We start from the raw sequence: 72,089 nt of genomic DNA, 5'->3' as shown, positions 1-72,089 counted from the left end.
ACCATCATTATATCACTCCTACCATCACAGACTCATCTTTTTACCCATGACCTGACCATCATTATATCACTCCTACCATCACAGACTCATCTTTACCCTGACCATCATTATATCACTCCTACCATCACAGACTCATCTTTACCCTGACCTGACCATCATTATATCATCTTTCCTACCATCATTATATCACTCCTACCAGACTCATCTTTACCCTGACCATCATTATATCACTCCTACCATCACAGACTCATCTTTACCCTGACCATCATTATATCACTCCTACCATCACAGACTCATCTTTACCCTGACCATCATTATATATCACACAGACTCATCTTTACCCCATCATTATATCACTCCTACCATCACAGACTCATCTTTACCCTGACCATCATTATATCACTCCTACCATCACAGACTCATCTTTACCCTGACCATCATCATTATCACAGACTCATCTTTACCCTGACCATCACCATCACAGACTCATCTTTACTTTACCCTGACCATCATTATTATATCACTCCTACCATCACAGACTCATCTTTACCCTGACCATCATTATATCACTCCTACCATCACAGACTCATCTTTACCCTGACCATCATTATATCACTCCACCTCCTACCATCACAGACTCATCTTTACCCTGACCATCATTATATCACTCCTCCTACCATCACAGACTCATCTTTGACTCCTTTACCCTGACCATCATTATATCACTCCTACCATCACAGACTCATCTTTACCCTGACCATCATTATATCATTCCTACCATCATCAGACTCATCTTTACCCTGACCATCATTATATACCATCACAGACTCATCTTTACCCTGACCATCATTATATCACTCCTACCATCACAGACTCATCTTTACCCTGACCATCATTATATCACTCCTACCATCACAGACTCATCTTTACCCTGACCATCATTATATCACTCTCCTACCATCACAGACTCATCTTTACCCTGACCATCATTATATCACTCCTACCATCACAGACTCATCTTTACCCTGACCATCATTATATCACTCCTACCATCACAGACTCATCTTTACCCTGACCATCATTATATCACTCCTACCATCACAGACTCATCTTTACCCTGACCATCATTATATCACTCCTACCATCACAGACTCATCTTTACCCTGACCATCATTATATCACTCCTACCATCACAGACTCATCTTTACCCTGACCATCATTATATCACTCCTACCATCACAGACTCATCTTTACCCTGACCATCATCACAGACTACCATCACAGACTCATCTTTACCCTGACCCAGACTCATCTTTATATCATTATATCACTCCTACCATCAGACTCATCTTTACCCTGACCATCATTATTATATCACAGACTCATCTTTCCTGACCATCATCACAGACTCATCTTTACCCTGACCATCATTATATCACTCCTACCATCACAGACTCATCTTTACCCTGACCATCATTATATCACTCCTACCATCACAGACTCATCTTTACCCTGACCATCATTATATCACTCCTACCATCACAGACTCATCTTTACCCTGACCATCATTATATCACTCCTACCATCACAGACTCATCTTTACCCTGACCATCATTATATCACTCCTACCATCACAGACTCATCTTTACCCTGACCATCATTATATCAGACTCATCCTATCCATCACAGACTCATCTTTACCCTGACCATCATTATATCACTCCTACCATCACAGACTCATCTTTACCCTGACCATCATTATATCACTCCTACCATCAGACTCATCTTTACCCTGACCATCATTATTACTCCTACCATCACAGACTCATCTGACCATCATTATATCACTCCTACCATCACAGACTCATCTTTACCCTGACCATCATTATATCACTCCTACCATCACAGACTCATCTTTACCCTGACCATCATTATATCACTCCTCCTACCATCACCCAGACTCATCTTTATCCCTGACCATCATTATATCACTCCTACCCAGACTCATCTTTACCCTGACCATCATTATATCACTCCTACCATCACAGACTCATCTTTACCCTGACCATCATTATATCACTCCTACCATCACAGACTCATCTTTACCCTGACCATCATTATATCACTCCTACCATCACAGACTCATCTTTACCCTGACCATCATTATATCACTCCTACCATCACAGACTCATCTTTACCCTGACCATCATTATATCACTCCTACCATCAGACTCATCTTTACCCTGACCATCATTATATCACTCCTACCATCACAGACTCATCTTTACCCTGACCATCATTATATCACTCCTACCATCACAGACTCATCTTTACCCTGACCATCATTATATCACTCCTACCTCACAGACTCATCTTTACCCAGACTCATCTTTATCCCTGACCATCATTATATCACTCCTACCATCACAGACTCATCTTTACCCTGACCATCATTATATCACTCCTACCATCAGACTCATCTTTACCCTGACCATCATTATATCACTCCTACCATCACAGACTCATCTTTACCCTGACCATCATTATATCACTCCTATCACAGACTCATCTTTACCCTGACCATCATTATATCACTCCTACCATCACAGACTCATCTTTACCCTGACCATCATTATATCACTCCTACCATCAGACTCATCTTTACCCTGACCATCATTATATCACTCCTACCATCACAGACTCATCTTTACCCTGACCATCATTATATCACTCCTACCATCACAGACTCATCTTTACCCCTACCATCACAGACTCATCTTTAGCCTGACCATCATTATATCACTCCTACCATCACAGACTCATCTTTACCCTGACATCATCATTATCACAGACTCATCTTTCCTGACCCATCACATCACAGACTCATCTTTACCCTGACCATCATTATATCACTCCTACCATCAGACTCATCTTTACCCTGACCATCATTATATCACTCCTACCATCACAGACTCATCTTTACCCTGACCATCATTATATCACTCCTACCATCACATCACTCCTACCACTCATCTTTACCCTGACCATCATTATATCACTCCTACCATCACAGACTCATCTTTACCCTGACCATCATTATATCATCTTTACCCTGACCATCATTATATCAGACCATCAGACTCATCTTTACCCTGACCATCATCTACCATCACAGACTCATCCCTGACCATCATTATATCATCATTATATCACTCCTACCATCACAGACTCATCTTTACCCTGACCATCATTATATCACTCCTACCATCACAGACTCATCTTTACCCTGACCATCATTATATCACTCCTACCATCACAGACTCATCTTTACCCTGACCATCATTATATCACTCCTACCATCACAGACTCATCTTTACCCCTACCATCACAGACTCATCTTTAGCCTGACCATCATTATATCACTCCTACCATTCAGACTCATCTTTACCCTGACCATCATTATATCACTCCTACCATCAGACTCATCTTTACCCTGACCATCATTATATCACTCCTACCATCACAGACTCATCTTTACCCTGACCATCATTATATCACTCCTACCATCACAGACTCATCTTTACCCTGACCATCATTATATCACTCCTACCATCACAGACTCATCTTTACCCTGACCATCATTATATCACTCCTACCATCACAGACTCATCTTTACCCTGACTCATCATTTTACTCCTACCTGACCATCATTATATCACTCCTACCATCACAGACTCATCTTTACCCTGACCATCATTATATCACTCCTACCATCACAGACTCATCTTTACCCTGACCATCATTATATCACTCCTACCATCACAGACTCATCTTTACCCTGACCATCATTATATCACTCCTACCATCACAGACTCATCTTTACCCTGACCATCATTATATCACTCCTACCATCACAGACTCATCTTTACCCCTACCATCACAGACTCATCTTTAGCCTGACCATCATTATATCACTCCTACCATCACAGACTCATCTTTACCCTGACCATCATTATATCACTCCTACCATCACAGACTCATCTTTACCCTGACCATCATTATATCACTCCTACCATCACAGACTCATCTTTACCCTGACCATCCTGATCACTCCTACCATCACAGACTCATCTTTACCCTGACCATCATTATATCATCCTATCACAGACTCATCTTTACCCTGACCATCATTATATCACTCCTACCATCACAGACTCATCTTTACCCTGACCATCATTATATCACTCCTACCATCACAGACTCATCTTTACCCTGACCATCATTATATCACTCCTACCATCAGACTCATCTTTACCCTGACCATCATTATATCACTCCTACCATCACAGACTCATCTTTACCCTGACCATCATTATATCACTCCTACCATCACAGACTCATCAGACTCACTCCTCATCACAGACTCATCCCTGACCATCATTATATCACTCCTACCATCACAGACTCATCTTTACCCTGACCATCATTATATCACTCCTACCATCACAGACTCATCTTTACCCTGACTCATCTTTATCCCTGACCATCATTATATCACTCCTACCATCAGACTCATCTTTACCCTGACCATCATTATATCACTCCTACCATCACAGACTCATCTTTACCCTGACCAGACTCATCTTTATGACCATCATTATATCACTCCTACCATCACAGACTCATCTTTACCCTGACCATCATTATATCACTCCTACCATCAGACTCATCTTTACCCTGACATTATATCACTCTACCATCACAGACTCATCCCTGACCATCATTATATCACTCCTACCAGATCATCAGACTCATCTACCATCACAGACTCATCTTTACCCTGACCATCATTATATCACTCCTACCATCACAGACTCATCTTTACCCTGACCATCATTATATCACTCCTACCATCACAGACTCATCTTTACCCTGACCATCATTATATCACTCCTACCATCACAGACTCATCTTTACCCTGACCATCATTATATCACTCCTACCATCACAGACTCATCTTTACCCTGACCATCATTATATCACTCCTACCATCACAGACTCATCTTTACCCTGACCATCATTATATCACTCCTACCAGACTCATCTTTACCCTGACCATCATTATATCACTCCTACCATCACAGACTCATCTTTACCCTGACCATCATTATATCACTCCTACCATCACAGAGACTGACCATCATTTTCACTCCCATCACAGACATCATGACCATCATTATATCACTCCTACCATCACAGACTCATCTTTACCCTGACCATCATTATATCACTCCTACCATCACAGACTCATCTTTACCCTGACCATCATTATATCACTCCTACCATCAGACTCATCTTTACCCTGACCATCATTATATCACTCCTACCATCACAGACTCATCTTTACCCTGACCATCATTATATCACTCCTACCATCACAGACTCATCTTTACCCTGACCATCATTATATCACTCCTACCATCACAGACTCATCTTTACCCTGACCATCATTATATCACTCCTACCATCACAGACTCATCTTTACCCTGACCATCATTATATCACTCCTACCATCACAGACTCATCTTTACCCTGACCATCATTATATCACTCCTACCATCACAGACTCATCTTTACCCCTACCATCACAGACTCATCTTTAGCCTGACCATCATTATATCACTCCTACCATCACAGACTCATCTTTACCCTGACCATCATTATATCACTCCTACCATCACAGACTCATCTTTACCCTGACCATCATTATATCACTCCTACCATCACAGACTCATCTTTACCCTCATCTTTATCCTGACCACTCATCTTTTATATCATTATATCACTCCTACCATCAGACTCATCTTTACCCTGACCATCATTATATCACTCCTACCATCACAGACTCATATATCAGACTCATCTTTACCCTGACCATCATTATATCACTCCTACCATCACAGATCTTTACCCTGACCATCATTATATCACTCCTACCATCACAGACTCATCTTTACCCTGACCATCATTATATCACTCCTACCATCACAGACTCATCTTTACCCTGACCATCATTATATCACTCCTACCATCACAGACTCATCTTTACCCTGACCATCATTATATCACTCCTACCATCACAGACTCATCTTTACCCTGACCATCATTATATCACTCCTACCATCACAGACTCATCTTTACCCTGACCATCATTATATCACTCCTACCATCAGACTCATCTTTACCCCCTGACCATCATTATATCACTCCTACCATCACAGACTCATCTTTACCCTGACCATCATTATATCACTCCTACCATCACAGACTCATCTTTACCCTGACCATCATTATATCACTCCTACCATCACAGACTCATCTTTACCCTGACCATCATTATATCACTCCTACCATCACAGACATCATCTTTATCACTCCCCACAGACTCATCTTTACCCTGACCATCATTATATCACTCCTACCATCACAGACTCATCTTTACCCTGACCATCATTATATCACTCCTCCTACCATCACAGACTCATCTTTACCCTGAACACACACCCTGTAATAACGTGCTCCCACACTACACACACCTGTGGCAACGTGCTCCCCACTACACACCCTGTAATAACGTGCTCCCACACTACACACCCTGTAATAACGTGCTCCCACACTACACACCCTGTAATAACGTGCTCCCCACACTACACACCCCAATCGTGTAATAACGTGCTCCCACACTACACACCCTGTAATAACGTGCTCCCACACTACACACCCTGTACAATAACGTGCTCCCACACTACACACCCTGTAATAACATGCCCCACACTACACACCCTGTAATAACGTGCTCCCCACACTACACACCCTGTAATAACGTGCTCCCACACTACACACCCTGTAATAACATGCTCCCACACTACACACCCTGTAATAACATGCTCCCACACTACACACCCTGTAATAACATGCTCCCACACTACACACCCTGTAATAACATGCTCCCACACTACACACCCTGTGGCCAACATGCTCCCACACTACACACTCCTGTAATAACATGTAATAACTCCCACACTACACACCCTGTAATAACATGCTCCCACTACACACCCTGTAATAACATGCTCCCACTACACACCCTGTAATAACATGCTCCCACACTACACACCCTGTAATAACATGCTCCCACTACACACCCTGTAATAACATGCTCCCACTACACACCCTGTAATAACATGCTCCCACACTACACACCCTGTAATAACATGCTCCCACACTACACACCCTGTAATAACATGCTCCCACACCACACCCTGTAATAACATGCTCCCACACTACACACCCTGTAATAACATGCTCCCACTACACACCCTGGGCCAACATGCTCCCACACTACACACCCTGTAATAACATGCTCCCACACTAACACACACCCTGTAATAACATGCTCCCACACTACACACCCTGCAATAACATGCTCCCACACTACACACCCTGTAATAACATGCTCCCACACTACACACCCTGTAATAACATGCTCCCACACTACACACCCTGTAATAACATGCTCCCACACTACACACCCTGTAATAACATGCCCCCACACTACACACCCTGTAATAACATGCTCCCACACTACACACCCTGTAATAACATGCTCCCACACTACACACCCTGTAATAACATGCTCCCACACTACACACCCTGTAATAACATGCTCCCACTACACACCCTGTAATAACGTGCTCCCACACTACACACCCTGTAATAACATGCTCCCACACTACACACCCTGTAATAACGTGCTCCCACACTACACACCCTGTAATAACATGTAATAACATGCTGTCCCACACTACACACCCTGTAATAACATGCTCCCACACTACACACCCTGTAATAACATGCTCCCACACTACACACTCCTGCAATAACATGCTCCCACACTACACACCCTGTAATAACGTGCTCCCCACACTACACACCCTGTAATAACGTGCTCCCACACTACACACCCTGTAATAACGTGCTCCCACACTACACACCCCTGTAATAACGTGCCCCACACTACACACCCTGTAATAACGTGCTCCCACACTACACACCTAATAACTGCTCCCACACTACACACCCTGTGCTCCCACACTACACACCCTGTACAACGTGCTCCCACACTACACACCCTGTAATAACGTGTGCTCCCCTGTAATAACACTACACACCCTGTAATAACGTGCTCCCACACTACACACCCTGTAATAACGTGCTCCACACTACACACCCTGTAATAACGTGCTCCCACACTACACACCCTGTAATAACGTGCTCCCACACACACACACCCTGTAATAACGTGCTCCCACACTACACACCCTGTAATAACGTGCTCCCACACTACACACCCTGTAATAACGTGCTCCCACACTACACACCCTGTAATAACGTGCTCCCACACTACACACCCTGTAATAACGTGCTCCCACACTACACACTCCCTGTAATAACGTGCTCCCACACTACACACCCTGTAATAACGTGCTCCCACACTACACACCCTGTAATAACGTGCTCCCACACTACACACTCCTGTAATAACGTGCTCCCACACTACACACCCTGTAATAACGTGCCCCACACTACACACCCTGTAATAACGTGCTCCCACACTACACACTCCTGTAATAACGTGCTCCCACACATACACACCCTGTAATAACATGCTCCCACACTACACACCCTGTAATAACGTGCTCCCACACTACACACCCTGTAATAACATGCTCCCACACTACACACCCTGTAATAACGTGCTCCCACACTACACACCCTGTAATAACATGCTCCCACACCACACCCTGTAATAACATGCTCCCACACTACACACCCTGTAATAACATGCTCCCACACTACACACCCTGTAATAACATGCTCCCACACTACACACCCTGTAATAACATGCTCCCACACTACACACCCTGTAATAACGTGCTCCCACACTACACACCCTGTAATAACGTGCTCCCACACTACACACCCTGTAATAACGTGCTCCCACACTACACACCCTGTAATAACGTGCTCCCACACTACACACCCTGTAATAACATGCTCCCACACTACACACCCTGTAATAACATGCTCCCACACTACACACCCTGTAATAACATGCTCCCACACACACACCCTGTAATAACGTGCTCCCACACTACACACTCCTGTAATAACGTGCTCCCACACTACACACCCTGTAATAACATGCTCCCACACTACACACCCTGTAATAACATGCTCCCACACACACCCTGTCCCACAACAACTGTAATAACATGCTCCCACACTACACACCCTGTAATAACATGCTCCCACACTACACACCCTGTAATAACATGCTCCCACTACACACCCTGTAATAACATGCTCCCACACTACACACCCTGTAATAACAACGTAACATGCTCCCACTACACACTCCTGTAATAACGTGCTCCCACACTACACACCCTGTAATAACGTGCTCCCACACTACACACTCCTGTAATAACGTGCTCCCACACTACACACCCTGTAATAACGTGCTCCCACACTACACACTCCTGTAATAACGTGCTCCCACACACACACTGTAATCCTCTACAACAACATGCTCCCACACTACACATTCCTGTAAACGTGCTCCCACACTACACACCCTGCAATAACGTGCTCCCACACTACACACCCTGTAATAACGTACAATGTGCCCACACTACACACCCTGTAATAACTGTGCTCCCACACTACACACCCTGTAATAACATGCTCCCACACTACACACCCTGTAATAACATGCTCCCACACTACACACCCTGTAATAACATGCTCCCACACTACACACCCTGTAATAACATGCTCCCACACTACACACCCTGTAATAACATGCTCCCACACTACACACTCCTGTAATAACATGCTCCCACTACACACCCTGTAATAACATGCTCCCACACTACACACCCTGTAATAACATGCTCCCACACACACCCTGTAATAACGTGCTCCCACACTACACACCCTGTAATAACGTGCTCCCACACTACACACCCTGTAATAACGTGCTCCCACACTACACACCCTGTAATAACGTGCTCCCACACTACACACCCTGTAATAACATGCTCCCACACTACACACCCTGTAATAACGTGCTCCCACACTACACACCCTGTAATAACGTGCTCCCACACTACACACCCTGTAATAACGTGCTCCCACACTACACACCCTGTAATAACGTGCTCCCACACTACACACCCTGTAATAATGTGCTCCCACTACACACCCCTGTAATAACATGCTCCCACACTACACACCCTGTAATAACATGCTCCCACACTACACACCCTGTAATAACATGCTCCCACACTACACACCCTGTAATAACATGCTCCCACACTACACACCCTGTAATAACATGCTCCCACACCACACCCTGTAATAACACACTACACACCCTGTAATAACATGCTCCCACTACACACTCCTGTAATAACATGCTCCCACACTACACACCCTGTAATAACATGCTCCCACACTACACACCCTGTAATAACATGCTCCCACACTACACACCCTGTAATAACATGCTCCCACTACACACCCTGTAATAACATGCTCCCACACTACACACCCTGTAATAACATGCTCCCACACTACACACCCTGTAATAACACACACTACACACCCTGTAATAACATGCTCCCACACTACACACCCTGTAATAACATGCTCCCACACACACACCCTGTAATAACATGCTCCCACACTACACACCCTGTAATAACATGCTCCCACACTACACACCCTGTAATAACATGCTCCCACACTACACACCCTGTAATAACATGCTCCCACACTACACACCCTGTAATAACATGCTCCCACACTACACACCCTGTAATAACATGCTCCCACACTACACACCCTGTAATAACATGCTCCCACACTACACACCCTGTAATAACATGCTCCCACACTACACACCCTGTAATAACATGCTCCCACACTACACACCCTGTAATAACATGCTCCCACACTACACACCCTGTAATAACATGCTCCCACACTACACACCCTGTAATAACATGCTCCCACACTACACACCCTGTAATAACATGCTCCCACACACACACCCTGTAATAACATGCTCCCACTACACACCCTGTAATAACATGCTCCCACACTACACACCCTGTAATAACATGCTCCCACACTACACACTCCTGTAATAACGTGCTCCCACACTACACACCCTGTAATAACGTGCTCCCCACACTACACACCCTGTAATAACGTGCTCCCACACTACACACCCTGTAATAACGTGCTCCCACACTACACACTGTAATAACGTGCTCCCACACTACACACCCTGTAATAACACTCCCACACACACACCCTGTAATAACGTGCTCCCACACTACACACCTGTAATAACGTGCTCCCACACTACACACCCTGTAATAACGTGCTCCCACACTACACACCCTGTAATAACGTGCTCCCACACTACACACCCTGTAATAACGTGCTCCCACACTACACACCCTGTAATAACGTGCTCCCACACCCTGTAATAACGTGCTCCCACACACACCCTGTAATAACGTGCTCCCACACTACACACCCTGTAACATGCTCCCACACTACACACCCTGTAATAACGTGCTCCCACACTACACACCCTGTAATAACGTGCTCCCACACTACACACCCTGTAATAACGTGCTCCCACACTACACACCCTGTAATAACGTGCTCCCACACTACACACCCTGTAATAACATGCTCCCACACTACACACCCTGTAATAACATGCTCCCACACTACACACCCTGCAATAACATGCCCCCACACTACACACCCTGTAATAACGTGCTCCCACACTACACACCCTGTAACAACGTGCTCCCACACTACACACCCTGTAATAACGTGCTCCCACACTACACACTCCTGTAATAACGTGCTCCCACACTACACACCCTGTAATAACGTGCTCCCACACTACACACTCCTGTAATAACGTGCTCCCACACTACACACTCCTGTAATAACGTGCTCCCCACTACACACCCTGTAATAACGTGCTCCCACACTACACACCCTGTAATAACGTGCTCCCACACTACACACCCTGTAATAACGTGCTCCCACACTACACACCCTGTAATAACGTGCTCCCACACTACACACCCTGTAATAACGTGCTCCCACACTACACACCCTGTAATAACATGCCCCACACTACACACCCTGTAATAACATGCTCCCACACTACACACCCTGTAATAACATGCTCCACACTACACACGTAATAACATGCTCCCACACACACACCCTGTAATAACATGCTCCCACACTACACACCTACACACCTGTAATAACATGCTCCCACACTACACACCCTGTAATAACATGCTCCCACACTACACACCCTGTAATAACATGCTCCCACACTACACACCCTGTAATAACATGCTCCCACACTACACACCCTGTAATAACATGCTCCCACACTACACACTAATAACACACACACACCCTGTAATAACGTGCTCCCACACTACACACCCTGTAATAACATGCTCCCACACTACACACCCTGTAATAACGTGCCCCACACTACACACCCTGTAATAACGTGCTCCCACACCACACCCTGTAATAACGTGCTCCCACACTACACACCCTGTAATAACGTGCTCCCACACTACACACCCTGTAATAACGTGCTCCCACACTACACACCCTGTAATAACATGCTCCCACACTACACACCCTGTAATAACATGCTCCCACACTACACACCCTGTAATAACATGCTCCCACACTACACACCCTGTAATAACATGCTCCCACACTACACACCCTGCTTCCCACACTACACAACATGCTCCCACACACACACCCTGCAATAACATGCTCCACACTACACACCCTGTAATAACATGCTCCCACACTACACACCCTGTAATAACATGCTCCCCACACTACACCCTGTAATAACATGCTCCCCACACTACACACCCTGTAATAACATGCTCCCACACTACACACCCTGTAATAACATGCTCCCACACCACACACCCTGTAATAACATGCTCCCACTACACACCCTGTAATAACATGCTCCCACACTACACACCCTGTAATAACATGCTCCCACACTACACACCCTGTAATAACATGCTCCCACACTACACACCCTGTAATAACATGCTCCCACACTACACACCCTGTAATAACATGCTCCCACACTACACACCCTGTAATAACATGCTCCCACACTACACACCCTGTAATAACATGCTCCCACACTACACACCCTGTAATAACATGCTCCCACACTACACACCCTGTAATAACATGCTCCCACACTACACACCCTGTAATAACATGCTCCCACTACACACCCTGTAATAACATGCTCCCACACTACACACCCTGTAATAACATGCTCCCACACTACACACCCTGTAATAACATGCTCCCACACTACACACCCTGTAATAACATGCTCCCACACTACACACCCTGTAATAACATGCTCCCACACTACACACCCTGCAATAACATGCTCCCACACTACACACCCTGTAATAACATGCTCCCACACTACACACCCTGTAATAACATGCTCCCACACTACACACCCTGTAATAACGTGCTCCCACACTACACACCCTGTAATAACGTGCTCCCACACTACACACCCTGTAATAACGTGCTCCCACACTACACACCCTGTAATAACGTGCTCCCACACTACACACCCTGTAATAACGTGCTCCCACACTACACACCCTGTAATAACGTGCTCCCACACTACACACCCTGTAATAACATGCTCCCACACTACACACCCTGTAATAACGTGTCCCACACTAACCCTGTAATAACGTGCTCCCACACTACACACCCTGTAATAACGTGCTCCCACACTACACACACCCTGTAATAACATGCTCCCACACTACACACCCTGTAATAACATGCTCCCACACTACACACCCTGTAATAACATGCTCCCACACTACACACCCTGTAATAACATGCCACACTACACACCCTGTAATAACCCTGTAATAACATGCTCCCACACTACACACCCCTGTAATAACATGCTCCCACACTACACACCCTGTAATAACGTGCTCCCACACTACACACTGTAATAACTGCTTCCCAATACACACGTAACATGCTCCCACACTACACACCCTGTAATAACGTGCTCCCACACTACACACCCTGTAATAACGTGCTCCCACACTACACACTCCCCTACAATAACGTGCTCCCACACTACACACCCTGTAATAACGTGCTCCCACACTACACACCCTGTAATAACGTGCTCCCACACTACACACCCTGTAATAACGTGCTCCCACACTACACACCCTGTAATAACGTGCTCCCACACCACACACTGTAACCTCCCACACTCCCACACACATAACGTGCTCCCACACTACACACCCTGTAATAACGTGCTCCCACACTACACACCCTGTAATAACATGCTCCCACACTACACACCCTGTAATAACATGCTCCCACACTACACACCCTGTAATAACATGCTCCCACACTACACACCCTGTAATAACATGCTCCCACACTACACACCCTGTAATAACATGCTCCCACACTACACACCCTGTAATAACATGCTCCCACACTACACACCCTGTAATAACATGCTCCCACACACCCATAACATGCTCCCCTGTACACCCTGTAATAACATGCTCCCACACTACACACCCTGTAATAACATGCTCCCACACACACAATAACTGTAATAACTGTAATGCTCCCACACTACACACCCTGTAATAACGTGCTCCCACACTACACACCCTGTAATAACGTGCTCCCACACTACACACCCTGTAATAACGTGCTCCCACACTACACACCCTGTAATAACGTGCTCCCACACTACACACCCTGTAATAACGTGCTCCCACACTACACACCCTGTAATAACGTGCTCCCACACTACACACTCCTGTAATAACGTGCTCCCACACTACACACCCTGTAATAACGTGCTCCCACACTACACACCCTGTAATAACGTGCTCCCACACTACACACCCTGTAATAACGTGCTCCCACACTACACACCCTGTAATAACGTGCTCCCACACTACACACCCTGTAATAACGTGCTCCCCACACTACACACCCTAATAACATGCCCCACTACACACCCTGTAATAACATGCTCCCACACTACACACCCTGTAATAACATGCTCCCACACTACACACCCTGTAATAACATGCTCCCACACTACACACCCTGTAATAACATGCTCCCACACTACACACCCTGTAATAACGTGCTCCCACACTACACACCCTGTAATAACGTGCTCCCACACTACACACCCTGTAATAACGTGCTCCCACACTACACACCCTGTAATAACGTGCTCCCACACTACACACACCCTGTAATAACGTGCTCCCACACTACACACCCTGTAATAACATGCTCCCACACTACACACCCTGTAATAACATGCTCCCACACTACACATCCTGTAATAACATGCTCCCACACTACACACCCTGTAATAACATGCTCCCACACTACACACCCTGTAATAACATGCTCCCACACTACACACCCTGTAATAACATGCTCCCACACTACACACCTGTAATAACACTGTACACTACAACATGCCCCACACACACACCCACACTACACACCCTGTAATAACATGCTCCCACACTACACACCCTGTAATAACATGCTCCCCACACTACACACCCTGTAATAACGTGCTCCCACACTACACACCCTGTAATAACATGCTCCCACACTACACACCCTGTAATAACGTGCTCCCACACTACACACCCTGTAATAACGTGCTCCCACACTACACACCCTGTAATAACGTGCTCCCACACTACACACCCTGTAATAACGTGCTCCCCAACACACCCTGTCCCACTACACACCCTGTAATAACATGCTCCACACTACACACCCTGTAATAACATGCTCCCACACTACACACCCTGTAATAACATGCTCCCACACTACACACCCTGTAATAACATGCTCCCACACTACACACCCTGTAATAACATGCTCCCACACTACACACCCTGTAATAACATGCTCCCACACTACACACCCTGTAATAACATGCTCCCACACTACACACCCTGTAATAACATGCTCCCACACTACACACCCTGTAATAACATGCTCCCACACTACACACCCTGTAATAACATGCTCCCACACTACACACCCTGTAATAACATGCTCCCACACTACACACCCTGTAATAACATGCTCCCACACTACACACCCTGTAATAACGTGCTCCCACACTACACACCCTGTAATAACATGCTCCCACACTACACACCCTGTAATAACATGCTCCCACACTACACACCCTGTAATAACGTGCTCCCACACTACACACCCTGTAATAACGTGCTCCCACACTACACACCCTGTAATAACGTGCTCCCACACTACACACCCTGTAATAACGTGCTCCCACACTACACACCCTGTAATAACGTGCTCCCACACTACACACCCTGTAATAACATGCTCCCACACTACACACACCCTGTAATAACGTGCTCCCACACTACACACCCTGTAATAACATGCTCCCCACTACACACCCTGTAATAACATGCTCCACACTACACACCCTGTAATAACATGCTCCCACACTACACACCCTGTAATAACATGCTCCCACACTACACACCCTGTAATAACATGCTCCCACACTACACACCCTGTAATAACATGCTCCCACACTACACACCCTGTAATAACATGCTCCCACTACACACCCTGTAATAACATGCTCCCACTACACACCCTGTAATAACATGCTCCCACACTACACACCCTGTAATAACATGCTCCCACACTACACACCCTGTAATAACATGCTCCCACTACACACCCTGTAATAACATGCTCCCACACTACACACCCTGTAATAACATGCTCCCACTACACTACACACCCTGTAATAACATGCTCCCACTACACACCCTGTAATAACATGCTCCCACACTACACACCCTGTAATAACATGCTCCCACACTACACACCCTGTAATAACATGCTGTAATAACACCCCTGTAATAACATGCTCCCACACTACACACCCTGTAATAACATGCTCCCACACTACACTACACACCCTGTAACAACGTGCTCCCACACTACACACCCTGTAATAACGTGCTCCCACACTACACACCCTGTAATAACATGCTCCCACACTACACACCCTGTAATAACATGCTCCCACACTACACACCCTGTAATAACATGCTCCCACACTACACACCCTGTAATAACATGCTCCCCACTACACACCCTGTAATAACATGCTCCCACACTACACACCCTGTAATAACATGCTCCCACACCACACCCTGTAATAACATGCTCCCACACTACACACCCTGTAATAACATGCTCCCACACTACACACCCTGTAATAACATGCTCCCACACTACACACCCTGTAATAACATGCTCCCACACTACACACCCTGTAATAACATGTAATAACATGCTCCCACACTACACACCCTGTAATAACATGCTCCCACACTACACACCCTGTAATAACATGCTCCCACACTACACACCCTGTAATAACATGCTCCCACACTACACACCCTGTAATAACATGCTCCCACACTACACACTCCTGTAATAACGTGCTCCCACACTACACACCCTGGGCCAACATGCCCCACACTACACACTCCTGTAATAACGTGCTCCCACACTACACACCTGTAATAACGTGCTCCCACACTACACACCCTGTAATAACGTGCTCCCACACTACACACCCTGTAATAACGTGCTCCCACACTACACACCCTGTAATAACGTGCTCCCACACTACACACCCTGTAAAATAACGTGCTCCCACACTACACACTCCTGTAATAACGTGCTCCCACACTACACACCCTGTAATAACGTGCTCCCACACTACACACTCCTGTAATAACGTGCTCCCCACTACACACCCTGTAATAACGTGCTCCCACACTACACACTCCTGTAATAACGTGCTCCCACACTACACACCCTGTAATAACGTGCTCCCACACTACACACCCTGTAATAACGTGTCCCACACTACACACTCCTGGGCCAACGTGCTCCCACACTACACCCTGTAATAACGTGCTCCCACACTACACCCTGTAATAACGTGCTCCCACACTACACACCCTGTAATAACATGCTCCCACACTACACACCCCAATAACGTGCTCCCACACACACACCCTGTAATAACACACACTTCCTCCCATAACGTACCACACACACTCCTGTAATAACATGCTCCCACACTACACACCCTGTAATAACGTGCTCCCACACACTACACACCCTGCAATAACGTGCTCCCACACTACACACTCCTGTAACAACGTGCTCCCACACTACACACTCCTGTAATAACGTGCTCCCACACTACACACCCTGTAATAATGCTCCCACACTACACACCCTGTAATAACGTGCTCCCACACTACACACCCTGTAATAACGTGCTCCCCACACTACACACCCTGTAATAACATGCTCCCACACTACACACCCTGTAACAACGTGCTCCCACACTACACACCCTGTAATAACATGCCCACACTACACACCCTGTAATAACATGCTCCCACACTAACACCCTGTAATAACATGCTCCCACACTACACACCCTGTAATAACGTGCTCCCACACTACACACCCTGTAATAACGTGCTCCCACACTACACACTCCTGGGCCACGTGCTCCCACACTACACACTCCTGTAACGTGCCCCCACACTACACACGTAATAACGTGCTCCCACACTACACACTCCTGTAATAACGTGCTCCCACACTACACACCCTGTAATAACGTGCTCCCACACACACACTCCTGTAATAACGTGCTCCCCACACTACACACCCTGTAATAACGTGCTCCCACACTACACACCCTGTAATAACGTGCTCCCACACTACACACACCCTGTAATAACATGCTCCCACACTACACACCCTGTAATAACATGCTCCCACTACACACCCTGTAATAACATGCTCCCACACTACACACCCTGTAATAACATGCTCCCCACTACACACCCTGTAATAACATGCTCCCACACTACACACCCTGTAATAACATGCTCCCACACTACACACCCTGTAATAACATGCTCCCACACACACCCTGTAATAACATGCTCACTACACACCCTGTAATAACATGCTCCCACACTACACACCCTGTAATAACATGCTCCCACACTACACACCCTGTAATAACATGCTCCCACACTACACACCCTGTAATAACATGCTCCCACACTACACACCCTGTAATGTGCTCCCACAACATGCTCCCACACTACACACCCTGTAATAACATGCTCCCACACTACACACTCCTGTAATAACATGCTCCCACACTACACACTCCTGTAATAACGTGCTCCCACACTACACACCCTGTAATAACGTGCCCCCACTACACACCCTGTAATAACGTGCTCCCACACTACACACCCTGTAATAACATGCTCCACACTACACACACCCTGTAATAACGTGCTCCCACACTACACACTCCTGTAATAACGTGCTCCCACACTACACACCCTGTAACGTGCTCCCACACTACACACCCTGTAATAACGTGCTCCCACACTACACACCCTGTAATAACGTGCTCCCACACTACACACCCTGTAATAACGTGCCCCACACTACACACCCTGTAATAACGTGCACCCACCCACTACACACCCTGTAACATGCTCCCACACTACACACCCTGTAATAACATGTACACTACACACCGCAACATGCTCCCACTACACACCCTGTAATAACATGCTCCACACTACACACCCTGTAATAACATGCTCCCCACTACACACCCTGTAATAACATGCTCCCACACTACACACCCTGTAATAACATGCTCCCACACTACACACCCTGTAATAACATGCTCCACACTACACACACCCTGTAACATGCTCTAACATGCAACATGCCCACACTACACACCCTGTAATAACATGCTCCCACACTACACACCCTGTAATAACATGCTCCCACTACACACCCTGTAATAACATGCTCCCACACTACACACTCCTGTAATAACATGCTCCAACCACTACACACCCTGTAATAACATGCCACACTACACACCCTGTAATAACATGCTCCCACACTACACACCCTGTAATAACATGCTCCCACACTACACACCCTGCTAATAACATGCTCCCACACTACACACCCTGTAATAACATGCTCCCCACTACACACCCTGTAATAACATGCTCCCACACTACACACCCTGTAATAACATGCTCCCACACTACACACCCTGTAATAACATGCTTCCCACACTACACACCCTGTAATAACATGCTCCCACACTACACACTCCTGTAATAACATGCTCCCACACTACACACCCTGTAATAACATGCTCCCACACTACACACCCTGTAATAACATGCTCCCACACACACCCTGTAATAACATGCTCCCACACTACACACCCTGTAATAACATGCTCCCCACACTACACACCCTGTAATAACATGCTCCCACACTACACACCCTGTAATAACATGCTCCCACACTACACACCCTGTAATAACATGCTCCCACACTACACACCCTGTAATAACATGCTCCCACACTACACACCCTGTAATAACATGCTCCCACACTACACACCCTGTAATAACATGCTCCCACACTACACACCCTGTAATAACATGCTCCCACACTACACACCCTGTAATAACATGCTCCCACACTACACACCCTGTAATAACATGCTCCCACACTACACACCCTGTAATAACATGCTCCCCACACTACACACCCTGTGGGCCAACATGCTCCCACACTACACACCCTGTAATAACATGCTCCCACACTACACACCCTGTAATAACGTGCTTCCCACACTACACACTCCTGTAATAACGTGCTCCCACACTACACACCCTAACGTGCTCCCACACTACACACTCCTGTAATAACGTGCTCCCACACTACACACCCTGTAATAACGTGCTCCCACACTACACACCCTGTAATAACGTGCTCCCACACTACACACCCTGTAATAACGTGCTCCCACACTACACACCCTGTAATAACATGCTCCCACACTACACACCCTGTAATAACATGCTCCCACACTACACACCCTGTAATAACATGCTCCCACTACACACCCTGTAATAACATGCTCCCACACTACACACCCTGTAATAACATGCTCCCACACTACACACCCTGTAATAACGTGCTCCCACACTACACACCCTGTAATAACGTGCTCCCACACTACACACCTGTAATAACGTGCTCCCCACACTACACACCCTGTAATAACGTGCTCCCACACTACACACCCTGTAATAACTCCCACACTACACACCCTGTAATAACGTGTAATAACGTGCTCCCACACTACACACCCTGTAATAACGTGCTCCCACACTACACACCCTGTAATAACGTGCTCCCACACTACACACCCTGTAATAACGTGCTCCCACACTACACACCCTGTAATAACGTGCTCCCACACTACACACCCTGTAATAACGTGCTCCCACACTACACACCCTGTAATAACATGCTCCCACTACACACCCTGTAATAACATGCTCCCACACTACACACCCTGTAATAACATGCTCCCACACTACACACCCTGTAATAACATGCTCCCACACTACACACCCTGTAATAACATGCTCCCACACTACACACCCTGTAATAACATGCTCCCACACTACACACCCTGTAATAACGTGCTCCCACACTACACACCCTGTAATAACGTGCTCCCACACTACACACCCTGTAATAACGTGCTCCCACACTACACACCCTGTAATAACGTGCTCCCACACTACACACCCTGTAATAACGTGCTCCCACACTACACACCCTGTAATAACGTGCTCCCACACTACACACCCTGTAATAACGTGCTCCCACACTACACACCCTGTAATAACGTGCTCCCACACTACACACCCTGTAATAACGTGCTCCCACACTACACACCCTGTAATAACGTGCTCCCACACTACACACCCTGTAATAACGTGCTCCCCACACTACACACCCTGTAATAACGTGCTCCCACACTACACACCCTGTAATAACATGCTCCCACACTACACACCCTGTAATAACATGCTCCCACACTACACACCCTGTAATAACATGCTCCCACACTACACACCCTGTAATAACATGCTCCCACACTACACACCCTGTAATAACATGCCCCCACACTACACACCCTGTAATAACATGCTCCCACACTACACACCCTGTAATAACATGCTCCCACTACACACCCTGTAATAACATGCTCCCACACTACACACCCTGTAATAACATGCTCCCACACTACACACCCTGTAATAACATGCTCCCACACTACACACCCTGTAATAACGTGCTCCCACACTACACACCCTGTAATAACACCCTGTAATAACTCCCACACTACACACCCTGTAATAACGTGCTCCCACACTACACACCCTGTAATAACGTGCTCCCACACTACACACCCTGTAATAACGTGCTCCCACACTACACACCCTGTAATAACGTGCTCCCACACTACACACCCTGTAATAACGTGCTCCCACACTACACACCCTGTAATAACGTGCTCCCACACTACACACCTGTAATAACGTGCTCCCACACTACACACCCTGTAATAACGTGCTCCCACACTACACACCCTGTAATAACATGCTCCCACACTACACACCCTGTAATAACGTGCTCCCACACTACACACCCTGTAATAACGTGCTCCCACACTACAACATGCTCCCACACTACACACCCTGTGGCCAACATGCTCCCCACTACACACCCTGTAATAACATGCTCCCACACTACACACCCTGTAATAACATGCTCCCACACTACACACACCCTGTAATAACATGCTCCCACACTACACACCCTGTAATAACATGCTCCCCACACTACACACCCTGTAATAACATGCTCCCACACTACACACTGTAATAACATGCCACTACACCCTGTAATAACATGCTCCCACTACACACCCTGTAATAACATGCTCCCACACTACACACCCTGTAATAACATGCTCCCACACTACACACCCTGTAATAACGTGCTCCCACACTACACACCCTGTAATAACGTGCTCCCACACTACACACCCTGTAATAACGTGCTCCCACACTACACACCCTGTAATAACGTGCTCCCACACTACACACCCTGTAATAACGTGCACCCCACACTACACACCCTGTAATAACGTGCTCCCACACTACACACCCTGTAATAACGTGCTCCACACTACACACCCTGTAATAACGTGCTCCCACACTACACACCCTGTAATAACATGCTCCCACACTACACACCCTGTAATAACATGCTCCCACACTACACACCCTGTAATAACATGCTCCCACACTACACACCCTGTAATAACATGCTCCCACACTACACACCCTGTAATAACATGCTCCCACACTACACACCCTGTAATAACATGCTCCCACACTACACACCCTGTAATAACATGCTCCCACACTACACACCCTGTAATAACATGCTCCCACACTACACACCCTGTAATAACATGCTCCCACACTACACACCCTGTAATAACATGCGTCCCACACTACACACCCTGTAATAACGTGCTCCCACACTACACACCCTGTAATAACGTGCTCCCACACTACACACCCTGTAATAACGTGCTCCCACACTACACACCCTGTAATAACGTGCTCCCACACTACACACCTGTAATAACGTGCTCCCACACTACACACCCTGTAATAACATGCTCCCAATAACGTAATAACGTCCCACACTACACACCCTGTAATAACGTGCTCCCACACTACACACCCTGTTTCACTAACACGTGCTCCCACACTACACACCCTGTAATAACATGCTCCCACACTACACACCCTGTAATAACATGCTCCCACACTACACACCCTGTAATAACATGCTCCCACACTACACACCCTGTAATAACATGCTCCCACTACACACCCTGTAATAACGTGCTCCCACACTACACACCCTGTAATAACGTGCTCCCACACTACACACCCTGTAATAACATGCTCCCACACTACACACCCTGTAATAACATGCTCCCACACTACACACCCTGTAATAACATGCTCCACACTACACACCCTGTAATAACATGCTCCCACACTACACACCCTGTAATAACATGCTCCCACACTACACACCCTGTAATAACATGCTCCCCACACTACACACCCTGTAATAACATGCTCCCACACTACACACCCTGTAATAACATGCTCCCACACTACACACCCTGTAATAACATGCTCCACACTACACACCCTGTAATAACATGCTCCCACACTACACACCCTGTAATAACATGCTCCCCACTACACACCCTGTAATAACATGCTCCCACTACACACTACACACCCTGTAATAACATGCTCCCACCCTGTAATAACGTGCTCCCACACTACACACCCTGTAATAACGTGCTCCCACACTACACACCCTGTAATAACGTGCTCCCACACTACACACCCTGTAATAACATGCTCCCACACTACACACCCTGTAACGTGCTCCCACACTACACACCCTGTAATAACGTGCTCCCACACTACACACCCTGTAATAACGTGCCTCCCACACTACACACCCTGTAATAACGTGCTCCCACACTACACACCCTGTAATAACGTGCTCCCACACTACACACTCCTGTAATAACGTGCTCCCACACTACACACCCTGTAATAACGTGCTCCCACACTACACACCCTGTAATAACGTGCTCCCACACTACACACCCTGTAATAACGTGCTCCCACACTACACACCCTGTAATAACATGCTCCCACACTACACACCCTGTAATAACGTGCTCCCACACTACACACCCTGTAATAACGTGCTCCCACACTACACACCCTGTAATAACGTGCTCCCACACTACACACCCTGTAATAACGTGCTCCCACACTACACACCCTGTAATAACGTGCTCCCACACTACACACCCTGTAATGCTCCCACACTACACACCCTGTAATAACGTGCTCCCACACTACACACCCTGTAATAACGTGCTCCCACACTACACACCCTCCCACACACTACACACCCTGTAATAACATGCTCCCACACTACACACCCTGTAATAACATGCTCCCACACTACACACCCTGCTCCCACATAACATGCTCCCACTACACACCCTGTAATAACATGCTCCCCACTACACACCCTGTAATAACATGCTCCACACTACACACCCTGTAATAACATGCTCCCACTACACACCCTGTAATAACGTGCTCCCACACTACACACCCTGTAATAACATGCTCCCACTACACCGTGCTCCCACACTACACACCCTGTAATAACGTGCTCCCACACTACACACCCTGTAATAACGTGCTCCCACACTACACACCCTGTAATAACGTGCTCCCACACTACACACCCTGTAATAACGTGCTCCCACACTAACACCAACGTGCTCCCACACTAATACCTGTAATAACGTGCTCCCACACTACACACCCTGTAATAACGTGCTCCCACACTACACACCCTGTAATAACGTGCTCCCACACTACACACCCTGTAATAACGTGCTCCCACACTACACACCCTGTAATAACATGCTCCCACACTACACACCCTGTAATAACATGCTCCCACTACACACCCTGTAATAACATGCTCCCACACTACACACCCTGTAATAACATGCTCCCACACCACACCCTGTAATAACATGCTCCCACACTACACACCCTGTAATAACATGCTCCCACACTACACACCCTGTAATAACGTGCTCCCACACTACACACCCTGTAATAACATGCTCCCACACTACACACCCTGTAATAACATGCTCCCACACTACACACCCTGTAATAACATGCTCCCACACTACACACCCTGTAATAACGTGCTCCCACACTACACACCCTGTAATAACGTGCTCCCACACTACACACCCTGTAATAACGTGCTCCCACACTACACACCCTGTAATAACGTGCTCCCACACTACACACTCCTGTAATAACGTGCTCCCACACTACACACCCTGTAATAACGTGCTCCCACACTACACACCCTGTAATAACGTGCTCCCACACTACACACCCTGTAATAACGTGCTCCCACACTACACACCCTGTAATAACGTGCTCCCACACTACACACCCTGTAATAACGTGCTCCCACACTACACACCCTGTAATAACATGCTCCCACACTACACACCCTGTAATAACATGCTCCCACACTACACACCCTGTAATAACATGCTCCCACACTACACACCCTGTAATAACATGCTCCCACACTACACACCCTGTAATAACATGCTCCCACACTACACACCCTGTAATAACATGCTCCCACACTACACACCCTGTAATAACATGCTCCCACTACACACCCTGTAATAACATGCTCCCACTACACACCCTGTAATAACATGCTCCCACTACACACCCTGTAATAACGTGCTCCCACACTACACACCCTGTAATAACGTGCTCCCACACTACACACCCTGTAATAACGTGCTCCCACACTACACACCCTGTAATAACGTGCTCCCACACTACACACCCTGTAATAACGTGCTCCCACACACCCTGTAATAACGTGCTCCCACACTACACACCCTGTAATAACGTGCTCCCACACTACACACCCTGTAATAACGTGCTCCCACACTACACACCCTGTAATAACGTGCTCCCACACTACACACCCTGTAATAACGTGCTCCCACACTACACACCCTGTAATAACGTGCTCCCACACTACACACCCTGTAATAACGTGCTCCCACACTACACACCCTGTAATAACGTGCTCCCACACTACACACCCTGTAATAACGTGCTCCCACACTATAACACCCTGTAATAACATGCTCCCACTACACACCCTGTAATAACATGCTCCCACACTACACACCCTGTAATAACATGCTCCCACACTACACACCCTGTAATAACGTGCTCCCACACTACACACCCTGTAATAACGTGCTCCCACACTACACACCCTGTAATAACGTGCTCCCACACTACACACCCTGTAATAACGTGCTCCCACACTACACACCCTGTAATAACGTGCTCCCACACTACACACCCTGTAATAACGTGCTCCCACACTACACACCCTGTAATAACGTGCTCCCACACCACCCTGTAATAACTACACACCCTGTAATAACGTGCTCCCACACTACACACCCTGTAATAACGTGCTCCCACACTACACACCCTGTAATAACGTGCTCCCACACTACACACCCTGTAATAACGTGCTCCCACACTACACACCCTGTAATAACGTGCTCCCACTACACACCCTGTAATAACGTGCTCCCACTACACACCCTGTAATAACGTGCTCCCACTACACACCCTGTAATAACGTGCTCCCACTACACACCCTGTAATAACATGCTCCCACTACACACCCTGTAATAACATGCTCCCACTACACACCCTGTAATAACATGCTCCCACACTACACACCCTGTCCCACAATAACATGCTCCCACACTACACACCCTGTAATAACATGCTCCCACACTACACACCCTGTAATAACATGCTCCCACACTACACACCCTGTAATAACATGCTCCCACACTACACACCCTGTAATAACATGCTCCCACACTACACACCCTGTAATAACATGCTCCCACACTACACACCCTGTAATAACATGCTCCCACTACACACCCTGTAATAACATGCTCCCACACTACACACCCTGTAATAACATGCTCCCACACTACACACCCTGTAATAACATGCTCCCACTACACACCCTGTAATAACATGCTCCCACTACACACCCTGTAATAACATGCTCCCACACTACACACCCTGTAATAACATGCTCCCACTACACACCCTGTAATAACATGCTCCCACACTACACACCCTGTAATAACATGCTCCCCACTACACACCCTGTAATAACATGCTCCCACACTACACACCCTGTAATAACATGCTCCCACACTACACACCCTGTAATAACATGCTCCCACTACACACCCTGTAATAACATGCTCCCACACTACACACCCTGTAATAACATGCTCCCACACTACACACCCTGTAATAACATGCTCCCACACTACACACCCTGTAATAACATGCTCCCACACTACACACCCTGTAATAACATGCTCCCACACTACACACCCTGTACATAACATGCTCCCACACTACACACCCTGTAATAACATGCTCCCACACTACACACCCTGTAATAACATGCTCCCACACTACACACCCTGTAATAACATGCTCCCACACTACACACACCCTGTAATAACATGCTCCCACACCCTGTAATAACATGCTCCCCACTACACACCCTGTAATAACATGCTCCCACACTACACACCCTGTAATAACATGCTCCCACACTACACACCCTGTAATAACATGCTCCCACACTACACACCCTGTAATAACATGCTCCCACACTACACACCCTGTAATAACATGCTCCCACACTACACACCCTGTAATAACATGCTCCCACTACACACCCTGTAATAACGTGCTCCCACTACACACCCTGTAATAACGTGCTCCCACACTACACACCCTGTAATAACGTGCTCCCACACTACACACCCTGTAATAACGTGCTCCCACACTACACACCCTGTAATAACGTGCTCCCACACTACACACCCTGTAATAACGTGCTCCCACACTACACACCCTGTAATAACGTGCTCCCACACTACACACCCTGTAATAACATGCTCCCACACACACCCTGTAATAACATGCTCCCACACTACACACCCTGTAATAACATGCTCCACACTACACACCCTGTAATAACATGCTCCCACTACACACCCTGTAATAACATGCCCCACACTACACACCCTGTAATAACATGCTCCCACACTACACACCCTGTAATAACTGTACATACACACATGCCCCCACACTACACACCCTGTAATAACGTGCTCCCACACACACCCTGTAATAACGTGCTCCCACACTACACACCCTGTAATAACGTGCTCCCACACTACACACCCTGTAATAACGTGCTCCCACACTACACACCCTGTAATAACGTGCTCCCACACTACACACCTGTAATAACGTGCCTCCCACACTACAATAACGTGCTCCCACACTACACACCCTGTAATAACGTGCTCCCACACTACACACCCTGTAATAACGTGCTCCCACACTACACACCCTGTAATAACGTGCTCCCACACTACACACCCTGTAATAACGTGCTCCCACTACACACCCTACATAACATGCTCCCACACTACACACCCTGTAATAACATGCTCCCACACTACACACCCTGTAATAACATGCTCCCACACTACACAACATGCTCCCACACTACACACCCTGTAATAACATGCTCCCACACTACACACCCTGTAATAACGTGCTCCCACACTACACACTCCTGTAATAACGTGCTCCCACACTACACACCCTGTAATAACGTGCTCCCACACTACACACCCTGTAATAACGTGCTCCCACACTACACACCCTGTAATAACGTGCTCCCACACTACACACCCTGTAATAACGTACACTACACACCCTGTAATAACGTGCTCCCACACTACACACTCCTGTAATAACGTGCTCCCACACTACACACCCTGTAATAACGTGCTCCCACACTACACACCCTGTAATAACGTGCTCCCACACTACACACCCTGTAATAACGTGCTCCCACACTACACACCCTGTAATAACGTGCTCCCACACTACACATTCCTGTAATAACGTGCTCCCACACTACACACCCTGTAATAACGTGCTCCCACACTACACACCCTGTAATAACATGCCCCCCACTACACACCCTGTAATAACATGCTCCCACAACATGCTCCCACATGCTCCCACACTACACACCCTGTAATAACATGCTCCCACACTACACACCCTGTAATAACATGCTCCCACTACACACCCTGTAATAACATGCTCCCACACTACACACCCTGTAATAACATGCTCCCACACTACACACCCTGTAATAACATGCTCCCACACTACACACCCTGTAATAACATGCTCCCACACTACACACCCTGTAATAACATGTGCCCACACTACACACCCTGTAATAACGTGCTCCCACACACACACCTGTAATAACGTGCTCCCACACTATACACCCTGTAATAACGTGCTCCCACACTACACACCCGTGCTCCCACAACACCCTGCCAACGTCCCACACTACACACCCTGTAATAACATGCTCCCACACTACACACCCTGTAATAACGTGCTCCCACACTACACACCCTGTAATAACGTGCTCCCACACTACACACCCTGTAATAACATGCTCCCACACTACACACCCTGTAATAACATGCTCCCACACTACACACCCTGTAATAACATGCTCCCACTACACACCCTGTAATAACATGCTCCCACACTACACACCCTGTAATAACATGCTCCCACACTACACACCCTGTAATAACATGCTCCCACACTACACACCCTGTAATAACGTGCTCCCACACTACACACCCTGTAATAACGTGCTCCCACACTACACACCCTGTAATAACGTGCTCCCACACCACACCCTGTGGCCAACTCCCACACTACACACCCTGTAATAACGTGCTCCCACACTACACCCTGTAATAACGTGCTCCCACACTACACACCCTGTAATAACGTGCTCCCACACTACACACCCTGTAATAACGTGCTCCCACACTACACCCTGTAATAACGTGCTCCCACACTACACACCCTGTAATAACGTGCTCCCACACTACACACTCCTGTAATAACGTGCTCCCACACTACACACCCTGTAATAACGTGCTCCCACTACACACCCTGTAATAACGTGCTCCACACTACACACCCTGTAATAACATGCTCCCACACTACACACCCTGTAATAACATGCTCCCACACTACACACCCTGTAATAACATGCTCCCACACTACACACCCTGTAATAACATGCTCCCACACTACACACCCTGTAATAACATGCTCCCACACTACACACCCTGTAATAACGTGCTCCCACACTACACACCCTGTAATAACATGCTCCCACACTACACACCCTGTAATAACGTGCTCCCACACTACACACCCTGTAATAACGTGCTCCCACACTACACACCCTGTGGCCAACGTGCCCCACACTACACACCCTGTAATAACGTGCTCCCACACTACACACCCTGTAATAACGTGCTCCCACACTACACACCCTGTAATAACGTGCTCCCACACTACACACCCTGTAATAACGTGCTCCCACACTACACACCCTGTAATAACGTGCTCCCACACTACACACCCTGTAATAACGTGCTCCCACACTACACACCCTGTAATAACGTGCTCCCACACTACACACCCTGTAATAACGTGCTCCCACACTACACACCCTGTAATAACATGCTCCCACACTACACACCCTGTAATAACATGCTCCCACACTACACACCCTGTAATAACATGCTCACACACTACACACCCTGTAATAACATGCTCCCCCACTACACACCCTGTAATAACATGCTCCCACACTACACACCCTGTAATAACATGCTCCCACACTACACACCCTGTAATAACATGCTCCCACACTACACACCCTGTAATAACATGCTCCCACACTACACACCCTGTAATAACATGCTCCCACACTACACCACATCCTGTAATAACATGCTCCCACACTACACACCCTGTAATAACATGCTCCCACACTACACACCCTGTAATAACATGCTCCCACACTACACACCCTGTAATAACATGCCCCACACTACACACCCTGTAATAACATGCTCCCTGTAATAACATGCTCCCACACTACACACCCTGTAATAACATGCTCCCACACTACACACCCTGTAATAACGTGCTCCCACACTACACACCCTGTAATAACGTGCTCCCACACTACACACCCTGTAATAACGTGCTCCCACACTCCCACACACGTGCTCCCACACTACACACCCTGTAATAACGTGCTCCCACACTACACACCCTGTAATAACGTGCTCCCCACTACACACCCTGTAATAACGTGCTCCCACTACACACCCTCACTACACACCCTGTAATAACATGCTCCCACTACACACCCTGTAATAACATGCTCCCACTACACACCCTGTAATAACATGCTCCCACTACACACCCTGTAATAACATGCTCCCACACTACACACCCTGTAATAACATGCTCCCACTACACACCCTGTAATAACATGCTCCCACACTACACACCCTGTAATAACATGCTCCCACACTACACACCCTGTAATAACATGCTCCCACACTACACACCCTGTAATAACATGCTCCCACACTACACACCCTGTAATAACATGCTCCCACACTACACACCCTGTAATAACATGCTCCCCACTACACACCCTGTAATAACATGCTCCCACACTACACACCCTGTAATAACATGCTCCCACACTACACACCCTGTAATAACATGCTCCCACACTACACACCCTGTAATAACATGCTCCCACTACACACCCTGTAATAACATGCTCCCACTACACACCCTGTAATAACATGCTCCCACTACACACCCTGTAATAACATGCTCCCACTACACACCCTGTAATAACACACTACACACCCTGTAATAACATGCTCCCACTACACACCCTGTAATAACATGCTCCCACACTACACACCCTGTAATAACATGCTCCCACACTACACACTGTAATAACTGCTACACTACACACATGCTCCCACACTACACACCCTGTAATAACATGCTCCCACACTACACACCCTGTAATAACATGCTCCCACACTACACACCCTGTAATAACATGCTCCCACACTACACACCCTGTAATAACATGCTCCCACACTACACACACCCTGTAATAACATGCTCCCACACTACACACCCTGTAATAACATGCTCCACACTACACACCCTGTAATAACATGCTCCCACACACACACCCTGTAATAACATGCTCCCACACTACACACCCTGTAATAACATGCTCCCACACTACACACCCTGTAATAACGTGCTCCCACACTACACACCCTGTAATAACGTGCTCCCACACTATACACCCTGTAATAACGTGCTCCCACACTACACACCCTGTAATAACGTGCTCCCACACTACACACCCTGTAATAACGTGCTCCCACACTACACACCCTGTAATAACGTGCTCCCACACTACACACCCTGTAATAACGTGCTCCCACACTACACACCCTGTAATAACGTGCTCCCACACTACACACCCTGTAATAACGTGCTCCCACTACACACCCTGTAATAACGTGCTCCCACACTACACACCCTGTAATAACATGCTCCCACACTACACACCCTGTAATAACATGCTCCCACACTACACACCCTGTAATAACATGCTCCCACACTACACACCCTGTAATAACATGCTCCCACACTACACACCCTGTAATAACATGCTCCCACACTACACACCCTGTAATAACATGCTCCCACACTACACACCCTGTAATAACATGCTCCCACACTACACACCCTGCAATAACATGCTCCCACACTACACACCCTGTAATAACATGCTCCCACACTACACACCCTGTAATAACATGCTCCCACACTACACACCCTGTAATAACATGCTCCCACACTACACACCCTGTAATAACATGCTCCCACACTACACACCCTGTAATAACATGCTCCCACACACACCCTGTAATAACATGCTCCCACACTACACACCCTGTAATAACGTGCTCCCACACTACACACCCTGTAATAACGTGCTCCCACACTACACACCCTGTAATAACGTGCTCCCACACTACACACCCTGTAATAACGTGCTCCCACACTACACACCCTGTAATAACGTGCTCCCACACTACACACCCTGTAATAACGTGCTCCCACACTACACACCCTGTAACGTAACTGCTCCCACACTACACCCTGTAATAACGTGCTCCCACACTACACACCCTGTAATAACGTGCTCCCACACTACACACCCTGTAATAACGTGCTCCCACACTACACACCCTGTAATAACATGCTCCCACACTACACACCCTGTAATAACATGCTCCCACACTACACACCCTGTAATAACATGCTCCCACTACACACCCTGTAATAACATGCTCCCACACACACCCCTGTAATAACATGCTCCACACTACACACCCTGTAATAACGTGCTCCCACACTACACACCCTGTAATAACGTGCTCCCACACTACACACCCTGTAATAACGTGCTCCCACACTACACACCCTGTAATAACGTGCTCCCACACTACACACCTGTAATAACGTGCTCCCACACTACACACCCTGTAATAACGTGCTCCCACACTACACACCCTGTAATAACGTGCTCCCACTACACACCCTGTAATAACGTGCTCCCACACTACACACCCTGTAATAACGTGCTCCCACACTACACACCCTGTAATAACGTGCTCCCACACTACACACCCTGTAATAACGTGCTCCCACACTACACACCCTGTAATAACGTGCTCCCACTACACACCCTGTAATAACGTGCTCCCACACTACACACCCTGTAATAACATGCTCCCACACTACACACCCTGTAATAACATGCTCCCACACTACACACCCTGTAATAACATGCTCCCACACTACACACCCTGTAATAACATGCTCCCACACTACACACCCTGTAATAACATGCTCCCACACTACACACCCTGTAATAACGTGCTCCCACACTACACACCCTGTAATAACGTGCTCCCACACTACACACCCTGTAATAACGTGCTCCCACACTACACACCCTGTAATAACGTGCTCCCACACTACACACCCTGTAATAACGTGCTCCCACACTACACACCCTGTAATAACGTGCTCCCACACTACACACCCTGTAATAACGTGCTCCCACACTACACACCCTGTAATAACGTGCTCCCACACTACACACCCTGTAATAACGTGCTCCCACACTACACACCCTGTAATAACGTGCTCCCACACTACACACCCTGTAATAACGTGCCCCCACTACACACCCTGTAATAACGTGCTCCCACACTACACACCCTGTAATAACATGCTCCCACACTACACACCCTGTAATAACATGCTCCCACACTACACACCCTGTAATAACATGCTCCCACACTACACACCCTGTAATAACATGCTCCCACACTACACACCCTGTAATAACATGCTCCCACACTACACACCCTGTAATAACATGCTCCCACACTACACACCCTGTAATAACATGCTCCCACACTACACACCCTGTAATAACATGCTCCCACACTACACACCCTGTAATAACATGCTCCCACACTACACACCCTGTAATAACATGCTCCCACACTACACACCCTGTAATAACATGCTCCCACACTACACACCTGTAACATGTACACTAACATGCTCCCACACTACACACCCTACACCCTGTAATAACATGCTCCCACACTACACACCCTGTAATAACATGCTCCCCACTACACACCCTGTAATAACATGCTCCCACACTACACACCCTGTAATAACATGCTCCCACACTACACACCCTGTAATAACGTGCTCCCACACTACACACCCTGTAATAACGTGCCACACTACACACCCTGTAATAACATGCTCCCACACTACACACCCTGTAATAACATGCTCCCACACTACACACCCTGTAATAACGTGCTCCCACACTACACACCCTGTAATAACGTGCTCCCACACTACACACCCTGTAATAACGTGCTCCCACTACACACCCTGTAATAACGTGCTCCCACTACACACCCTGTAATAACATGCTCCCACTACACACCCTGTAATAACATGCTCCCACTACACACCCTGTAATAACATGCTCCCACTACACACCCTGTAATAACATGCTCCCACTACACACCCTGTAATAACATGCTCCCACACTACACACCCTGTAATAACATGCTCCCACACTACACACCCTGTAATAACATGCTCCCACACTACACACCCTGTAATAACATGCTCCCACACTACACACCCTGTAATAACATGCTCCCACACTACACACCCTGTAATAACATGCTCCCACACTACACACCCTGTAATAACATGCTCCCACACTACACACCCTGTAATAACATGCTCCCACTACACACCCTGTAATAACATGCTCCCACACTACACACCCTGTAATAACATGCTCCCACACTACACACCCTGTAATAACATGCTCCCACTACACACCCTGTAATAACATGCTCCCACTACACACCCTGTAATAACATGCTCCCACTACACACCCTGTAATAACATGCTCCCACACTACACACCCTGTAATAACATGCTCCCACACTACACACCCTGTAATAACATGCTCCCACACTACACACCCTGTAATAACATGCTCCCCACTACACACCCTGTAATAACATGCTCCCACACTACACACCCTGTAATAACATGCTCCCACACTACACACCCTGTAATAACATGCTCCCACACTACACACCCTGTAATAACATGCTCCCACACTACACACCCTGTAATAACATGCTCCCACACTACACACCCTGTAATAACATGCTCCCACACTACACACCCTGTAATAACATGCTCCCACACTACACACCCTGTAATAACATGCTCCCACACTACACACCCTGTAATAACATGCTCCCACACTACACACCCTGTAATAACATGCTCCCACACTACACACCCTGTAATAACATGCTACACACCTGTAATAACACACTACACACCCTGTAATAACATGCTCCCACTACACACCCTGTAATAACATGCTCCCACACTACACACCCTGTAATAACATGCTCCCCACTACACACCCTGTAATAACATGCTCCCACACTACACACCCTGTAATAACATGCTCCCCACACTACACACCCTGTAATAACGTGCTCCCACACTACACACCCTGTAATAACGTGCTCCCACACTACACACCCTGTAATAACATGCTCCCACACTACACACTAACACACCCTGTAATAACATGCTCCCACACTACACACCCTGTAATAACATGCTCCCACACTACACACCCTGTAATAACGTGCTCCCACACTACACACCCTGTAATAACGTGCTCCCCACTACACACCCTGTAATAACGTGCTCCCCACTACACCCTGTAATAACGTGCTCCCACACTACACACCCTGTAATAACGTGCTCCCCACACTACACACCCTGTAATAACATGCTCCCACACTACACACCCTGTAATAACGTGCCCACACTACACACCCTGTAATAACGTGCTCCCACACTACACACCCTGTAATAACGTGCTCACTACACACCCTGTAATAACGTGCTCCCACACTACACACCCTGTAATAACGTGCTCCCACACTACACACCCTGTAATAACATGCTCCCACACTACACACCCTGTAATAACATGCTCCCACACTACACACCCTGTAATAACGTGCTCCCACACTACACACCCTGTAATAACATGCTCCCACACTACACACCCTGTAATAACGTGCTCCCACACTACACACCCTGTAATAACGTGCTCCCACACTACACACCCTGTAATAACGTGCTCCCCACACTACACACCCTGTAATAACGTGCTCCCACACTACACACCCTGTAATAACGTGCTCCCACACTACACACCCTGTAATAACGTGCTCCCACACTACACACCCTGTAATAACATGCTCCCACACTACACACCCTGTAATAACGTGCTCCCACACTACACACCCTGTAATAACGTGCTCCCACACTACACACCCTGTAATAACGTGCTCCCACACTACACACCCTGTAATAACGTGCTCCCACACTACACACCCTGTAATAACGTGCTCCCACACTACACACCCTGTAATAACGTGCCCCACACTACACACCTGTAATAACGTGCTACATAACGTGCTCCCACACTACACACCCTGTAATAACGTGCTCCCACACTACACACCCTGTAATAACGTGCTCCCACACTACACACCCTGTAATAACGTGCTCCCACACTACACACCCTGTAATAACGTGCTCCCACACTACACACCCTGTAATAACGTGCTCCCACACTACACACCCTGTAATAACGTGCTCCCACACTACACACCCTGTAATAACGTGCTCCCACACTACACACCCTGTAATAACGTGCTCCCACACTACACACCCTGTAATAACATGCTCCCACTACACACCCTGTAATAACATGCTCCCACACTACACACCCTGTAATAACATGCTCCCACACTACACACCCTGTAATAACACACCCTGTAATAACATGTTCTGAGAGAATCACATATCCCTGCAGACAGACAGGCAGGCAGACAGAGGGACAGGTGACGATGAAAGATGAATGTTAAAGTAGTAAGGTTACTGCTGCTACACAATCAAAGCCCTAACTGTTTAAATGATGACACAAACAATTTGTCATAACTTATTGTATTGTCATGTTGATCTGCTCTGATGAAACTGCTACATGCTGGTAACTGTTCCCAGGTGAAAATCTGCAGAGCTGCAGTCCCGGTCTTGTCCTGTAGATGGAGACAGACCCAAACAGACTGCAGCTTGGATCAGTTGTAGTTGCCCATAACCACTACCTGGATCAGGCCTTTTTACATCCTCCTTATGGTTAATCTTAGAACTAATCTGATCCTAGGCCTGTGGTTACATGGAACTAACTGGTGAGTTTGGGTCAGAGCTCAGGTTACAGCTCTGCCATGTTTCTGTGCAGTTCCTTGTTGCTGTTCTTGTCTATGCTCTATACCCCTGTTTAACCTTAATAAAGACAACATGTTAACTTTAACAAACATTATGTTCTCTGCTCACGAAGTGTGTTGGTGTGTGTGTGTATCAGGTGAATCAAGAGAAACTGGTGCATAAACAGGATCAGGTAGAGTGTTGTGGAGTGAGCGAGAATGTGGGTGGGGTCGTAGTGTTATACAAAGCTAGTTCTGCCCTCGGGGTCCTAGTGCTTCTTGTTTTCTCTCTTCCTCTACCCTCATCTCCCTCCATTTGTTACTGCTAGAGTTATGTTTCAGGATGACAATAGTACTGTTATAGTGTGAGAAAAGGTGTGTGAGGTACTGAGACTCAGTACACCGTGGCAGGGAGTTCTCAGTCTTCCTCCTCCAGCCACATTCTGTCAACAGCGGCCTCACCTTAGCAGTACGAGAGAGGTGTGGGAGTATGTGAACGCAGCAAATCACATAGGCTCTTCACTCCAATTTGGTCACTTGATTGTTGTAATGAATAATGAATTCGCAGACAGTTTGATTTGTAAACAATGAGTTTCCCAGACAGGCTTGTTTCACATGTTCTATTTATTAGTGTCAGTGTGGTCACAGGAGAGTTCCCTGGACAGCCAGGGACCCACAGTCACAGCAGACATCAATGTATTACATCATCATGGGCCATTTATAGCTCTACTGTCTAATCTGGCCTTCATGGGAGTAAAACACACTGGTTGAGTTTCAATAGTCTGAAGCGCGGTCCTCTCCTTGCCTCATCTCCTTAGTCTGCACTGATCTGAAAACTCATGATAGATGAGAACAATTCCTTTTATGTCAGTGAAGTAGACTGTTGAGATGCAGGCACAGTGACATTACAGTAAGGAACCAGAGAGCACAGTGGTAAATCTCCATCACAGTGAGTTGGGACCGAGCTGGGTAAGGCAATAGGAAGTGGTGGAAAAAGTACTCAATTGTCATACTTGAGTAAAAGTGAAGATGACTTAATCGAAAATGACATTAGTAAAAGTCTAAAAGTATCTGGTTTTAAATGTCCTTAAGTACAGTGGTGGAAAAAGTACTCAACTGTCGTAAAAAAAAGTAAATTCATTAACACACGCAGTATTTTCTTTTCTTGAGTCTGCCAGAACAGAGGCAGTAGGGATTACAACGCGTTATATTGATAGGTGTGTGAATTGGAGCATATTACTGTCCTGCCTGAGCATTCCAAATGTAACTTGTACTTTTGGGTGTCAGGGAAAATGTATGGAGTAGAAAGTACATACTTTTATTTCGGAACGTAGTGGAGTAAAAGTAAAAGTTGTCAAAAATATAAATAGTCAAATAAAGTACAGATACCCCCCAAAAACTACTTAAGTAGTATTTTAAAGTATTTGTACTTAAGTACTTTACACCACCGGCAACAGGAATAGTAATCTCCTGGCTCTGGGCTCAGCTTGGCATCACATACAAAAGGCAAGGGTGGAGTGGAACTAGGCAAACATAAACAGGTTAGATGGGAGGGGTGTGGGAGTGATTCAGCATTTGATAACTACATGTAATGTTTATGTCAGACACTATGCTGTTGATATACAGTATAATCTGTATAGTAATCTGATTGGTTAGCAGTGCTTTATATTTTCCATAACATGTAAACATCTGAGTGTAGCTAGCACTACTAACTTCTTCATGCAGGAGGCTTCCTAATACAACATTCTAGTATTGGATTGTAAAATTATAGAAAGTATAAAGAAATAAAATGTAATATAACGTTTTTAGACAGACAGTATAAAATATATACATATAGTATCTAGAGAGTAGTGCACTATGCACATTCCTCTCTCTCTCTCACACACACACGCACTTACGCACACATCCACACACTTACACACACACACACACATTCACAAGCACTTACACACATACACAAATGCATGCAAGTCATGAAGAAAGGTTCCGATCAATAATTAGTACTAAACGCAGCTCTACTTCTAACAGACGTCTCCTGAAGTGGTTGTAACACCTTAGAACGTCTCTCTAGAAAGCTTTTGAAAATACTATGTGCAATATAAGACAGAGCTGCTGTTTGGCTGAGGCAAAGCTCTGATATAAAATACATTTCTGCTCTCATGCATATACACTGTATATACCACAAAACTCAGACAGGGAACACACATCAGAGCTGGAGGCCAGGACATTCCCCCACATGTCCTTTGGGGGGGTGCATGCTCACGTGTGTGTTGTGTGATATTGTGGTGCAGGAGTGTGTGTTGTGTGATATTGTGGTGCAGGCATGTCAAACTTTCGGCACAGTTTAATATCGAGAGCCATGTGTTATATATATATATAAAAAAAGGAAATATAACCACTTTTCACTGTTGCCCTCCAGATCTGGGTGAAACCCCAATGTGGCCCTTGGGGTAAAATGAGTTTGACACCCCTGGTATAGTGTGTGGGTAGTGAGTGTCAGTGTGTGGATCTTTGAGCCTTCTACAGCATGTTTAGGTCCAGGTAGTGCCCTCCCTGCTTGGTCAGGAGAGGGGGGAAGGGCATCAGAGCATCACCGCTGCTGGACTGACCAATCATACTGCTCAGTACAGGCAATGCCTCCATAGGACTCTACAGAGAGAGGGAGAGAGGCAGGGAGAGAGGGTGAGGAAGATAAAGAGAGGAAGTGAAAAGAGAAAGGAAAGAAGTCTATGTGGTTTGAAGGTTTCCTTGTCCCAGCACCAGAGGATTCCATCACCTAGTCCACCACCTCCCCACCTGACACTAGTACAGCAGTGATAACACTATCTAGCACACTACAGCACCCCAGGGAGGAAACGGGAACACACCTTGGAAGGGCTGAGTCAGACAGCACCAGGTAGAAATTGACCATATAGAACAGGTACGGTTCTAGGTTCCACCAGAGAATGTGGTTAGAGCGTTGGGCCAGTAACCAAAATGGTTGCTAGGTCGAATCCCCGAGCTGACAAGGTAAAAAATCTGTCATTCTGCCCCTGAACAAGGCGGTTAGCCCACTGTTGGCCATCATTGTAAATAAGAATTTGTTCTTAACTGACTTACCTAGTTAAATAAAATAAAAATCTGATCCTAGATCTGAGGTTAGGATTGGGTGTGTGGTGTATTCTGATCCTAGAGGTTAGGATTGGGTTTGTGGGGTAATCTGATCCTAGATCTGAGGTTAGGATTGGGTGTGTGGTGTATTCTCATCCTAGAGGTTAGGATTGGGTTTGTGGGATAATCTGATCCTAGATCTGAGGTTAGGATTTGATGTGTGGGATAATCTGATCCTTGGGTTTGTGGGGTAATCTGATCTGCACTGTAAAAATATAGATGTCGAGAAGGAAATCAGCTGGAATAGGATTGTGAGTTTTCTCAACAAATATGTTGTTTAACAAACTCACAGTCCTATTGCAGCTGGTTGCCACAGATCTAGGATCAGATTATCCAACACACCCCATCCTAACCACAGATCTAGGATCAGATTACCCCCCCCCACACACACACACACACACACACACAATCCAAATGTGAACCATCAGGGGGTAGAAGACATCTGATCCTGGACCAGTGGTTGAGGGGGGAACATCTACTCTGTGTCCCGATCAACACAACCTTCTCTGGTGGAACCATCATCTTTTTTTACAGTGTGGTTTGGGGCATTGCAATCCCCCCTAGCTAGACTCTACCCCGTGACCCCCTAGTAACCCGGAATCTCAAACCACACCCACAACCACGTCGTCCCGGAGACGAAGGAAAGGAGAAACGCCCCATGACCCTGTCAGCCAATCCTTACCTTCCGCCTGCCTAGGACACACCCCTTAAATACACACCCACTCTTTGGGCTGCGTGAGCAGGGTCCGGGAGGGATCGTGATCGTGCATGTTAGCATGAGCGTGCACAAGGCCATCCTCAGTAGCGTACTATAGTGTTGAGGGGGACAGAGACACAGGGGACTGAGACAGAGACAGGCTGGGCTGGGCTGTGTGTTCAGAAGAGTCAGCCTTTACAAGATGATTACTGCTGATTTATCTACAGTATATAGTATCACCTCAACTTCCAAACTAGTGTTCATTAGCACAGGCTGAACTCACTGGCTATTTCCTAGTGTATCAGTGAGGAGCAGCCTCTTGTAAATCAAGTCCAAGCAGGCAGTGGAGATCCACCCAACAGAATGCCTGTAGGTGTTTGTGAGGGAGGGAACAGAACAGGGAGGGTAGACCTGACTATCTGGTTTGATAGCCTCCAGGTAAATACAGTGGATACCTGACAGTATAGTACACTCCTCCACTAGCAGATTGGAATACTTCCTTTGGATCGACCGTGAGACATGAGAGGACACGGCAACACATACTATACCGGTCACATTGCACACACACACACTTTCTCTAACACACATGAATGTACACACAGTCTTGTATATCTAACCGTGTGGGGACACACAATTCAGTCTCATTCAAAATCCAATTTTTCCTAACCACTAAACCTATCCTAACCTTAACCCTAACCTTAACACCAAAACCTAACCCCTAACCCTAAAACTAACCCTAGCCCCTAAACCTAATTCTAACCCTAACACTAATTCCAACCTTAACCATAAACCTTCTAGAAATAGCGTTTCACCTTGTGGTGACTAACAACATGTTTGTTTACTATTCATGTGGGGACTTAACTTCCCCACAAATATAGTTAAACACATCCAAGTGCACACACACACACACACACACACATGCACACACACACATGCGCATGCACACACGCACACGCACACACACACACTGTTTACCTGGTATCCCTGAATGGTGTTGAGCAGTTCTTTATAGGTGAGGCCATGCATACGGACCACTCCCCCAGGGGAGGGCAGGGGGGTGGGAGAGGGGTAGTACCCTATAGTGTTGGGAGAACCTGGGGGACTGGAGAGGGAGGGGGAGAAGAGAGGAGAGAGAGGGTGAGAGGAGAGAGTGAGAAGAGAGGAGAGAGGGGGAGAAGAGAGGAGAGAGAGGGTGAGGAGAGAGAGAGGGTAAGAAGAGAGGAGAGAGAGGTAGAAGAGAGTGCGAATAGAGGAGAGAGAGAAGAGAGGAGAGGAGAGGGAGAGAGGGAGAGGGAGTAAGAGAGAGAGAGAGGGGGTGAGAAGAGAGGAGAGAGGGAGAGAGAGGAGAAGGGAGAAAGAGTGAGAGAGGGAGAAGAGAGGAGAGAGAGAGAGAGTGAAAGAGAGAGAGAGAAGAGAGTGTGAGAAGAGAGGGAGAAGGGAGGAGAGAGAGGGTGAAGAGAGGAGAGAGAGAGTGAGAGAGAGAGAAGAGAGTGAGAGGGTGAGAGGAGAGAGGGAGAAGAGAGAGAGGAGAGAGGGGAAGGAGAGAGGGTGAAGAGAGGAGAGAGGGAGAGTGAGGAAGAGAGTGAGAAGAGAGTGTGAGAAAGAGAGGGAGAAGGGAGGAGAGAGAGGGTGAAGAGAGGAGAGAGAGAGGGAGAAGAGTGAGAAGAGAGGAGAGAGAGAGGGTGAAGAGAGGAGGGAGAGAGGGAGAAGAGAGTGAGGAGAGAGGAGAGAGGGTGAAGAGAGGAGAGAGAGAGTGAGAAGAGAGTGAGAAGAGAGTGTGAGAAGAGAGGGAGAAGGGAGGAGAGAGAGGGTGAAGAGAGGAGAGAGAGAAGAGAGTGAGAAGAGAGTGTGAGACGAGAGGGAGAAGGGAGGAGAGAAAGAGGGGGAGATATAAGGAGTGAGTTGGAGAGGCCATAACAAACACAGCATTATACATCCTGAAATGCCATGAGGTGTGTGTGCTTAAAGAGTCATACAGTAATTATCCGTTAAGGAAAAACCACACAATTTCACATGTGGAAAATCATGTGAAAATGTGTTTTTGTAACACTTCATGTGTTTTCACTTGTAGTTTCATGTTATCACATGTTGCTTTACATGTTGTCACATTAACTTCATATAAGATCACATGAAAACGTGCTTTTGGAAAACGTCACGTGTTCACATGTGAACTCCATGTGGTTTTTCCTTCAGGGATATCACATCCAAATGAACTTCAATGCTGAGGGGGAGGGGAGGGGGAGGAGGGGGAGGAGGGGGGAGGAGGGGGAGGGAGGGAGGGAGGAGGGAGGAGGGGAGGGAGGGAGGGGGGGAGGGGGAGGAGAAGGAGGGAGGAGGAGGAGGGAGGAGGAGGAGGAGGAGGGAGGAGGAGGAGGGAGGAGGAGGGAGGAGGGAGGAGGGGGAGGAGGAGGGGGGAGGAGAGAAAGGTCATTGTGGTCTTAGTGCTGTTTGCTCTTCCTTCTGATACCACACTACTGTTCAGTCATTAACTACCCTCGTGTATGTCCCCTCCCTCCCAGCCCCCAAGCCACTTACAGTATATGACTGGATGGTTAATGGGGCTAACAGTTCTTATCTGGGGCACTGATATCATTAACTACCCTTGTGTATGTCTTTCCCCACAACCCGTAATAGTCCTTACCTGGGATAGTATGCAGTGTAGTTCATGTAGAGCTGAGTGCTAGCTGGGTAGTAGGCGTGTCCAGGTCCTAGAGGGCGGGGACTCAGCAGCACCTGCCCAATGGGAGGGAAGAGGCCGGCAGCCTCAGCCGGCATGATGGAAGGAATGGGTGGGAAGGAGTAGGAGGGAGGAGACAGACCTGGGAGGGGGATTGTGGGTGGGGGGGGGGGGGGTAGTTAGACAACACGCCAAGGCAAGGACACGGAAAGGACACATGCCCAACACGGCACACAGAGAACTAGAGATCCCCTGGTCCCATCTAAAGATGGCTGCTGTAAGCAGACTACAGTGTGCTTCCTAGTCGTCTACAATGGCAATGTGACATGGTCCGGTCGTAGTTTGTTTCTAGGAGAGGCTTCTGCAACAACGTTTCTACCCTGACCTCAATGACCTCAATATTAACACCTTTAGTTTCTACAGACGTGTGTTTGGGCTTGACTCCTGACCCCACTAATGACCTCAATATTATATCACCATGACTGTTTTACATACCATCACTACACACCAGAGCTCAATGACTAGACATCACCATCACTACACACCAGAGCTCAATGACTAGACACCACCATCACTACACACCAGAGCTCAATGACTAGACATCTCCATCACTACACACCAGAGCTCAATGACTAGACATCCCCATCACTACACACCAGAGCTCAATGACTAGACATCTCCATCACTACACACCAGAGCTCAATGACTAGACATCTCCATCACTACACACCAGAGCTCAATGACTAGACATCTCCATCAGTACACACCAGAGCTCAATGACTAGACATCTCCATCACTACACACCAGAGCTCAATGACTAGACATCACCATCACTCAGAGCTCAATGACTAGACATCACCACAGTACACACCAGAGCTCAATGACTAGACATCACCATCACTACACACCAGAGCTCAATGACTAGACATCTCCATCACTACACACCAGAGCTCAATGACTAGACATCACCATCACTACACACCAGAGCTCAATGACTAGACACCACCATCACTACACACCAGAGCTCAATGACTAGACATCTCCATCACTACACACCAGAGCTCAATGACTAGACCATCACTACACACCAGAGCTCAATCACATACACACCAGAGCTCAATGACTAGACATCACCATCACTACACACCAGAGCTCAATGACTAGACATCACCATCACTACACACCAGAGCTCAATGACTAGACATCCCCATCACTACACACCAGAGCTCAATGACTAGACATCACCATCAGTACACACCAGAGCTCAATGACTAGACATCACCATCACTACACACCAGAACTCAATGACTAGACATCATCATCAGTACACACCAGAGCTCAATGACTAGACATCTCCATCACTACACACCAGAGCTCAATGACTAGACATCCCCATCAGTACACACCAGAGCTCAATGACTAGACATCACCATCAGTACACACCAGAGCTCAATGACTAGACATCTCCATCACTACACACCAGAGCTCAATGACTAGACATCCCCATCAGTACACACCAGAGCTCAATGACTAGACATCACCATCAGACATCCCCATCACTACACCAGAGCTCAATGACTAGACATAGACCACCATCAGTACACACCAGAGCTCAATGACTAGACATCCCCATCAGTACACAGAGCTCAATGACTAGACATCAATGAGCTCAATGACTAGACATCTCCATCAGTACACACCAGAGCTCAATGACTAGACATCTCCATCACTACACACCAGAGCTCAATGACTAGACACCACCATCACTACACACCAGAGCTCAATGACTAGACATCTCCATCACTACACTCCAGAGCTCAATGACTAGACATCACCATCAGTACACTCCAGAGCTCAATGACTAGACATCACCATCAGTACACACCAGAGCTCAATGACTAGAGATCTCCATCACTACACACCAGAGCTCAATGACTAGACATCTCCATCACTACACACCAGAGCTCAATGACTAGACACCACCATCACTACACACCAGAGCTCAATGACTAGACACCACCATCAGTACACGCCAGAGCTCAATGACTAGACATCACCATCAGTACACACCAGAGCTCAATGACTAGACATCTCCATCACTACACACCAGAGCTCAGCTCCACCCACCTCTCCCACAGCCCCACTGATTGGACACACTCCGACTGAAAGACTCAAGCCCAATCCTAAATCAATCCTGAGTCCCTCCCTTCAACTCACTTTTGTAATATTGCTTACACACCTATCCAATACTTCCAGTACATTGGGATACATTTGGAATTGGGCAAGAGGCCTCACACATGCCAAGCACACATAAACCATTGGAACACACTGTTTTTAATCAGAGTGTGTGAAGAAGATGTTTTCATTGAACAGTCAGTGAACTACAGATTTCTCCCTGCATGCAAATTCACCAAAATCACACAGAATATTCCCAAACCACAAGGGGTAACACACACAAACACACACACTCATACCCCAGGGTCCTACCCCTCTGGTCAGGTCAGACGCTCCTACCCTCCCAGAGTTCTAGATCAGAGAGAACCCAGACAGAAAAGAAGACAGGGGGCAAGATTTAACCTCTGACCTCTATCCCCTCACCCTTTCCTGCCCCCTGGTCTGTGGCAGCCCACCTACCCTGCGGTCCCGAAGCGCCCAGCTCCCAGCAGCACTTACGTCTGGACTTACATGGCGGCGGGCTGAGCCCTGTCCCACTCCTGGTCCGGGTGTGTGTGTGAATGTGTGTGTGTGAGAGGGAGCCTCCCATCAACACCAGACCCATCTCTTCAGCGCTACAGGGGAACACCTCCACATAGCGGCTGTTAACCCCTCGCTTGCCAGCCTGGCCCGGACCAGACATCACCTGCTTGTGGACCCGCTGGGAGGCAGAGAAAGCCCGCTCTGCTGAACGCATCTGGATGAAACAGTCCCCTGACGGACGACCCTATGGAGATACACACACAAAGCAGGGTAACTTTAGTATCAGTATGCATAGTGTGTGTGTGTGTGTGTGTGTGTGTGTGTGTGTGTGTGTGTGTGTGTGTGAGAGCAGGCTTATATAGTGTGTACCTACCTGTTGGTTGACCACCATGTGTACTCCATGTGGTCTGATGTCGTGTGTGTATTCTCCTAGGAAGGCCAGTATGTCCTCTATGGTGGCGGTGTAGGGCAGCCCCCTCAGCCTGAGGCAGTCCCTCACACCACCAGGAGAGGGCAACAGAGACACAGAGGGCAACATTGACACCAGGGGGGCTGGAGCCACGGGGATCAGAGGGGCTGACGTGTACCTGTTCAACACCTACACACAGAGAGAGTTATACGGTTAGATGGTTATAAGTGCTGCTTCAGCAACAACATACACACATAAACAAGCATATTCTCTCTGGAGTTCCTGGTTTTAATCTGGCAGGGGTATTCCGATTAAGTGTGTGTAGGTGTGTGTGTGTGTCTGTATTGAAAAGATGTGTGTGTGTTTGTGTGTTGACAGTAGGGATCTGGCTGGTTGCCAACAGGATATCACAATGTTTACCGTCCTGGAGAAGAACTGTAACCCAGCCCCCTCAGGGTCACTCACTACCACTGAACTCTGACCTCTTGACCTCTCACCTTCAGACATCTAAAACCACTAGAACATTTAAACCTGTACTGTGTAGGAGTCTGAAACCACTAGAACATATAAACCTGTACTGTGTAGGAGTCTGAAACCACTAGAACATTTAAACCTGTATTCTAAAACCACTAGAACATTTAAACCTGTACTGTAGGAGTCTAAAACCACTATAACATTTAAACCTGTACTGTGTAGGAGTCTAAAACCACTAGAACATTTAAACCTGTACTGTGTAGGAGTCTAAAACCACTAGAACATATAAACCTGTACTGTGTAGGAGTCTAAAACCACTAGAACATTTAAACCTGTACTGTGTAGGAGTCTAAAACCACTAGAACATATAAACATGTACTGTGTAGGAGTCTAAAACCACTAGAACATATAAACATGTACTGTGTAGGAGTCTAAAACCACTAGAACATTTAAACCTGTACTGTGTAGGAGTCTAAAACCACTAGAACATTTAAACCTGTACTGTGTAGGAGTCTAAAACCACTAGAACATTTAAACCTGTACTGTGTAGGAGTCTAAAACCACTAGAACATTTAAACCTGTACTGTGTAGGAGTCTAAAACCACTAGAACATTTAAACCTGTACTGTGTAGGAGTCTAAAACCACTAGAACATATACACCTGTACTGTGTAGGAGTCTAAAACCACTAGAACATTTAAACCTGTACTGTGTAGGAGTCTAAAACCACTAGAACATTTAAACCTGTACTGTGTAGGAGTCTAAAACCACTAGAACATTTAAACCTGTACTGTGTAGGAGTCTAAAACCACTAGAACATATAAACCTGTACTGTGTAGGAGTCTAAAACCACTAGAACATATAAACCTGTACTGTGTAGGAGTCTAAGTGCATGGGAATGTTACTACACTGAGAGCTGAGACACCTGCTTATCAATTAATAGGGCTATTAAGACTATGAGAGGTGAGGTGAGGTGTGTATGTGTGTGTGTGTGTGTGTGTGTGTGTGTGTGTGTGTGTGTGTGTGTGTGTGTGTGTGTGTGTGTGTGTGTGTGTGTGTGTGTGTGTGTGTATTAGGAGGGTAATCTTTCACAGACCAGATCATTTAAGTGTTTGCTCAACAAACCTCCCATTAACCGCACACACACACACACACACACACACACACACACACAGCCACACACACACTGACACACAGCTACACACACACACACAGCCACAAACTGACACATTCACACACACACAAACACGCACACACACACACATAAACACACACACACACTCGCTCATCCAGTTGTTAATTAGAGTAAATGCCCGTGTTCTATTGAAGCTCTGTGTCACACCCTTAAACCTTTAAATCCTCTGCTTAGGTTTCCTACAGAAACCCCCACCAGGACTATACCAACACACACACGCACCAACACACACACACACATGCACGCACACTCCCTCCCTCTCTCTTTCTACCTGTTGCACCTTAGCAGACAAAACAGACACACACGTTCCACCTCAACAGACAGACGCACATCCCTCCTCCAACACACAGACATACCTGTCGCACCTTAACAGACAGACAAACCCTCCCCCTCTTCATACCTGTCGCACCTTAACAGACAGACAAACCCTCCCCCTCTTCATACCTGTTGCACCTTAACAGACAGACAAACCCTCCCCCTCTCCATACCTGTTACACCTTAACAGACAGACAAACCCTCCCCCTCTTCATACCTGTTGCACCTTAACAGACAGACAAACCCTCCCCCTCTTCATACCTGTTGCACCTTAACAGACAGACAAACCCTCCCCTCTTCATACCTGTTGCACCTTAACAGACAGACAAACCCTCCCCCTCTTCATACCTGTTGCACCTTAACAGACAGACAAACCCTCCCCTCTTCATACCTGTCGCACCTTAACAGACAGACAACCCTCCCCCTCTTCATACCTGTTGCACCTTAACAGACAGGCAAAACCTCCCCCTCTTCATACCTGTTGCACCTTAACAGACAGACAAACCCTCCCCTCTTCATACCTGTTGCACCTTAACAGACAGACAAACCCTCCCCCTCTCCATACCTGTTACACCTTAACAGACAGACAAACCCTCCCCCTCTTCATACCTGTTGCACCTTAACAGACAGACAAACCCTCCCCTCTTCATACCTGTTGCACCTTAACAGACAGACAAACCCTCCCCTCTTCATACCTGTTGCACCTTAACAGACAGACAAACCCTCCCCCTCTTCATACCTGTTGCACCTTAACAGACAGACAAACCCTCCCCCTCTTCATACCTGTTGCACCTTAACAGACAGACAAACCCTCCCCTCTTCATACCTGTTGCACATTAACAGACAGACAAACCCCCCTCTTCATACCTGTTGCACCTTAACAGACAGACAAACCCTCCCCCTCTTCATACCTGTCGCACCTTAACAGACAGACAACCCCTCCCCCTCTTCATACCTGTTGCACCTTAACAGACAGGCAAAACCTCCCCTCTTCATACCTGTTGCACCTTAACAGACAGACAAACCCTCCCCTCTTCATACCTGTTGCACCTTAACAGACAGACAAACCCTCCCCTCTTCATACCTGTTGCACCTTAACAGACAGACAAACCCTCCCCCTCTTCATACCTGTTGCACCTTAACAGACAGACAAACCCTCCCCCTCTTCATACCTGTTGCACCTTAACAGACAGACAAACCCTCCCCTCTTCATACCTGTTGCACATTAACAGACAGACAAACCCCCCTCTTCATACCTGTTGCACCTTAACAGACAGACAAACCCCCTCTTCATACCTGTTGCACCTTAACAGACAGACAAACCCTCCCCCTCTCCATACCTGTTGCACCTTAACAGACAGACAAACCCTCCCCTCTTCATACCTGTTGCACCTTAACAGACAGACAAACTCTCCCCCTCTCCATACCTGTTGCACCTCAGCGGCGGTGCTCTTGAACAGCTCAATGTATCTCTTTCCCAGGATGTCTTTGTGCTTCCTGAGAGCGCACTGAGCATGCTCCTCACTGGCGAATAGGACAAAGGCGTCGCCTGTCGGCCTTCCATCAGGGAAACGCACAAATAGGATGCCATCCTTGTCACCACTGACAGGACACGCCTCTTTAGGCCCCTCCCCTTGGGAGAAGAAGGCCAGCACCTGGTCAGGTGTGGCGGTGAAGGGAAGACCTCTCATCCTGACAATCACCTGGTCCTCTCGAGACAGAAACAACGCCACCTCACTGGAGGTACCGCCTGCTATCTTAAGGAAGTCTTCTCCTGTTGCCTTGTACACCTGCAGCAGAAAAGACATGGCATTAACTCCTGCTCTTTGTGCTCCAGCTGTTATTTACAGGTTATGTTTACTTATTTACTGGTGTTGTTAGTATCTGAGCCACACCATAGATAGAGTTAGTAAAAGGTTGATAACAGGTTATTAACAGGTCACCTCTATGTATCGTTGGTTAGTGGTAGGGTTAGTAAAAGGTTGATAATAGTTTATTAACATGTCACCTCTATGTATCGTTGGTTAGTGGTAGGGTTAGTTAAAGGTTGAAAATAGGTTATTAACAGGTTACCTCTACGTATCGTTGGTTAGGGTTAGGAAAAGGTTGATAATAGGTTATTAACAGGTCACCTCTATGTATCGTTGGTTAGTGGTAGGGTTAGTTAAAGGTTGAAAATAGGTTATTAACAGGTTACCGTAATTGCTGGACTATTAAGCGCACCTGAATATAAACCGCACCCACTGAATTATTTAAAAATATGTATTTTGTACATAAATAAGCCGCAGGTGCCTACCGGTACATTGAAACAAATGAACTTTACACAGCCTTTAAACGAAACACGGCTTGTAAACAAAAATAAATAGGCTTTAACGAAACACGGCTTGTAACAAAAATTAAAACAGTAGCCTACCAAGCCTCCTCCTGTGCACTGAAACCACTGAAGTCATCTCCTTCGGTGTCGGAGTTGAATAGCCTCAGAATTGCTTCATCCGATGTTGGATCGTTTTCATTGTCGCTCTCGTCACTTTCATCCGGAGGCAAATACCCCGCTGAGCTCATGCTGCCCCTTCAACACGCAGCAGTCCAGCCTTTCGAAACCCGTTGATGATAGTGGATTTTTTGACAATGCTCCACACTGTCAGGACCCACTGGCAGACTTGACCATAAGTTGCTCTTCGCATGCGGCCCGTTTTAGTGAAGGATTTCTCCCCACTTGTCATCCAAGACTCCCACTGAACACGGAGCGCCACCTTAAATGCACGATTTACACTGATGTCGAGTGGCTGCAAATACTTTGGGCCATCTGCTTTTCTTCCCTCTGAAAGGTTTGTTGTCTTTTTGCACTGAGTCAGTTCCTCACGCTGCTGTTTACAAAGTCTTATAATCGACTCATTAAGGCCAAGCTCCCATGCAGCAGCTCTATTTCCTTTTCCAACAGCCAGATCGATCGCCTTCAACTTGAAAGCTGCATCATATGCATTTCTCCGTGTCTTTGCCATGATGAGGGTGACAAAATGACTACCGTAATCAGAATGATGGGAAGTTTGAGCGCGCTCGATTTACGTCACATTATGTGACGGTGCTCAGTTTTTTGGCGGCGGCATGAATCTTGCGAAAGCGGGAAAAATCCATAAATTAGCCGCGTCATTGTATAAACCCCGAGGTTCAAAGTGTGGGAATAAAGTAGTGGCTTATAGTCCGGAAATTACGGTACCTCTATGTACCGTTGGTTAGGGTTAGTAATAGGTTATTAACAGGTTACCTCTATGTATCGTTGGTTAGGGTCAGTAATAGGTTATTAACAGGTTACCTCTATGTACCGTTGGTTAGGGTCAGTAATAGGTTATTAACAGGTTACCTCTATGTATCGTTGGTTAGGGTTAGTAATAGGTTATTAACAGGTTACCTCTATGTACCGTTGGTTAGGGTCAGTAATAGGTTATTAACAGGTTACCTCTATGTATAGTTGGTTAGGGTCAGTAATAGGTTATTAACAGGTTACCTCTATGTACCGTTGGTTAGGGTTAGGGTCAGTAATAGGTTATTAACAGGTTACCTCTATGTACCGTTGGTTAGGGTTATGGTCAGTAATATGTTATTAACAGGTTACCTCTATGTACAGTTGGTTAGGGTTAGTAATATGTTATTAACAGGTTACCTCTATGTACCGTTGGTTAGGGTCAGTAATAGGTTATTAACAGGTTACCTCTATGTACCGTTGGTTAGGGTTAGGGTCAGTAATAGGTTATTAACAGGTTACCTCTATGTACAGTTGGTTAGGGTTAGTAATAGGTTATTAACAGGTTACCTCTATGTATCGTTGGTTAGGGTTATGGTCAGTAATAGGTTATTAACAGGTTACCTCTATGTACAGTTGGTTAGGGTTAGTAATAGGTTATTAACAGGTTACCTCTATGTACCGTTGGTTAGGGTTATGGTCAGTAATAGGTTATTAACAGGTTACCTCTATGTACCGTTGGTTAGGGTTATGGTCAGTAATAGGTTATTAACAGGTTACCTCTATGTATCGTTGGTTAGGGTCAGTAATAGGTTATTAACAGGTTACCTCTATGTACCGTTGGTTAGGGTCAGTAATAGGTTATTAACAGGTTACCTCTATGTACCGTTGGTTAGGGTTAGTAATAGGTTATTAACAGGTTACCTCTATGTACCGTTGGTTAGGGTCAGTAATAGGTTATTAACAGGTTACCTCTATGTACCGTTGGTTAGGGTCAGTAATAGGTTATTAACAGGTTACCTCTATGTACCATTGGTTAGGGTCAGTAATAGGTTATTAACAGGTTACCTCTATGTACCGTTGGTTAGGGTTAGGGTCAGTAATAGGTTATTAACAGGTTACCTCTATGTACCGTTGGTTAGGGTTATGGTCAGTAATAGGTTATTAACAGGTTACCTCTATGTACAGTTGGTTAGGGTTAGTAATAGGTTATTAACAGGTTACCTCTATGTACCTCTATGTACAGTTGGTTAGGGTTAGTTGGTTAGGGTCAGGGTAATAGGTTATTAACAGGTTACCTCTATGTACCGTTGGTTAGGGTCAGTAATAGGTTATTAACAGGTTACCTCTATGTATCGTTGGTTAGGGTTAGTAATAGGTTATTAACAGGTTACCTCTATGTACCGTTGGTTAGGGTTAGTAATAGGTTATTAACAGGTTACCTCTATGTACAGTTGGTTAGGGTTAGTAATAGGTTATTAACAGGTTACCTCTATGTACAATTGGTTAGGGTTAGTAATAGGTTATTAACAGGTTACCTCTATGTACCGTTGGTTAGGGTTATGGTCAGTAATAGGTTATTAACAGGTTACCTCTATGTACAGTTGGTTAGGGTTAGTAATAGGTTATTAACAGGTTACCTCTATGTACCGTTGGTTAGGGTTATGGTCAGTAATAGGTTATTAACAGGTTACCTCTATGTACCGTTGGTTAGGGTTAGTAATAGGTTATTAACAGGTTACCTCTATGTACCGTTGGTTATGGTTAGTAATAGGTTATTAACAGGTTACCTCTATGTACAGTTGGTTAGGGTTAGTAATAGGTTATTAACAGGTTACCTCTATGTACAGTTGGTTAGGGTTAGTAATAGGTTATTAACAGGTTACCTCTATGTACCGTTGGTTAGGGTCAGTAATAGGTTATTAACAGGTTACCTCTATGTACCGTTGGTTATGGTCAGTAATAGTTTATTAACAGGTTACCTCTATGTACAGTTGGTTAGGGTTAGTAATAGGTTATTAACAGGTTACCTCTATGTACCGTTGGTTAGGGTTAGTAATAGGTTATTAACAGGTTACCTCTATGTACAGTTGGTTAGGGTTAGTAATAGGTTATTAACATGTTACCTCTATGTACCGTTGGTTAGGGTCAGTAATAGGTTATTAACAGGTTACCTCTATGTACAGTTGGTTAGGGTTATGGTCAGTAATAGGTTATTAACAGGTTACCTCTATGTACAGTTGGTTAGGGTTATGGTCAGTAATAGGTTATTAACAGGTTACCTCTATGTACAGTTGGTTAGGGTTAGTAATAGGTTATTAACAGGTTACCTCTATGTACAGTTGGTTAGGGTTAGGGTCAGTAATAGGTTATTAACAGGTTACCTCTATGTACCGTTGGTTAGGGTTGGTTAGGGTCAGTTACCTCTATGTACCGTTGGTTAGGGTTAGTAATAGGTTATTAACAGGTTACCTCTATGTACCGTTGGTTAGGGTTATGGTCAGTAATAGGTTATTAACAGGTTACCTCTATGTACAGTTGGTTAGGGTTATGGTCAGTAATAGGTTATTAACAGGTTACCTCTATGTACAGTTGGTTAGGGTTATGGTCAGTAATAGGTTATTAACAGGTTACCTCTATGTACAGTTGGTTAGGGTTAGTAATAGGTTATTAATAGGTTACCTCTATGTACAGTTGGTTAGGGTTAGTAATAGGTTATTAACAGGTTACCTCTATGTACAGTTGGTTAGGGTCAGTAATAGGTTATTAACAGGTTACCTCTATGTACCGTTGGTTAGGGTCAGTAATAGGTTATTAACAGGTTACCTCTATGTACAGTTGGTTAGGGTCAGTAATAGGTTATTAACAGGTTACCTCTATGTATCGTTGGTTAGGGTTAGTAATAGGTTATTAACAGGTTACCTCTATGTACAGTTGGTTAGGGTTAGTAATAGGTTGATAATAGGTTATTAACAGGTTACCTCTATGTACAGTTGGTTAGGGTCAGTAATAGGTTATTAACAGGTTACCTCTATGTACAGTTGGTTAGGGTGAGGGTTAGTAATAGGTTATTAACAGGTTACCTCTATGTACCGTTGGTTAGGGTCAGTAATAGGTTATTAACAGGTTACCTCTATGTACAGCTGGTTAGGGTCAGTAATAGGTTATTAACAGGTTACCTCTATGTACCGTTGGTTAGGGTCAGTAATAGGTTATTAACAGGTTACCTCTATGTATCGTTGGTTAGGGTTAGTAATAGGTTATTAACAGGTTACCTCTATGTACAGTTGGTTAGGGTTAGTAATAGGTTGATAATAGGTTATTAACAGGTTACCTCTATGTACAGTTGGTTAGGGTCAGTAATAGGTTATTAACAGGTTACCTCTATGTACAGTTGGTTAGGGTTATGGTCAGTAATAGGTTATTAACAGGTTACCTCTATGTACAGTTGGTTAGGGTTAGTAATAGGTTGATAATAGGTTATTAACAGGTTACCTCTATGTAGTTGGTTAGGGTTAGTAATAGGTTATTAACAGGTTAATAGGTTATTAACAGGTTACCTCTATGTACAGTTGGTTGGTTAGGGTTAGTAAGGGTTAGTAGGTTATTAACAGGTTACCTCTATGTACCGTTGGTTAGGGTTAGTAATAGGTTATTAACAGGTTACCTCTATGTACCGTTGGTTAGGGTTATGGTCAGTAATAGGGTTTAATAGGTTATTAACAGGTTACCTCTATGTACAGTTGGTTAGGGTTATGGTCAGTAATAGGTTAGGGTTAACAGGTTACCTCTATGTACAGTTGGTTAGGGTTAGTAATAGGTTATTAACAGGTTACCTCTATGTACCGTTGGTTAGGGTTAGTAATAGGTTATTAACAGGTTACCTCTATGTACCGTTGGTTAGGGTTATTGGTCTATGTAATAGTAGGTTATTAACAGGTTACCTCTATGTACAGTTGGTTAGGGGTTATGGTCAGTAATAGGTTATTAACAGGTTACCTCTATGTACAGTTGGTTAGGGTTATGGTCAGTAATAGGTTATTAACAGGTTACCTCTATGTACAGTTGGTTAGGGTTAGTAATAGGTTATTAACAGGTTACCTCTATGTACAGTTGGTTAGGGTTAGGGTCAGTAATAGGTTATTAACAGGTTACCTCTATGTACAGTTGGTTAGGGTAGTAATAGGTTGATAATAGGTTATTAACAGGTTACCTCTATGGTTATTGGGGTCAGTAATAGGTTATTAACAGGTTACCTCTATGTACAGTTGGTTAGGGTTATTAACAGGTTACCTCTATGTCAGTAATAGGTTATTAACAGGTTACCTCTATGTACAGTTGGTTAGGGTCAGTAATAGGTTATTAACAGGTTACCTCTATGTACAGTTGGTTAGGGTTAGTAATAGGTTATTAACAGGTTAAGTTGGTTAGGGTCAGTAATAGGTTATTAACAGGTTACCTCTATGTACAGTTGGTTAGGGTTAGTAATAGGTTATTAACAGGTTACCTCTATGTACAGTTGGTTAGGGTTAGTAATAGGTTATTAACAGGTTACCTCTATGTACAGTTGGTTAGGGTTATGGTCAGTAATAGGTTATTAACAGGTTACCTCTATGTACAGTTGGTTAGGGTTATGGTCAGTAATAGTAATAGGTTATTAACAGGTTACCTCTATGTACAGTTGGTTAGGGTTAGTAATAGGTTATTAACAGGTTACCTCTATGTACCGTTGGTTAGGGTCAGTAATAGGTTATTAACAGGTTACCTCTATGTACAGTTGGTTAGGGTCAGTAAGGTTAGGTTATTAACAGGTTACCTCTAGGTTATTAACAGGTTACCTCTGTATTGTTGGTTAGGGTCAGTAATAGGTTATTAACAGGTTACCTCTATGTACAGTTGGTTAGGGTTAGGGTCAGTAAGGTTACCTCTATGTACAGTTGGTTAGGGGTTATTAACAGGTTACCTCTATGTACAGTTGGTTAGGGTTATGGTCAGTAATAGGTTATTAACAGGTTACCTCTATGTACAGTTGGTTAGGGTTAGTAATAGGTTATTAACAGGTTACCTCTATGTACAGTTGGTTAGGGGTTAGGTTACCTCTATTAGTAATAGGTTGTATCGTTGGTTAGGGTTAGTAATAGGTTATTAACAGGTTACCTCTATGTACAGTTGGTTAGGGTCAGTAATAGGTTATTAACAGGTTACCTCTATGTACAGTTGGTTAGGGTTATGGTCAGTAATAGGTTATTAACAGGTTACCTCTATGTACAGTTGGTTAGGGTTAGTTAGGGTTGAGTAATAGGTTATTAACAGGTTACCTCTATGTACAGTTGGTTAGGGTTAGTAATAGGTTATTAACAGGTTACCTCTATGTACAGTTGGTTAGGGTCAGTAATAGGTTATTAACAGGTTACCTCTATGTACAGTTGGTTGGTTAGGGTCAGTAATAGGTTATTAACAGGTTACCTCTATGTACCGTTGGTTAGGGTTAGTAATAGGTTATTAACAGGTTACCTCTATGTACAGTTGGTTAGGGTTAGTAATAGGTTATTAACAGGTTACCTCTATGTACCGTTGGTTAGGGTTATGGTCAGTAATAGGTTATTAACAGGTTACCTCTATGTACAGTTGGTTAGGGTCAGTAATAGGTTAGGGTTAGTAATAGGTTATTAACAGGTTACCTCTATGTACAGTTGGTTAGGGTTAGTAATAGGTTATTAACAGGTTACCTCTATGTACCGTTGGTTAGGGTTAGTAATAGGTTATTAACAGGTTACCTCTATGTACAGTTGGTTAGGGTTATAGGTTCAGTTAATAGGTTATTAACAGGTTACCTCTATGTACAGTTGGTTAGGGTTAATAGGTTATTAACAGGTAATAGGTTATTAACAGGTTACCTCTATGTACAGTTGGTTAGGGGTAAGGGTCTAGTAATAGGTAACAGGTTACCTCTATGTACAGTTGGTTAGGGTTATTAACAGGTTACCTCTATGTACCGTTGGTTAGGGTCAGTAATAGGTTATTAACAGGTTACCTCTATGTACAGTTGGTTAGGGTCAGTAATAGGTTATTAACAGGTTACCTCTATGTACAGTTGGTTAGGGTTAGTAATAGGTTGATAATAGGTTATTAACAGGTTACCTCTATGTACAGTTGGTTAGGGTCAGTAATAGGTTATTAACAGGTTACCTCTATGTACAGTTGGTTAGGGTTATGGTCAGTAATAGGTTATTAACAGGTTACCTCTATGTACAGTTGGTTAGGGTCAGTAATAGGTTATTAACAGGTTACCTCTATGTACAGTTGGTTAGGGTTAGTAATAGGTTATTAACAGGTTACCTCTATGTACAGTTGGTTAGGGTCAGTAATAGGTTATTAACAGGTTACCTCTATGTACCGTTGGTTAGGGTTAGTAATAGGTTATTAACAGGTTACCTCTATGTACCGTTGGTTAGGGGTCAGTACCTCTATGTACAGTTGGTTAGGGTTATGGTCAGTAATAGGTTATTAACAGGTTACCTCTATGTACAGTTGGTTAGGGTTATGGTCAGTAATAGGTTATTAACAGGTTACCTCTATGTACAGTTGGTTAGGGTTATGGTCAGTTAGGGTTCAGTAATAGGTTATTAACAGGTTACCTCTATGTACAGTTGGTTAGGGTCAGTAATAGGTTATTAACAGGTTACCTCTATGTACCGTTGGTTAGGGTCAGTAATAGGTTATTAACAGGTTACCTCTATGTACAGTTGGTTAGGGTCAGTAATAGGTTATTAACAGGTTACCTCTATGTACCGTTGGTTAGGGTCAGTAATAGGTTATTAACAGGTTACCTCTATGTACAGTTGGTTAGGGTTATGGTCAGTAATAGGTTATTAACAGGTTACCTCTATGTACAGTTGGTTAGGGTTATGGTCAGTAATAGGTTATTAACAGGTTACCTCTATGTACAGTTGGTTAGGGTTAGTAATAGGTTATTAACAGGTTACCTCTATGTACAGTTGGTTAGGGTTAGTAATAGGTTGATAATAGGTTATTAACAGGTTACCTCTATGTACAGTTGGTTAGGGTCAGTAATAGGTTATTAACAGGTTACCTCTATGTACAGTTGGTTAGGGTCAGTAATAGGTTATTAACAGGTTACCTCTATGTACAGTTGGTTAGGGTTATGGTCAGTAATAGGTTATTAACAGGTTACCTCTATGTACAGTTGGTTAGGGTTAGTAATAGGTTGATAATAGGTTATTAACAGGTTACCTCTATGTACAGCTGGTTAGGGTTAGTAATAGGTTATTAACAGGTTACCTCTATGTACAGCTGGTTAGGGTCAGTAATAGGTTATTAACAGGTTACCTCTATGTACAGCTGGTTAGGGTCAGTAATAGGTTATTAACAGGTTACCTCTATGTACCGTTGGTTAGGGTTAGTAATAGGTTATTAACAGGTTATGTCTATGTACCATTGGTTAGGGTTAGTAATAGGTTATTAACAGGTTACCTCTATGTATCGATGGTTAGGGTGAGGGTTAGTAATAGGTTATTAACAGATTACCTCTATGTATCGATGGTTAGGGTGAGGGTTAGTAATAGGTTGATAATAGGTTATTAACAGATTACCTCTATGTACCGTTGGTTAGGGTTAGTAATAGGTTATTAACAGGTTATGTCTATGTACCATTGGTTAGGGTTAGGGTTAATAGGGTTAGTTGGTTAGGGTTTAAGGTTATTACCTCTATGTACCGTTGGTTAGGGTTAGTAATAGGTTATTAACAGGTTATGTCTATGTACCATTGGTTAGGGTTAGTAATAGGTTATTAACAGGTTACCTCTATGTACAGTTGGTTAGGGTTAGTAATAGGTTATTAACAGGTTATGTCTATGTACCATTGGTTAGGGTTAGTAATAGGTTATTAACAGATTACCTCTATGTACCGTTGGTTAGGGTTAGTAATAGGTTATTAACAGGTTACCTCTATGTATCGTTGGTTAGGGTGAGGGTTAGTAATAGGTTGATAATAGGTTATTAACAGATGACCTCTATGTATCGATGGTTAGGGTGAGGGTTAGTAATAGGTTGATAATAGGTTATTAACAGATTACCTCTATGTATCTGTTGCCCATGTGGTGTTTGTGTCTCTGCAGGGCCATGTCTCTGTGCTCTTCACTGATGAAGCGGACCATAGCCTCTCCGTTCCTCCGACCCTGGGCGTTCAGACACAACGCAGCACCACCTCTGGACAACACATATTAAAACAATTTCAATACACTACACACCATCATAACAGCAATGAGTCAAACACAACACACCACTAGACACTGAACACACATACTTGGCAATGTTGAGTCCTCTGAAGAAGCGAGCGATATCCTGGTCAGATGACTGCCACGGCAACCCCCTCGCTCTGATCACTGTGTTGTCACACACACGCTCCATCTTACTGCTACACACACGCGCGCACACAGACACACACACACACCAGTTAGCATCAAACCACTCACACGCTCCATCCAACTATGTAAGAACACCAATGAATAGTGTCTTATCATCTACCTTACTGCTAATCTATTTTAACGAGTCTAGTTACCAAGTGCCACTTTCAAACTTCTCAGTGACTCTCTCTGGATTTGAGAATGTGTGACCTACAACAAACAGAAGACCAGAGCAGAAGTCAAAGATAAGCAACAACGACAACATTGTGAGAAAAGTCAGAGTTTGTGTAAGTTAGTGTGTCACTCACATAAGGGTTCCAATAGCAGGGCTAGAACGATGTTGGCCATGGTCTGGACCTGCAGTACTGCTGTGACCGGTGACAACATGGCCGTCGGATCCAACATGGCCGTCGGATCCAACACAGCCGTTGGATCCAACACAGCCGTTGGATCCAGTACGGTCGGCGGCTCCAATATGGCTACTGGCTCCACAGTTACACTGAGAGCTGAGGAAACCGTGGTCAAGGAGAAAACTACAGGAGAGGAGCAAGCAAGGTGTGTGTGCATGTGTGTGTGTGTTAGTCCTGCTTCCTGGTAGGTGTGTAGGACTGGTCCTGTTGGCTCAACACACAGCATGTTCCTCTTGGAGCTACAGTGAGACACGTCAATTGTGTCTCTATTTGCATTTCAAAACCTCTAGTCCCACAGCCAACACCCTGAGGCCTGCAGACACCTCCCCCATGGGAGTGTGTTAGTATCACACACACTCTCGTGCTCTCTCTCGCTCACAACCACACACGCGCGTGTGTGAGCACACACACACACATGCACTAACGGCATGAAGCTACACTACAAAAGCAGGGTTCATGCAAAGCTGTAAAATGAACCAAGTGTCATTTCTGTGAGTGTCATTGCTGTGACTGTCATTGCTTTGAGTGTCATTGCTGTGAGTGTCTTTGCTGTGAGTGTCATTGCTTTGAGTGTCATTGCTGTGAGTGCCATTGCTGTGAATGTCTTTGCTGTGAGTGTCATTGCTGTGAGTGCCATTGCTGTGAGTGTCATTGCTGTGAGTGTCATTGCTTTGAGTGTCATTGCTGTGAGTACCTTTGCTGTGAGTGTCATTGCTGTGAGTGTCATTGCTGTGAGTGTCATTGCTGTGAGTGCCATTGCTGTGAATGTCTTTGCTGTGAGTGTCATTGCTGTGAGTGCCATTGCTGTGAGTGTCTTTGCTGTGAGTGTCATTGCTGTGAGTGTCATTGCTGTGAGTGTCATTGCTGTGAGTGTCATTGCTGTGAATGTCTTTGCTGTGAGTGTCATTGCTGTGAGTGTCTTTGCTGTGAGTGTCATTGCTGTGAGTGCCATTGCTGTGAATGTCCTTGCTGTGAGTGTCATTGCTGTGAGTGTCATTGCTGTGAGTGCCATTGCTGTGAATGTCTTTGCTGTGAGTGTCATTGCTGTGAGTGCCATTGCTGTGAGTGTCTTTGCTGTGAGTGTCATTGCTGTGAGTGTCATTGCTGTGAGTGTCATTGCTGTGAATGTCTTTGCTGTGAGTGTCATTACTGTGAGTGCCATTGCTGTGAGTGTCATTGCTGTGAATTTCTTTGCTGTGAGTGTCATTACTGTGAGTGCCATTGCTGTGAGTGTCTTTGCTGTGAGTGTCATTGCTGTGAGTGTCATTGCTGTGAGTGTCATTGCTGTGAGTGTCATTGCTGTGAATGTCTTTGCTGTGAGTGTCATTGCTGTGAGTGTCTTTGCTGTGAGTGTCATTGCTGTGAGTGCCATTGCTGTGAATGTCCTTGCTGTGAGTGTCATTGCTGTGAGTGTCATTGCTGTGAGTGCCATTGCTGTGAATGTCTTTGCTGTGAGTGTCATTGCTGTGAGTGCCATTGCTGTGAGTGTCTTTGCTGTGAGTGTCATTGCTGTGAGTGTCATTGCTGTGAGTGTCATTGCTGTGAATGTCTTTGCTGTGAGTGTCATTGCTGTGAGTGTCTTTGCTGTGAGTGTCATTGCTGTGAGTGCCATTGCTGTGAGTGTCTTTGCTGTGAATGTCATTGCTATGTTTCTCAGTTGTAAGGATACATTCTGCCATGTACTGCACCTCCAGGCTCTTGGTGTCTGCAGACGGGAAGTGCTTCCTGAACTCTTTCCTCAGGTCAAAAAAGGAGTTGAAACATTCTGGCAGTGCCAGGTTCTGCCGAGGAAGACAACTGCAGACATTACACACTGGACGTCAATTCAACGTCTATTCCAAGTTGGTTCAGCGTAATTCTATTGAAATGACGTGGAGACAACGTTGATTCAACCAGTGTGCCCAGTGGGTAAAGTCACATACATTCACCCAGGGGAACTGAATGTGGCATGTGCTTGGATCACCTGAGTTTGAGTCTTGCACGGACCAAATATACTGTAGTATGCCACTTTAAAACGTTCTGACCATATTATTATTGATTGAACAGTAGAGAGGAGGAAGAGAACATGTGCAGCCAACCATTGACAGATGTTAGGTGTTGGGTCGTATCAGGAGCTACGCTGTCTGTTTACTACCCTCATATACATATTTACTCATGTCAATAAAGTTAGGTTCCCCATGGGTCTGTATATCATACTAGATGTGAGGGGGGGACTCAAGATGTAATAGGAGAACGGTGTGTGTGTGTGCGCGTATGTGTGTGTGTGTGCGCGTATGTGTGTGTGTGTGTGTGTGTGCACGTGTGTGTGTGTGTGTGCGTGTGTGTGTGCACGTGTGTGTGTGTGTGTGTGTGTGTGTGTGTGCACGTGTGTGTGTGTGTGTGTGCGTGTGTGTGTGCGCGTTCATGTTCAAACAAAGCCAAGAGAATATGTCAAGACAACCTCCCATTTCAACATCATGTAGAGCAGGATCTTGACAAAACATTTGACATAACACATGTCTTTATGGTTCTGTGAACACCAAACGCTTCTGCTGGAGGTAATTGTGCTCCCCGCCCTGCCAGCCTGTACCCTTACCTTGCCCGCAGCTTCGGGGTGGAGAACCTGGCGAATGTGGAGCTGCCCGTCCGTACACACACACACTGACGTGCCCGCGCCTAAGCTGTTCACCTCATTGGTCAATCTCAGATGGAACTGTTTAAAACATAGGAAGAGAACAGCTACAATGTAAACACTTGAAATCAAGATCAGATAATACATCTGTAATAAACAATTACAGAACAACTCACTGGTAATATTGAAAATCCACTAACATTTTATTGGTTAAAAGTGTGATCATTATTCTGGTGATGATGAATAACAATGCAGCCATTTACGATCTCATTATTCAGCAAGCACCATAACATTGACCACAGTATACAATTTCATCCAATGAGTTATAACTGTTTCCTACTGACTAATAAACAACCTATTAATGCTGTTTATAGACTATTTAAACTGAGTCTACCTTAATGGAAAGTATTACCATGAAGACAAAATATTTACAAAAACATCCAAATATAGGCTTACAAATTACTGCTTGTGATAAAGTCCAACTTGAAAGGCTTGTTGTTACTTTCAAGTGGCTGGAAACGATTTGTGAGGTGATGTCATCGATGTTTGTGTGTGTATGTATGTCTATTGTCTTTTGTCTATGTATGGTTTATATTTTTGGTTTCAGAGAACAAGCACTTTAATTGCTGCTAAGCCTCATTATGCAAATTGGTGGTCATTTGCATTACTAAGCTCTAAAGATCCACACCTCCTCATCACTCAATGGACTTTTATAAATGTCCCTCAGGCTGTCAAGTAAAATGCCATCAAATCTATAGGGATCAAAAACGATGATTCATTATTAGCCAATTATAATTAGATATCCCAGGATCAAGACCTAAATAAACAATCAATTGTTATAAAACTCCAATCAATGCATCGGTGCCCCTGATTTCAAGTGAAGGACGAATGGATGGCAAAGCAGAATATGATAAGTTCAAAAATGTATTTCATAAAAAAATCACGAGACAACAGATACCGTCTGTACCTGGTTTATCGCGTTCTCCAAGCCTGTGACTGTAGAGACAGACTCCTCGCTGTCCTCTCTCTCCCCCAGACAATCTTCTGTAAGGTCCGAGTGCTCAGGCCTTATTAACACCTCATTCACCTTTCCCAACTGGACCAGAGAGAAAACACACACACTTCAGTACATTTAAAATAACAATGTGTACACTTAAAAAACACACTTTAATATGCAGAATGGAGTAGCCGATTATGGCACATTTATGATCAGTTTTGTCATTAGACCTCACAAACAAAAGAAAGGTGGTCTTCTATTAAACCAAATAGGGCACATTGACGCAGAGAGCATTCCGGTTATGCTCGATGAATACTTTGTCTTTCTATAGATGACCTCATCTAGCTCCTCCTGAAAAAAATAGTCATTATCATAATTCTCTTAATAAAGAAAGGAACATATTTTAAAGATTACCTTTTTGTTCTTCAAGTCCACGAGCTGCCACACCAACTGCTCGAGCTCCGTCTCGTCCGAACCCAAGAGGTCTCCGCTCGCGCCAGATGTGGTGGTGAACAACACCGCCAGGTAGTCTACCTGAGCCGTCATTTTCAGGATAAATACAAAAAGAAACTACTCTAATTACACCCAAATTAATGGAAAATAACCTACAGCTACACCCCAGAACAGTATAGAACCCAAAGAATCCAGCCACACACACCCAGACACCTATGCGCAAAGGTGTGATCAGCAACTCCAGAAATTTTTATTTACTTCTTGATTGCTTGATAATCTATGCAAAATCCCCCGCACACCTCATCGCAGTGTAATGGCTGAATGTTCCCTTTTTGTGATGCACCTACCTGTGTGCGCTGCGGACCACGTGACCCAGGTAGCTACCTGCATTGGGCCTATTCATTACGCCGATTCTGTTGCAAAGCGCTTCTTAAACGGACGTAAACGGGACGAAACGGAGAGGGACCTGCCTGCATTTGTCCAATAGAAACTCTGGTTTCCTCTGTGCTTTCGTTTGGTTCTTAACCTGTAAACGGTTTCCGTAATGAATATACCCCTTCTCTTTCTGAGTGCTGTCCCTATTGGTGCTTTCAAACAAGGACGTGGCACGGCATCGCAGACAAACCCATCCGCCCAATCTGAACAACATACTTGACAAGAACAACAATCTCATATACTAGCCTACAAACTGACCATTGCCTAGTTTAAAAAAAATATCTTTTCGTGAGTAGGCGAGTGCATAGGCTATTTCCAAATGCTACGCTTGGCATATAGGCTGCAGTGGGAAATGTTATTGAAAACAATGTAATGTAACATCATTTCTGCTACTGCTGAGAAAATATTGAGACCAGCCAATCGTGGCAAATCAGTGACATAATTGCAATAAAGTTTATAAGGCCTTTTTTTTAATAAACAGTGATGAAAAATATGTAGATCCATTGTTTTCATTTAGGCTATTGTAAAATACATATATCAAATATTCAAAGTCAGGCTACAGCCTGTTTTATTACGGCATCTTTAATAATTTATTACGAGAGTGCCATTGCCAGAAGCCTGAATTAATGTTGGATGAACTCTCCACTATGCACCGATTTCAGATCAGTTTGTATTTTCACTCATTGGAAATAAATTCGGTTTAAACTGATTCAGGGTCTGTCTTTACAGAACTGCTTGCCGTCGGGTTTTGAAACCCGGAAACCGTTGTGGCTAGATCCGGAAGTTTACCCCAAGTGAAAACAGAAAAACATGGCGGGGGACACTTTAACGGAGCTACTTTTTCTGGATACGTTCAAACATCAAAGTGCAGAGGTAGCTAAATGTGTTAATACCACTTGCTATTTTATCCCAGGAGTGTACTTAGCTGAGATTCCAGTTAGCTAGCTAACTACGACTTCTGATCCCCCCCGTTCCCCTAGGCTAATGCTAACACGGTGGCCACCTTGCATAATAACTCAATCGTCCTTCCAAACTAAGTGTGATGCATTGTTTCCTAAAAAGGTATTACGTTTTTAAGTAGGTCACGGGTTCTTATATTAAGTGGTCTCTTCTACAGTTGCAGCGGGGATAGGGATACGCGAAACTAGCTAGCCATAACAGATAACGGGACAGTCGGCAACGGCGTGTGCGCAGATTGTTTACCTGCTTGCTACTCACACAGCTAACGTGTATGTTTACTTGCTAGTTACTCACACTGTTTACGTTACACATACAGTTTTCAGACTGTTCATCTTTACAGATATAGCATACAGTTACTGTCTGCAGATGATACACGAAATTCCCAGTTGTCCCTTTTTGTTTTTGTATGGCACAAAAATTGCTGACTGTTTTTTGTTGTGCGCTAACATGGTCTAAAATAAAAATCGAATCACATTTTATTTTTCACATACGCCGAATACAACGGATGTGGTAGGCCTTACAGTGAAATTATTCAAATGTGTTCTGTCTGTAGCTGACCAATGTGGATGTGATGCGGTTCCCGTGTGGGGTCCTGATCACAGAGGTGCGCGTCATTCCTCCTGGAATTAAAGCACACACCAGCCTGCCAGACAACCGGGCATTCGGGTAAGAAACCATCATTCAAGGTGTATAAGGGAGAGCTAAATAAATATATACTACTAGCTATGTGCATGTGACATCTGAGACTGAGGGGAACTTCTGGGGCGGCAGCGTAGCCTAGTGGTTAGAGTGTTGGACTAGTAACCGAAAGGTTGCATGTTCAAATCCCCGAGCTGACAAGGTACAAATCTGTCGTTCTGCCCCTGAACAGGCAGTTAACCCACTGTTCCGTCATTGAAAATGAGAATTTGTTCTTAACTGACTTGCCTAGTTAAATTAAATTTAAAAAAGGGGCCTCAAACAATCATGCATAGGCACAAATATGTGCGTAAACCATGCGTGGGAAGCAAAGTGTGTGATTTATCAATAGGAACATTTGCCATGACCGTGCTCACACAGTGCCATGTGGTGGAATAATGCCTTGTTCACACCTATAGCCTTATTGCGCAAAATGGTACGAGCATCATCTGGATATGTGTTCAACGTAAGTTCAACATTCACCTTCTGCTACCATTAATGTCAAACCATACAATTTGATGCATGAATTTAAAAAAATCCAATGTATGCACCACACTGTAATGCAATTCTGCAAGGCAAACGCAGTGTACCAAAACGCAATGATGCTGTCGGTGTGATCGAGGTGTAAGTGAACTGTCAAGCGTAGTATGGGGGGGAAATATATGTTTAAAATGTCTGAAATTGTGATGGAGTAATAATTCAATCATTTTTCAATGTCATTGTATTTCCATTGTGAATTCATGCAACATATCTTGACAGGCATATCAATTGACCACCAGTGCATTTTTTTTACTATAATAATTCACATAAAGTACAGTCATTTGTTATTTAACTAGCAAGTCAGTTAAGAACATATTTACAATGACGGCCTACCCCGCCCAAACCCAGACGGTGCTGGGCCAATTGTGTGCCACCCTATGGGACGGGACGCCCAATCATGTGATACAGCCTGGATTCAAACCAGGGACTGTAGTGACGCCTCTTGCACTGAGATGCAGTGCCCTAGACCGCTGCGCCACTCGGGAGCCCAAAGTTAGAGGCACGTGTGAAAGTGAAACTATTGTTGAAATATGATAAAGACTTTAAATAATGGGAAATTGAATGAGAGGTTGATAAAATTTGACACATATTTAACAGATGTTATTGCAGGTGTAGTGAAATGCTTGTGTTCGTAGCTCCAACAGCAGTAGGATCTGTGCAGTAGTATGATCTTTCTCAGAAAGTACTGATTGATTTTGGGAAATTATATCTGATGAGCCAATCTTATAGGATTTTTGTGAGGACTTAAGACTTACTTTAAAAAGGCAACCGCATGCCATTCCGGTGCACATCCAAGTGCTGTCCACCCTCAGGTGTTTGGCATCGGGAGCTTGCCCATCGGCATCTCACAGCTTCAATGAGACAGTATTTTGGATGCAATCATCAGTAAAACAAACGGTAATGTACAATTTCCTTACACCATTGCCCAACAGGTTGAAGTCAAGAGGGGTTTCTTTGCCATCAATGGGTTCCCAAATACGAACGGAGTAATAGACGGCACCCACATCGCCATAAAAGCACCATCCCAAAACGAGTTGAACTGTGGACAGAAAAGGCTTCCACTCTTAATGTGCAGGTGATCATTTATGAGATGGGCAGAAGACGCTGCTGAATGTGGTGGCCAATGTTGGCCTATACGCCTACAGGAAGGAGCTGTTGAGGATGGATGGCTTATTCCTGACTGTTGTCTACTCATTTTATGTAGATTTGCCATTGCTAATGCAACTCATTGTCTTAATGGTTATACTGGTCAAGCCACAACTGAGAGAGACACATAAAACCTTTTGGTTGTACTCAATCTCTGACACTAGTACCTACTATTTTCTTAGCTTTCTTTGGTTGCGACGTTGTATATCCTGGTACGGTGTGGTATATTCCCCATGGGCTTTAAAGGGATGATTTTGACCATGTATGATTAATTGGGGGCACTTCAAAATGCAAATAGCCACGGTCGTGCACGAGCACTGAGGCTGAGAACATTTGATATTTATCAACGATTATCTCCTTCCGGTCTACGCATGAAGCTCGTAGGATTGTTTGAGAAATCACACTTTTTCTATGTTTACGAACATTCTAAATTCTGTTCGTAAGAAGTATTTTATAGAAGTTTCTACGCATTATTGATAAATGAGGCCCCAGAGCTGTAATGTTTAGTTTGGCCTCATTCTCACCGTGGTAGTTGGGCGATTTGTGAGGTAAAATCGTAACCGGACAGACGGGAACTCTCATGTGGCTGAAAGGGGGGGGGGGGGCTGAGTGGTGATGTCATATCCTGTTCCTGTCTGTGTTTCCAGGGAGACATCGCCTCATTCCTTCCAGCTGGAGCTTTTCTTCAACAACCTCACTAAACCCAGCAGCGCCTGCTTCCACAGACTGGGCAGGTCAGTAACACTTTGTACATTCTATTTGAATTGAATGTGTTTGTGTAAAAGACATATACAACAGAAATGTACAATGTGGACCCAGAGGATAGCACTTAAAAGTATTAATTAAAGCACTTTTTTCCAAAGAGTGGTTCTCGACTATATCTTTACTTCTCTCAAGCTCTGTATCCCTCTGTCTCTACCTATTCCTCTCTCTGTCTGTATCCCTCTCTCTCTCTCTCTCTGTCTGTATCCCTCTCTCTCTACCTCTTCCTCTCTCTGTCTGTATCCCTCTCTCTCTACCTCTACTTCTCTCAAGCTCTGTATCCCTCTCTCTTTACCTCTTCCTCTCTCTGTCTGTATCCCTCTCTCTCTACCTCTACTTCTCAATCTCTACATCTTCCTCTCTCTGTCTGTATCCCTCTCTCTCTACCTCTACTTCTCTCAATCGCTGTATCCCTCTCTCTCTACCTCTTCCTCTCTCTGTCTGTATCCCTCTCTCTCTACCTCTTCCTCTCTCTGTCTGTATCCCTCTCTCTCTACCTCTTCCTCTCTCTGTCTGTATCCCTCTCTCTCTACCTCTTCCTCTCTCTGTCTGTATCCCTCTCTCTCTCTACCTCTTCCTCTCTCTGTCTGTATCCCTCTCTCTCTACCTCTTCCTCTCTCTGTCTGTATCCCTCTCTCTCTATCTCCTCTCTCTCTACCTCTTCCTCTCTCTGTCTGTATCCCTCTCTCTCTACCTCCCTCTCTCTGTCTGTACCTCTACCTCTTCCTCTCTCTGTCTGTATCCCTCTCTCTACCTCTTCCTCTCTCTGTCTGTATCCCTCTCTCTCTACCTCTTCCTCTCTCTGTCTGTATCCCTC

The 72,089-nt window shown here is 45.4% G+C and overlaps 2 protein-coding genes across 5 annotated transcripts; one reads left to right on the top strand and one right to left on the bottom strand.

Annotated features, from left to right (window-relative positions):
- Positions 1 to 39,607: 39,607 nt before the first annotated feature.
- On the bottom strand, positions 39,608 to 67,087 carry LOC115128065 (epithelial splicing regulatory protein 1-like). 4 transcript variants are annotated; one of them, XM_065016595.1, is made up of 15 exons: positions 66,713 to 67,087; positions 66,269 to 66,397; positions 65,266 to 65,382; positions 64,360 to 64,471; positions 62,589 to 62,786; positions 62,436 to 62,490; positions 62,181 to 62,291; positions 61,951 to 62,083; positions 52,041 to 52,403; positions 48,596 to 48,820; positions 48,199 to 48,466; positions 45,490 to 45,667; positions 43,824 to 43,950; positions 42,834 to 42,960; positions 41,562 to 41,650 (listed from the first exon to the last, which is right to left on the bottom strand). In XM_065016595.1, the coding sequence occupies exons 1-14, from the start codon at positions 66,842 to 66,844 to the stop codon at positions 42,859 to 42,861; spliced, it is 2,250 nt and encodes a 749-aa protein (XP_064872667.1). In that variant the 5' UTR covers positions 66,845 to 67,087; the 3' UTR covers positions 41,562 to 41,650; positions 42,834 to 42,858. The 4 variants fall into 4 exon arrangements, with proteins under 4 accessions (XP_064872665.1, XP_064872666.1, XP_064872667.1 ...); XM_065016596.1 differs by having other exon boundaries at positions 48,211 to 48,466; XM_065016593.1 differs by lacking the exon at positions 42,834 to 42,960 and having other exon boundaries at positions 39,608 to 41,650.
- An 882-nt stretch (positions 67,088 to 67,969) lies between these two features.
- LOC135570646 (protein virilizer homolog) lies at positions 67,970 to 71,244 on the top strand (the record flags this gene model as incomplete). The annotated part of the gene is made up of 3 exons (XM_065016588.1): positions 67,970 to 68,059; positions 68,700 to 68,812; positions 71,158 to 71,244. Coding segments are annotated over exons 1-3 (263 nt in total), but the record flags the coding sequence as incomplete, so codon positions are not given.
- Between the last annotated feature and the right edge of the window lie 845 nt (positions 71,245 to 72,089).

Source organism: Oncorhynchus nerka, unplaced genomic scaffold (assembly GCF_034236695.1).
Source record: "Oncorhynchus nerka isolate Pitt River unplaced genomic scaffold, Oner_Uvic_2.0 unplaced_scaffold_962, whole genome shotgun sequence".
NCBI classification, from domain to species: domain Eukaryota; kingdom Metazoa; phylum Chordata; class Actinopteri; order Salmoniformes; family Salmonidae; genus Oncorhynchus; species Oncorhynchus nerka.
This window is presented reverse-complemented; position numbering and strand designations above follow the sequence as displayed.

Excerpts from the sequence above, each read along its gene's own strand:
- LOC115128065 (XM_065016593.1), bottom strand. The coding sequence starts at position 66,844 with ATGACGGCTCAGGTAGACTACCTGGCGGTGTTGTTCACCACCACATCT. Across the intron at positions 62,787-64,359 it reads GGTGCAGTACATGGCAGAAT|CTCTCAGTGTAACTGTGGAG; the intron begins GTATCCTTACAA and ends CGGTTTCCTCAG. Across the intron at positions 43,951-45,489 it reads TACACTGCATACTATCCCAG|TCCCCCAGGTTCTCCCAACA; the intron begins GTAAGGACTATT and ends CTCCCTCTCCAG.